The sequence below is a fragment of the Chelonia mydas genome, chromosome 2 (assembly GCF_015237465.2).
Source record: "Chelonia mydas isolate rCheMyd1 chromosome 2, rCheMyd1.pri.v2, whole genome shotgun sequence".
Lineage (NCBI taxonomy): Eukaryota > Metazoa > Chordata > Testudines > Cheloniidae > Chelonia > Chelonia mydas.
Window position 1 is genome coordinate 163,538,639 of NC_057850.1, and position 72,089 is coordinate 163,610,727.

Sequence of the window (72,089 nt, forward strand, 5' to 3'; positions counted from 1 at the left end):
TCACTGGTATTCCCTGGACTAGAAATCACATAACATTGTGTTTCCTCTCAGAATTTCTTGTCTGCAGATGTTGACCTAATATTGGAGGCCTTTACAAGGTATCTTCCATATACATACTTTTTCCTGGAGCAAATCCAACGATGTTCCAAAATCTCATTAATTTTATTCTGAATCCTCAGCAATAGCTTATCCAAACTTTTTGTCCCAACTAATGCTAAGACTATAAGGGAATGCTAGGAATATGATGTGTCTGTCATTCATAAACTGGACTTCCACAAGGTAGAATCATGCTACATAATCATGTAGCATGATCCTCTTTTATTCCCTGTCTGAGAGTGTCTGCACAGTATCCTTTGCTCACTCTGCAACTTTGGATGCATACGGTACAGCTCTCATTTGCTCTTTGTTTGATAACTGTGCTGTAGATTTTTAAGACCAGAAGGGACCATTAGATAGGGGTGTCAACTTCATAATATTTAAATCTGGACACTCCAGCCTGCCTCTGCCTCTTCCCCCCCCCTGCCCCCAGGTCCAACCTCCCCCCATCTCTCACTGCTCTTCCCCTCTTCCTCTCCCTTCCCCCACCCCCATCCTCCTGGGTCAGGAGGCACTCACCTGTGGAGCGGGGGCTAGGCGCTGCAGCCACCCGATGCAGGTAGGAGGTGGCTCTGAGTAGGGGCTGGCGGGGGTGGTGACCCAGCGTCTCCCTGTATCCCCTGCCTGCAGTAACCAGATTTTTGGTGGCTGGTCAGTAGATCTGACTGAACCCTGTCAGATCCCTTTTTGAGCAGACTTTCTGGTCGAAAACCAGCTACCTGGCCACCCTATCATTAGATCATCTAGTTTGACCTCCTATCTAATACAGGACACAGAATTTCATCCAGTTAGCTCTGTATTGAGCTCTATAACTCGTCTGAGTAAAGCATATCTTCCAGGAAGATGTCCAGTCTTGATTTGAAGACTTCAAGAGATAGAGAATCCACCATTTCCCTTGGTAGTTTGTGCCAGTGTTTAATCACCCTCACTGTTAAACTTTGTTGCCTTATTTCTGAATTTGGATGCACACTGATCACAGTAACCTCACAGAAAGCTGTACTTTTGGGATGTGTGAAAGTTGTCTCTGACAAGTTTTTTAGAAGGGACAGGACACAGTATTATAGCCCCTACTCAGATGAGAAATAAAAAGACTGTGAGACCAGGGCCTTAGTCTTTTTATTCCTGTTCTCCCAATTCAGTATTGCACTGTTGCAACAGTAGAAAGAAGGGGGGAGAATTCAAAGCCATTAAAGAAACCAGTTCTTAATGATTTGGCATATTGTGGGTTAAATATTGCAACAGACTCTTTACAAAGGATCCTCAACCTCTCTTGTCTGCCAATTTCTGGAAAGTGAGAGTACATTTAAAGCCTCTAATAAGCCCCTGCTGGGTGGAACAGTATGTGGGAAGACAGAATCTTAAACAGTGTAAATATGCCTTACAGAAGGTTTCCACTGTTCCTCATTCCTCCTCAGAAGAATCTAAATCTAATATGAGTTTAGGATCTCCTATGACAACACCAGTATTCTGTTCCATAGATCTTCTGCCATGATTAAGTCTTAGTCAACAGTTGCCTCATGACTTTTAATTAGGTTGAAGTTGAATGCACTCTGCCCCCCTCCCCCAGCAATTCTGTTTTTTTCTCCTCTGTTGAAAAACTGATGAAAAGAAGCTGAATGCATCAACCTTACTGCTCAGCACTTCTTCCTAGCCATATATTTCCTCAAGCCCTTTTAATGGCTAATCGCCCTTTGAGAACGTGTGTGTTTTACTTATCCCTCATTGCTTTCTGTCTCAGTGATGTCATTTTGTTTTACCTAAGCTTCCAGCTTTGTTGAATACTATTATTACCATGCATATGGTGAAGGCCAGCAGTGCTTGTAATGTTTGCTTTGTAATGTCATGAATAAGACTCCATTGTTCATGTTCTTTGAATAGGCTTTCTGAATAAAGGTACTTATTAACCTAACAACTTTCAAAATAGCTGTCTGGAGGCAATGGCAGAAACAACAGCAACAGCAAAAACCACCACCCCAACAAAACACCAAACAAGAGATGAAGAAAGTTTGCCAGTCACGTAGTTTACACACTGACAACACATAATTCATTTAGTATTTTTTTGGATGGGAGGGGCTAGAATATCGCCTATTTTATTGTGCATGCAGTTCCATCCTTGCTTTTCAATAGCCCAGACTTGTCAGCACACAGGTACATACGTACACAGGGAAAATAAGGTCATTGTCAAGAGCCTGTGTTAATCTGCATGTAGGATAAGAATAACACAAGTTACTGGTAGCCCCTGCCTTTATTGTGTAACAACCTCTTTCTCTCTCAAAAAACCCCAAACAAAATACCACCACCTTAATACAACCAAATGCAGAGATTATGTTTTGATGGGAAACTAGATGGAGATGGCTGTCAGTGTTGTTTCTGTATAAACATGTGTATGAAGAGATGTCCCTTGTCTGATCTGAGTGTGACACTTCTGAGAAATAAGGTTCTCTCAAGTCCCTGCTAGGTATCGTGCTTGCAATAGACTGCATTTAAAGTAGACCTGCTTTTCCAGTAATCATTGCTAAAGCATATTAGAACCACAAGGTGACAAGATTTCAAAAATATACTGTACTCAATAAACTCTCAATGATTTATACGTAGGAGATGATTTTTTAAAATCATTCCTAGGGCACTTTCCTTTCTACTACATCAGGGACATTTTCCATCAACATGAAAGAGTTTCTGAACAAGGGGTTGTTGTGGCCAGCAAGAAAATAAAGTGTGTGTGTGTAGACGGGGAGATGGCATAATATCTGGGAAAGTTGCAAAGCACCCTAGCACCGGCTTTAAGCGGATAGGGCCCAGTGGGCAAAGGTATAAAACGATTCAAGAATCCTTGTTAAGTCAGAAAGAGTAGATGCCATTTTTGAAGACTGAAAATCTTTTAAATACCTAATAGAAACATGCAAAGAGGCAATGCGCCACTGAGCTTGCATAATTGTACATACTGTGCTTTTCATATATCTGGCACAGCAAATGAGACCACCCCAGATTATTTTTGCATCAGTGTCATCACACATGAAGATTGCTTCCTTTGCTGACTAGAAAATGACAAGTTTACAGACTTCCTCCCTGCATATTTGAGTATAATTTTGGCCAAGCCAAATGACTTCTTGAACCTGTCAGCACACAACACAGGAGACTCGGATAACGTGGAAAGGATGGTGGAGGGCTATTATTACTTTATATCAGTCTTGATACACACTGAGAGCAAAAGAAATTATGACTGGCCAATCTACTCTTTATTGTTAACAACTTCAGAGACGGAGGGAAATGACTGACTATTCAATGAAAGGAGTGAGTTGAACCAAGGTTAGTGGTGATAGAAGAATATATCAATTGTGGTGAACATTAGTGCCTGGGGTCACAAGTTTCTGCAGGTGTAATATTTCAAACCAAATGCTGATGACTAACATCCAGAAATAAGTACATAACTCAGGGAATTGGGAGAAAATAAAAGAAGGTCAATGAAGAACAAAATGTAGATTAAAAATAAATGACCTCTGTCCCAGAGCTGAATGATATAATAGTTGAGAAGTTGGTAGAGATGATAATGTGGGTTTTTGACTGGGAGTAGATTTGGTCGCTCGGGCTGATAAAACTACTGGCATGATCGGAAAACAGTTAACTAACAGAAATTGTGAAAACAGTAATGCTGAAAGGCCAGTCTGGTGTCTATCTCTGATTGGGAATCCAAATGTAGAATTTTATATAGGCGACAAAGTGTGTTAGGAAATTGCTAAGGCTTCAAGTGTTTATCAGTGGAGTCGACCTAACACACCAAAAGTGTATAATAATAATAATAAAATAATTCTAGTTCAAAACACCCCCAAAAAGGACAGTTAAGGTGCTTCACTCTTCTATTTCTACCATATTTTTTGTAATCTCATGCAGTTTACACTAACCTGTGCTGCATCCCCTTGTTGTAGTCAATAAAACAAAAAATAAGGATTAAAAACTAATTTAGTCCTGCATTAGCATATGTTTGTTGATACTGTGAGATGATGTTAATTGAGTGACATGACTTTTTTTTTAAATTTAAAAAAGGGGAAAACATTACAATCTCTGGGGTTATGGAGGGTGCTGTATTATAGAGCATGCTAACCACTAATTAACATTCTGTATTGTTTTAAATAAAAGCTGACTGTATGTTACAGTACTTTGAAAGCAGACCCCTTGATAAGGAAATTTTTTCCTAGTGTATCGATCTATGCTTAACATGCATTAATACAAATTAAGAAGGGGCAAAGCTAAGTTATTGCCAATTTTATTGTGAAACTGTTTGTCTCTCCTGGCTCAGAAGCACCAGTTAGTATTTTTGGAAGGATTAGAGGGCAAATTACAAAGATGCATAACAAATGATTTTTTGTTACCCCATACAAAGGTAAGCAAGGAAGGAGTTCACTTGGGACTCAGTAAAGCTGGGTTATAAAAAGCAGTTAGTAGACTCCTAGACATGAATCCGGAGGGAAAAGGAAGAGGAAAGGTTGCCCAGCCCGCCTATGCCTCACAGTCAGGAAGCAATAGGAAACTTGGAGGATTATACTGCTTAAAGACTCTGTGAGCTGAACACTGCTAGCTTAAAGTTACTTCGGCTGGGAACAAATAATCTATCTGTTGCTTGCTGGAGATATATAGATAGAGAGATAGATCAGGCTGAAGAAGGCTCCAGTGGTAGCAGCCCCACATGCATTCAAAAACTATGAGTCAGATCCAAAAAAGCATGAGATTAAAAGAAATAAATCATGCTGGGTTTTGGTCTACTTTTGAACTTTTTTAGTAGGCTAGGTGCACTGATATCATTAGGATTCAAACCTAAAAGCACTCCACATGCAGAAGTAAATAAATAATAATACAAAAATCTATATGCAGAGAGGTTGCAGGATCAGCCTCTTAATTATCAAAGATGACTAATAACTAAAGTAATACAATGAGTGAAGTTTTGTAACATATTGCATAATTAATTGCATAACGATACAATTTAAAAGTGGGTAGTTTTCTTTCTACAGTGAATTTATTTAGCTGTTTCATTTAATAGCCAAACTGGATCACTAGCTAACTGAATTTAAAGAAAGTTAGCTCATTACAATGGTATTTTCTTGACCAAATCACTTTGGCAAGAAGTTTGAAAAATATGAAATTTGTTTTCTGTGTTAGTACCAAAGGTCAATAGGAGCATTATACAAAGTGTACTAGCCAATATTCATCACATGATAGCTTGTATCTGCAGTTATGGAAACCAAGTTTAGAACAAAAAATTGGATTCTATTGCTAAGCTTCTTGAATAATGTTTATTGCTTTAAATATAAGAGAAGAGGGAAAAACTTACATTTGCCAAATACTTGTTGTTTGATCCTGGCCAAATCATTTAATCTCTCTTGCTCAGTTTCTCCATCTTTCAAATCAAATTGTAATACTTATGTAGCTTACAGAGATGTCATGAAGATTAATTAGCTAATGTTTATGCAGCACATTGAACATGTGCCATGTATTTGCTAGATTAATATTGTATAGCATATAGAAAGTCCTCAAACTTGTCATCTTCTGATCCAGCTGCCATCCCCCACTTCCCCTATATATTCTCTTTCACTTGGGGGGAGAGAGAGAAGCAAGGAATTTGAGGCAAGCAATTGTGTTAAATGACTCCCATGGCAACCTTAGATCAGTTGCCTTGTTAATATATGTAATGACATACTCTTAAGACTTAGGAGACCTCTGTGCTAATCTCTTCCTAGCATTGGTCAAGTTGGCCATTTGTAAGTCCAGGAGGAGGAGGAGTTGAGAGTAGAAGTTCTCTTGGACAATAGGAATGTGGTTTTGGGTGCTTATAGAGAATGCTCCTGTGCAGATTTGGGGGGCAGGGGGTAATTGTAGCAGTATTTTGGTCTCTTCTCAGATAAAAATTGTAAAGTGTATAGTTCTCAGTGCTGGCATCAAAACCTTACAATCATAGACTCAAGGCCCAGTCCTGGTCTTAATTGTATGAAGACATGTATTCATACTATATATTATTACCTGTAGTTCAGTCTTCTTGAACAGAGTCAAAGTGAGAAGAATGCTGTCCCTTATGTTAACTGGAGAATTTGTCTGAGTTGTTAAGGTTTTGCATTGTTTTTCTTTCAGCTCTTTATCTTCAGGTGTTTTACCACAACATGCTTTCATTATGATATAATTGTTAAGTTTAGAATTGCCTCACTGCCAGACAACATTGAGTAAATTACCTCTATCAAAATATATCAAAGACTGCATGTTTGGCAGACAAAATATGATGTACAATCATTTTGTCCCCAAGTATGTGCACTTCTGACTGAAGATTTTTTTTTCTCTTCACTCTATTTTGATGCTTGAAACAGTCTTTATTCTGTCCTACACCACCAGAGTCCAATTTCTTTCTGACCCAGATGCTGCTATGACAGTACAGCAGATCTTGATGGCTTTATTGTGCTGTCACCACAAATACAGTTGTGAAGCCACACTGCCCAGTCACCACCTTCATGTGTTTTATTTCCAATTAATATTTTAATTCCAACTAACTGTGCTGCCTTCAATAGTCCCCGGCCATTGGCTCACCTATTGGCTGCAGTGATTTCAGACACTGATGATTATTTGAATTAAAAGAATGTGTAAAGGCCCCAGTGTGGGCCCCAATGTTAGGCAGTGTACAGGCAATTAAACAGAAGACACAACCCCTACTCCTAGAAGTTTACAATTGTGTGTGATGTACTACTTGGTACATCCTCCAGCCAAACGGCCCCAGAGCACACTTGGTGATTAGCAAGGACTAGATTTGCCTCTTGTTGTTTCCTTGGAGTAACTGTCTCTGGCCAGTGTTATTAGTTGCTTGCATTTATATGTATTAAGTTTACTCACCGATTTTTAAAATGTAAGGGGAGTAAAATGACTGGTAACTTGAAATGTCTTTAAAAGACATGCATTGGAACTGATATTTGTATAGTAAAAATCCTCTGGCTACAGCATTTCAGCCTGTTATGTGATCTGATTAGATAGCTATGAACTTGAATAAAAGCTTTTTTAAAAAAAACAAACCAAAACACATTTTAACACCACAATCCATCTAGTTTGCAAAAATATTACCAAAGACTTACATGCCTTTAAAATGACAGAACCTAGGGTGCATAAGACAAAATATGTTACATGAGGTGACACACAGTTAGCTGGGAAATGGTTTTCCTGTACCATGTAAAATTGCACGATTTCAAAAATCTTCCTCTTCTGCTTGGGATAGTACTGAAACCTTTCAAACTGTGTGTGGGCGGGGGGGGGGAGGGGGATGTTTTTGGTGGGGAAAAAACACTAGAAAGAGAGAAAAGACTAGCCAGTAACCCAGTTTTTAGGGTTCTCATATGAGATGTAGGAGACTGATTCAGAGCAGGGGCTTGAACGTGGGTTTCCCACATTGCCGATAAGTGCCCTCACCACCAAATTATTGCCCATTCTTGGGTTTTTGTCTGCCTGTCCCTCTCTCTGGTTTTGATCAGAAATTCCATCCTAGACCCAAGAAACCTTCCCCTACAAAAGTTTAATCAAAACCAATATGTTCCTTTTAAAAGATTTGGTTTCAACAAATCAAAATTTTCCAGTGAAAAAACATTTTGTCAGAAAATTTCCAACCAGCTCTTGTTACATGTTTACCGACAACTGAAAATAAGTGGTTGTCTCACAGCTTCCATTTGCCAGTCATCATGGGACAAATCAAAGTAACAGTTCTTTCCCAGGAACCATATCTTTTTACTTTTGATTTTTTTTCTATTGAGAAATGCAACTAAATTATTGTAACACTATTATAATACTGTGGGCGCATAAATATTAAGTCATGTGCAACTATCTAGCATGCTTCAGGCAAAACCTCTCAGGGAACTTTTATAACAATAAAGACAAATATTCAAAATCATATGCCCAGTCATGAAAGATGTGGGCCATATCAACTGGAGTTTAAGGCTAATTAGCTTAGGAGTGCTTTTCAGAGTTATCATAGAAACATATACTTAGTAATAGCAGAAGAGTAGCCTAGCAGTGGTTTAGTAGCTTTATTGAGCTTCACATTGCTCTACTCCCAGCAATACCATGGATCATGTCCAGGATGACTTTTTCTTCACTCATTACAAATGATACAATTTGCCTTATTAGCAGCATTGTAGCAATTTATATTTTATTAAGTCATTGCTAAATTATTTAAAAAAAATAGTAAAACCTTATGACAATTAAGAAGATCTGCTGCCTTTGTCAGGTATCCAAATGCTGAGATGCATTTTGTTTGTTTTAGAATGAAATTTGTGCACAGCTTAGGAGTTTCTCCTAAGATAACATTAACCCTACTACGGGATCCCAGTTCAAGAAGTCCATTAAGGGAAAAGTTATGGTGGCACAAAGTGGCTGCAACTGTTTTTGTCCGTTGTACTAGAGAATTAGGGTTCCAAAGCTGCCCTCAAAGTGGTACATGCTGATTGTGATGATTGTGGGGATGCTTGGTGTCGAACATCAATCTGTACCCCAAAATGTGGTCTTTGTGTAGGATTTCTGGGTAAGATTTCTGAGTTGGAACGTCAGGGGGAGCAGACTGTTTTAGCACACTGCCCAGCAGTCACAAGAGTGTGATTGTAAACTATTAAGGCTGAATGGGTCTAACTGCCGAACAATGCAACAAAATCTTGGATGGCCTGGCTGGTCAACTGGGGAAAAACTGGTCAATGGAAAATGGTAGACTTCATCCTAGGACCTGCAACAAAGGCCTTTGAGCAATATGGAAATTAGGTTTAGGCTTGCACAAGGAGAGTGGGGCTTTGTGAAAAGGGATTTTCTCTGAAAGCAGGAAAACAAACTGGGGAACACACAAACTCTGGTAGGCAAACTGAGGCCTGGTATACACTTAAAAGCTAATACTTTGTTCGATTTGCTAAATATACCTACTGTTCTAAGTCAGCAGTTTGTCACTGTATAGCACTGGTCACAAGAACCCAAAGGAAGAAACACAGGTGTTCAGTGATATCTATTCAGTAGGCATAGACAAGGTGTTGAACCCAGATCCTAATCTACAAGTGGGAGAACTGCAAAATTCCACTCCAGATAGACCTAACACCAAAGGGAGCACGCTCCAAGAGACCAAAATGGGGGTTTGGGGGCAAGCAGCCCCATGACCATGACATTGACAAAGGCCAATGAGACAATGGAATGGGCTGATTCAGTGCATCCTCCTATTGAGCTTTAGTTGTAGGGTTTTGATAGTTCATGGACCTTAGAGCTAGCTGTTAATATGTATTAGCAGACCGAGGCCCTGATCCTGTGAATGTGTTTAGCTTTACTTGCTGAAGCTAGTCCCATGGATTTCAGTAGTACTACTCATTGTTTATAAAGTTAAGCAAGATTCTTATCAGGTTTGGGGCCAAAGCAAGCTTCTTCCACTTCAATTGGTATATAGTCAGTGAACAAAATCTCAAGTAACATTGTCATTGCCAGTAGCTGGCACAGCCCGGTAGTGCTGCCACAGACTGTGCAGTTTGCTTCATTGTGCTGTCTGACTCTTCCTTCCCTACCTACATGTTCTCAGTCCATACACTCTTTAAAACTTCTTCCACAGCAAGGCCCTGTGTGAGGCAGTCAAGTACTGTCGTGTGAATAGAGTCATCCTCTCATCTACATGCACAAAGTGGACCCTGCCCTTTCAGTTTGTTTCAATAAGGCTTCAACACAAAGTTGTTTCACCTAAAAAAAATGATATTCTGAAATTATCCTAGACGTGCTGAGCTTGCAGAGAATCATTTTACTTCCCACATTTTGAGTGTGTGCTGTAAGATTCAGTGCCATGCAACCTTTGCAGGTACATTCCTGGTGTGTCTCATTGGTCCAGAATGCGGCATCTTCCCTTTCAAATTAATCTAATAGGAAAGAGGGCAGATGCACCCCTTTAATGCACGTGAGGTTTAATACCTGTGTAATATATACAGTACAGGCCTGCATGTGCAGCTTTATTGATAGTCCAAGTGTCCAGTGCCAATCACAGCCTTTTCTGACACCGAGTAAAGCTTCTAGGCTACTTCTACAGCGTCCTATGGTGTGTGCAACCAATCACAGCTTATGATTTTCATTACTCAACATGATCATATGGTGGCTCCTGAGCCAGGAGTACACTTTTTTGAATAGAGAAGAGGAAGGCTAATGAAGTTATAACTAGACTATTCTAAGATGATTCCCTACTCAAAAAAGAGAGTGCTTAAAGCATCGCTTTTAGTAGCTGGTGTTGTAGATAAGTACCAATCTCTAACACAGAGTACCCATGAGTTTGACAATTCTGCCAGAGGCTATCTTAATTCCCAGAGTCCCTTTCTATACAATACCAAGCTAAGGCTCTGTATAGTACTGAGACAGCCAGCATACTTAATGTTGTTACTCTAATGGAAATCCACACTGCTGCGTGTGTTGTGTGTATATTAGTAACTCTCAATTAAATAAGTATTCACGATCAGTTTATACATCAGAGGGAAGAAAAATCTCCCCAGGTGGTCTGACACTACCATCTTTGCTCTACTTGTTGTTAGACATGTAGGAAATAAAATCTAAGTGGAAATACGAAATGTCTGATTTAAAGTGACCATATCACCCTTAACTCACTGCATTATGTCTCAGAATTTACAGGCTGCCAAGCACAGGGTGATTTTGCATATTATGCGTGCTTCAATACTTAGACCTGGTCTACACCTAAAATGTAGCGTGACCTATCTATGTCACTTAGGGCTATGAAAAATTTTGCACCCTGTGCAATGTAGTTATGTTGACTTAACCCCTACTGTAGATGCAGAAATGAAGAAATCTTCTGTCAACCTAGCCACTCCCTCTCGGAGAGGTAGATTACCCACAGTGGTGGAAAAATGCCTTCCCGTGATGTAGGAAGCATCTACACTACAGTGCCACAGAGGTACAACTGCAATGTACACATACCCTTAGTCTCATATATATGAGGAAAAGACAGAGCAGGAACATTAATTCAAGGTTCTGAGGGAAGAGTTTCACCAACAAGTGGCTACTGCTTGCCTTGATGTTCTTCCTTCAACTGTTTACAAAGGTTTCTTAGGCCTGGTCTACACTAGAAAATTCACTGTGAAAAATTCACACCCCTGATCAATGCAGTTAAACCAACCTAATTCCCAGTGTAGAATTCTTCTGTTGACCTAGCTACTGCCTTTCAGGGAGATGGGTTACCTACACCAATGGCTGAATCCCTCCCGTTGGCGTAGGTAGCACCTTGGCTGAAGCGCTACAGTGGTGCAGCTGCAGTGGAGCGGCTGTGTTTTAAGTGTAAACAAGCCCTTAGTTCTAAAAGGGACGTGGTCAGTGACAACAGATCTAGACTGACATGAGGAAATGTGAAAAAACAAAATCTGTTTTTTCCTTATGAGTATGCCATCATGTTTTCAGACACAGATGGGAAGGAGAGATTTAGGCTTTGTCTACGCTGGCACTTTCGTCATTAAAACTTTTGTTGCTCAGGGGTGTAAGGTGTGCAGTATAAACAATAGCCTGAGTTCGTACCTATAAAGGCTTGGTTTCAAAAAAGGCTAGTTCAGAAAGGCTTTAAGATACTGAGGCCCTTATCAACAGAGTGATGGGTTCTCATTCCAAATATTCCCCAGAGTGCTCACAGATCTTACTACACGGGTTTACATACTGTTAGAAAAGTCCATGTGCAAATTTCTGGAGAGAGGGTTTCCTTGTTTTAGAGAGATAGCAAAATTCACAACCAGACTCACGGTTTTTTCTCTGAATTCACAAGACAATTATGAAACAATTCTTGTCATAAAAAGTCGTCCTAAATTACATCTTTGGCAGCTCTCACCCACATCTTTTGACTTTAAACCAGCTTGTGTTCTCAATTATAAATAATCTATCTTTTCTCAAAGTCATTCTCTTCTAGTTTTAGAGGGTCATTATTTTAAAACCACCATCTAGTTCACTAACCCATCACAAATCATTCATTAGGAACCTGATACAACATCCATTGTTGTTGATGGAAGATCAGGTAGCTGAGTAACAAAACCAAGCAAAATAACAAATCCATGGTATGAAAGGGTATGATTTGCTCCAAGTACACTTACTGAGAAATAAATGTGTGACTCTTACATTAAAGTAACACTGCGCATATATACTAAGGTCTAAAGTTAATAATATACTGTACAATAATAGAAAATACTATGTATGTACTTGAGTTGCTGCGGTTCTTTTATAGTAAAATCTCATTGTGAATGTTACATTAAAGATTGTGTTTTTTCCTTTATGTGGTCCTCTTTTATTGATTAATGGTCCCCATTACTGAGTTCTTCTTGTCATTATAGTATCCTTCACTTACTTTGATCAAGCTAATTCATCACTTTAGGAGTGAATTTAGCAACCTGTTTTAAATTAATCTCAAGATGACTGCCAGTTTGCTTATTGAGACGGTCTTGTGCTATGCAGTCCTAGGAGCAGATAAACATTTATTCGCTTTTAAAAAAAAAAGAAGTGAATCTAGAAAAGTAAAATTAGCAACCTAGGGCATTTGATGATGAGCAAGGACACTAACTTGAACTTGACAAATCTATTAATTACACTGCAAGCAGAATAAATACTGTGCAGTGGAGAATATTGCTAATACAACAGCAAAGGATAATTTTTCTCTCAGTGTAAAAAATGACAGGTTTCAGAGTAGCAGCCATGTTAGTCATAGTCCACAGCTGTAGGTCTGTAGCTCACGAAAGCTTATGCTCAAATAAATTGGTTAGTCTCTAAGGTGCCACAAGTACTCCTTTCTTTTTGTAAAAAATGAGTCTCCGGAGTGTAGTTAGAGAAACCATGACCTGTTTATTTTAGGTCTCTCCAGGTGCTTGAACAGAGAAGGCATTAAGTCTTTTATCCTTTCTGTGTTTACTCAGCTATTGGCCTTACCTAATGAATGTACAGTAAGTACTGATAGGACATGTTAAAATTCACACGTAGCGCCTTATGCAACAAAGGCAAATTAAACTATCAATGATAGTGGAGTCTGAGGTTCCAACAAGTTGTTTTCTTGATAAGAATATACAGATACAGGGCCAGACCCAAAGCTAGTGTAAATTGACTTCAAATGGAACTAATACCAGTTTACACCAGATGAGTCTCTGGCCTTTTGTCTGTACAGCTATCAAATAAGAGCCAAATGTGGATCTCAAGGCAGCAGTACATTGCTCACTTTTTCAGTTTTTGCAAAACAAATGAAAAGGCAGAAGTCTATATGTATGTGTGTTTTATAAGCTGAACTGAAATGCTGAAAATGGTCTGTTTACTCTCAAATAGAAAATATATTTACTGCTTGTCAGAAGGCATAGCAGCTTCTGGGGCAATAAGTGGTCCACATGTGGAGAAAGTTCAAGACAGACTTGCAGTATCTAACCAGACGAATTTCCCAGGGGTTTCCATGAGAGATTTGCCTGAAAGAAAATTCAGGATCTGACTGTTAAAATGGTGGCGATTTCCTAGATTTGAATCAGAAACAAATTAATGAAGAAGACTTCAGAGAACATGTTCTGAACATGCAATATGACAATTTATGGAAGTCTGATCCTGCAGCCTTTAGTCACATCAGTAGTCCAAGGCAATGTGAAATTATTCCTATGAGTAAAATCCACAGTACGAGGTCTACATGCTGAAGTTACCGCTCTCCCTGCCAACCCAGTAACCTCCAGGATGCCAATCATCGAGAATAAGATATTACTTATAAATATGATAGATCTGTTTTTGTAAATGTGAGATTACAATGGTTGAATTCAGATCTTTCCAGTAATGCTTGGTTTTTACTTTATTTTGAGACTATTTTGTTTGCCTGATGTATAAAAAAGAAAATGATGATAGTAGATACTTAAGAAATTGGAAGAATCTGAAATAGAGAAATTGAACCATCTAGTTTTATATTCTGTTCCCACCTATTGCTAGCATGAGTTGCTTTAGTGGAAGATGCAAAATCCTCCAATAATGTATCAACTCAGTTGTGCACTGCTATACATGAAGAGGGAAATTTATTTCCTTACTCCTGGAGATGTCTTGTTTAAGGTCTGAAGCATGATGTTTAATCACCCTATTTTAACTTAGAAATGTTGTCAGTGGTCATAAAATTATCTAACCCTTTTAAAAATTCAGCTACCCTCCTGCAATAGAGAATTCCACAGGGTAACTATACTCAGAATAAAAAAAGTAGTTCCTTTTGCTTATTATACCTTTTTATTTTATTTTATTAAGGGGTCCCCTTGTTCTTGTATTGTAAGGCAGGAAAAAGGGATTAACAGACTACTGTTCACTAAACTTTTCTTTAAAATAATTTTGAATAAATCAGTCACATCACCTTTAACTATCCTCTGTTCTCCAGAGCTTTTGGATTGGTAATTACCCAAGTGAGCAATCTAAGTAAATAATTACCTTTATGCATATTTTTCTGTGCAAGGGCTTCCATTGTCTAGTGTGTGAAGGTTTACATCTGCATACGTATCAGCATACCTGTGTCACAGAGTTCACTCATGTCACATGGTATTTCCTCCTGGCAGCTCTGGGGATTAGCTCTTGCCAGGTACTGCCCTCCTCTGTAGGTGTTTCCAGAGCTGCCGCTAGGCATAAGCAGACTGAGCAATTGCTAAGGGCCCCATGTAGCACAAGGGGCCCCTATTAATTATTAGTATGTGTTGGGTTGGGGGAAATATTCCTGCTTAGGACCCCCAATGGGCTAGCACCAGCACTGGGTGTTTCTGCCCGTCATCTCTTTCATCCTGTGACCCCTCTCACTCCCGGAACTGCAGCTTCCTCTTCATGACTTGGCCCTCCAGCCAGGTCACTAAGGTCCTCCCCTTCCAGGGAAGTCAAAGTCCTTCTGGACCAGCTGTCCGGATGGCGTCTTCAACATCCTGTGCTATTTCCCAGTAACTGATAGGGGAGCCCAGGCCCACCCTCTACCTTGGATTCCAGCCCAGGGACTCTATTACAATCAACCAAGGTCTGTACAGACCTACCCTTGTAGCTGTTTCCCTGGGCTTCTTCCTACCTCTCTGGCTTCCCCCTTCTCTTGGTTTGCCAGCCCAAGCTGCCTCCTCTCAGGGAGTGACTGTAGACTACTTCCTTGCAGCCCGTGGTCTTTATATGGGCCCATCCTGTTCCTGCCCAGCTAAGCCCATTTCCAGTTGGTGGCCTGCTCCCTGTCTCCTCCTTCTGGTGTAACCTGGGCAGTTAGTTGGCCTGCATAGCCACTTTAACCCCTCAAGGCCTTCGGTGGGGTAGGCACCCCATCACAGCCTGATATATAGACAGCCTTATGTGTTTATTGAAGATTGTTATGTAGCAGTTAACACTTAGCAGTTTACTGAAATGACTTTAGAAATGCAGTCAGGAAGGGAAGAGGGAGGTCTTTGAACAGACTACTCTTGGAACCTCAGACTGCACAAGGCTTACTTTTTATAACTCTTGGGAAGCTGGTATCCCTTTCTCTTTTCTCATCACCTTGGGTCTCTATCTGCTCTATGTGATAGGAAAGGATGATAAATCATCCTTTATCCTGTCTCCTCTTCTTCTAGCTTTAGTTCCGTCTATATGGGGGTCAGCTCTTCAAGTCCTGCTCCATTTGAGTCTTTCCTGAAGCAGTTCCTCAGAAATTCTGCGGCTAATCAATCCTTTAGCATGACACCCATCCATCCAGTTTTGAGACTTCCAACCCTTCTCTTACTTTCCACTTCTAAGCTTAAAATCCTGTTTCTGATATATTCTTCCAGTCCCCTTTTCGTGTGATCAAACCATCTAAGCCTGGATTCCCTCAGATTTTCTATGATTAGTTTCCCTTCATGCTGTCCCTAATTTGTTTACTTGAACACGGTTCCTCATTGTAATGCCAAGCATCTATCTTAATATTTTCATTTAAATTGTATTCAAGATAGTCTCTTGTCTCTTCCTCAGTCCCCAGCATTTGGAGTCATACAAAAGTGCAGGCCTAATTACCAACTTGTAGATCTCACTTTTCAATTTGGTAGGCATCTTCCTATCGCAGATCACTCCAATCACTTCTGTCCATTAAGTCTATGCCTTCCCTGCTTATTGTTGAGTTTGCCATTGTCCTGTTCTATCAAAGCTAGGTACTTGAACTTCTGTACTTTTGGTAGTTACTGGCCTCCCAAACTTATGGTCTCGTTGTCCTCCTGCAAGGTAACATCAAATCGATGGATAATATGCCCTGTTTTATTTCTGCTGATTTTCATGCTGTTTCTTTCAACTACAAATCTCCATCTCTCTAAATCTTCTTCCACTTCCCCTTTGCTCTCCCCCATGAGCACTGCATTATCTGAATTATTAGCATGCACCAGTCTGCCATTCTCAGAACATTTTCTGTAAGTGCATCATGCACAACATGAACAAAAAGGAGCTTAGTGCTGAGCCTTGGTATACCCTGACTCTTACTAAAAACTGTTCAGTTTCTCCACATGGCCTTCTCACTGTGGTGATACCATCCTCATATGTTTCCTGGATGGGTCTGATACAGTCTTCAGGTATCTGTCTCATTCTCACATGACATCAGATGACTTTCTTGGAACAAGTTCATAAGCCTTCTCAAGATCAACGAATACTATGTGCAGGGTTCTCCTCTTTTTTCTCTATATTTTCCACACGCAATCTTAATGCAAAGATGCATCCATTGATGCAAGATGACTTGCCTGGCATGAACCCAAACTAATTGTCACTGACCTGTACTTCTCTTTGTTGTTTCATATCAGTAACTTTCTCCAAGATCTACATCATGCGGCTCATGAGTTTAGTGCCACAAGTGTGGCCATAGTCTTGTATATCTCCTTTTCTCTTAAATTTCAGTGCTAATGTTCTCTTTCTCGAGGCATCAGGCATTTTCTCAGTCCACCTGATGTAATTAAACAGTTCTCAATATATTGATACCTGTTTGCCACAAGCACTTCCATACTTCTGCTGCTATGCCATCAGGACCAAGAGCTGTCTTATTTTTCATGTTGTTCAATGCTTCTGCAACTACTTCTTCTAGGACTGGGGCCATCAGAACCTGGTTTGGTTTTATCATATGGTGTGGTTTTCTTGGATTATCTTCATTCATAAGACATTTAAAGTAATTTCTTTGCTATTTCTTAATCTGATTCTCATTGATTAACATATTTCCACTTTCATCTGTAATAACTTTGATCTCACCAATGTCTTTAGTTCTCTTATTACAGGTCTTTGCCAGTCTATATATTTTTTTCTGACCCTCCTTTGTTTCAAGACAGACACATAAGCCCTCCATGGGCTTAACCTTAGTGGCTGCCATTTCTTACTTTGCTATCTTTTTGTCTTTTTTATGCTCCAGAAAATCTTGCTGTTGAAACATCACTTGCCAAAGTTTAAAACACTTTTTCTTTTCCTTCACCACCTCTCAAACTTTCTCATTGAGGCTTCTGTTTCACCAAGCAGGCTCTTTGCATTCCTTAATTTTGCTTGTAACAGATTTGTATTTTCTATTAACCCTTCTAAAAAGATCTTCTTCAACACTTTTGTTTTAGACTTCTTTCTAACTTTAAGTTTCCACCACTTGGTTTTGTGTACTGTATTGATCCATTTTCTTCTCATGTATGATACGTATTCACAGTCAAGGCCCAGCATTCTGTGTTGAGTTGAAGTACTTTCACCTGGTTTACCTTACCGTTTCTGATGTTCTTCAGCTTAGCTTGATTTATCAGGAAGTAATCTATCAGAACCTTGATACTGCCACTCTGATAGGTAACCAAAAGTTCTTTCTTTTTAGTGAAAAAATATATTAATGACTACCAAATCATGTCTGGGCATAGAACATAAGAACGGCTCTACTGGGTCAGACCAAAGGTTCATCTAGCCCACTATCCTGTCTTCCGACAGTGGCCAGTGCCAGGTACCCCAGAAGGAATGAACAGAACTGGTAATCGTCAAGCGATCCATCCCCTGTCGCTCATCCCCAGCTTCTGGCAAACAGAGGCTAGGGACACCATTCCTGCCCATCCTGGCTCTGAGCTACTGACGGACCTATCCTCCATGAATTTATCTAGTTCTTTTTGAACACTGTTATGGTCTTGGCCTTCACAACATCCTCTGGCAAGGAGTTCCACAGGTTGACTGTGCATTGTATGAAGAAATACTTCCTTTTATTTGTTTTAAACTTGCTGCCTATTAATTTCATTTGGTGACCCCCTAGTTCTTGTGTTATGAGAAGTCGTAAACAACACTTCCTTATCTACTTTCTCTACACCAGTCATGATTTTATAGACCTCAGTCATATCTCCCCTTAGCCATCTCTTTTCCAAGCTGAAAAGTCCCAGTCTTATTAACCTCTCCTCATATGGAAGCCATTCCATATCCCTAATAATTTTTGTTGCCTTTTTCTGAACCTTTTCCAATTCCAATATTTTTTTTTGAGATGGGGCGACCATTACTTTAGATAGTTTCCTATTCCTTGTTCCTGTATCCATGGCTGCCGTGGTACCTTTTGAATCATTTACCATCTCACCCCACATCACCATTAGAATTCGTTCCAGTGATGATTCTTTCATTCTGTATTACTTTCTCTACAAGTGTCAATTTTCCCCCAGAATTCCTCTTTTTCTTGCTTAGCCTTTTTCTTTTATCCTGTTTAATCTGTAGTATCTGCAATTCATTCCCTCCCTTCTCTGAACCCGCCAGTTACAGGGAAGGAAATTGTGTATTGTAATAAAGCTATAGTCAAAACTGTGGGAACAACAATTCTATTCTTTTTGAACAGATTTGTGGTTATCTCCGGACATTCTTTTTGTTGTGTTGACTTATGGAAAAATAATAAAATACCACTAAAAAAAAGTGGTTTCAGTACTGTGGTTACAACTGACCTTCTTTGCAGATCAACTGTACTTTACATGTGGTTTTGATTAAGAACATCTACAAATAAAATGAAGATTTATTTCAACTAATCTAAACTAATTTGTCCCTATGGTCTGCACAAGTCCCTGCATCTGAACTGCAGTTCAGTAACACTTGCATTTTCATAGTGGCACCTTCTGTGGCACACATGAGATGAAAACATGGGGTGATCATTTTTTGCTTTTAACCGCAACAAGCAGTGGACACATGCAATTTCAGAGGGGATATGACAACCATCCCAGAAATTACCGTAAAAAGAACTCTGAAATACATTGACAACACATCTCTGTTTCCTTGGGAGAGTGAGTGGCCACAGTGATGGTGTTAAACAGCTTCTAAGAGCTCCTGTTTTGTATACATTGGCACGTATTTAGCATAGTCCTTTTAGGTATTGTCTATGCTTGTTTAATTGTCTAAGTTATTTGTGTGGGCAAAGGGAGAGAAAAGATCTTCTGGCTGAGGATCTGGACATCAGTGGTCCTCAGGGGATAATACAGTAATGTTATGATGATGTATCACATGCTACTAGTCAATTTCCATAGTTGTTTTTTCAGTGCTGAAAAGCAGCCAAACAGCAGGTTTTGATGTTATAACTGATAACTAAAAAGGGCCTGATTGGCCTTTTCTTATTGGGGCAAAACTCTTTTTGACTTAATTGAGAATTGTCTGTAAGATAAGTAAAATTCTGCCCAAAGTGAGCAAGTCTATATTCTTTCCATGCACTGTCGTGTCAGGTTGCTACCTTAGACATGCATCATAAGCATGTTGAAACTTGGCACCCTGAGACTTAGCATGAGTGTCTCGGTCCGGAGCCCTATTGCCTTAAAATAGCCACCTAAGTTCATCCAACACATTCTCATTGTACTTTTTAGATTTTAATGTATTTTTAAGTAGTGTAGCTTGGTTTATTCCATTTTATGAAGCAGTGTTCCATAGTATCATTATAGGTTTAGGTTTTAAGCCCTCCTGGAATGCAATTCCCTTCCCACCCCCATTTTTTTAAAAATTTTTTTGGAATCATGTCTTAATATACAGATTCACAAGGATTCTTCTGACATTTCCAGGCTCGTGGTATAAGACAAATATGAAAAGATGGGTTGTGTAACATCCGTGGTATTTTGATCTATGGCAGAGCTGATTAGGAAATGTTTTTTCCTGTACCTTTAATATTTCTGAGAATTCAAATTTGGTACTTAATCTGTGAAATAGCACATTAAAATTAGGAACTGACCTGAACCAAACATTCCCAAACTTTGGGAAGTTTAAATTCCAGGTCTGGATCCAGATTTTGTGGTTTATGGCATTTATGGACAATGTAAAATCCCCATACCTGTTTCTTGAGATTGAGCAATGATTTATCAATTCAGTAATCCTTTTGCTTTGATCATTTCCTATATCATGGTTTATGGTTTGTGTGAGGGGTCACAATGTTCTTTGCCTGGTGTGTTTTGCTAATAAATATGGGATAAGTATCCCACATGCGTTGCATTTTTCTTAATCTAATTTCATTTGGTCTAATTTTATGGTGTTTCTTAGGCACCTATTACAGTATTCTTGCCAGCAAGTTAAAGAAGTATGGGCTGGATGAATGGACTATAAGGTGGATAAAAAGATGGCTAGATTGTCGGGCTCAACGAGTAGTGATAAATGGCTCTATGTCTAGTTGGCAGCCGGTATCAAGTGGAGTGCCCCAAGGGTTGGTGCTGGGGCCGGTTTTGTTCAATATCTTCATTAATGATCTGGAGGATGGTGTGGATTGCACCCTCAGCAAGTTTGCAGATGATACTAAACTGGGAGGAGAGGTAGATACGCTGGAGGATACGTGTAGGATACAGAGGGACCTAGACAAATTACAGGATTGGGCCAAAATATATCTGATGAGGTTCAACAAGGACATGTGCAGAGTTCTGCACTTAGGATGGAAGAATCCCATGCACTGCTACAGTCTAGGGACCGAGTGGCTAGGCAGCAGTTCTGCAGAAAAGGACTTACGGGTTACGTTGGACAAGAAGCTGGATATGAGTCAACAATGTGCCCTTGTTGCCAAGAAGGCCAATGGCATTTTGGGCTGTATACATAGGAGCATTGCCAGCAGATTGAGGGATATGATCGCTCCCCTCTATTTGGCATTGGTGAGGCCTCATCTGGAGTACTGTGTCCAGTTTTGGGCCCCAAACTACAAGAAGAATGTAGAAAAATTGGAAAGAATCCAGCAGAGGGCAACAAAAATGATTAGGGGGCTGGAGCACATGATTTATGAGAAGAGGCTGAGGGGACTGGGATTATTTAGTCTGCAGAAGAGAAGAATGAGGGGGGATTTGATAACTGCTTTCAACTACCTGAAAGGGGGTTCCAAAGAGGATGGAGCTAGACTGTTCTTAGAGGTAGGAGATGACAGAACAAGGAGTAATGGTCTCAAGTTGCAGTGTGGGAGGTTTAGGTTGGATATTAGGAAAAACTTTTTCACTAGCAGGGTGGTGAAGCACTGGAATGCGTTACCTTGGGAGGTGGTGGAATCTCCTTCCTTAGAAGTTTTTAAGGTCAGGCTTGACAAAGCCCTGGCTGGGATGATTTAGTTGGGGATTGGTCCTGCTTTGAGCAGGGGGTTGGATTAGATGACCTCCTAAGGTCCCTTCCAACCCTGATATTTTATGATTCTATAGTGTCTCATTGCTGATTTCTGGCATGTTTTCTTCAGTTTGGTCATGTTCTGCATTATTACTTGGGTTGAGTAGTTTTGTGGGTTTTGTGACACAGTTTCTTGGATTTTTTTTTTCAGACTTGGACTGCAATTCACTGTTGTGGAGATGCCAGGATTCTGACAGGAAATGCTGATGGTAGGAAGTCAGTTATGCTGAGAAGCTTTACAGGAATCAATTTCCACCCCCTTCACTCCCCCAACAATAATGAGTGTAAAATGCAGACTCATAATAGTTTGTATGTACTGTGAGAAATATTCTGCAAAAATGACTATATAAAAACAAGATCTTCTAAGACAGAAAATCAGCTTCCTACATGTATGCTAACGCTTGTCTGCTTACTTTAGTGGCAAAAATATGTTTGTATCACTTTCTGCACCTGTTAGCTCTACTGAGCTAATGCAGAGATGAGTGAGTGAGTTAGATTCCCTGCCTTCTCAAATTTCAGTAATAGAATTATTAACTAAGTTCCAATTGTAGGACCAAATTTTGCCCTTGTGTAAATCAGAGCAAAATCTGGTTCCAGGATCTCTGTTACTAGTGATGTGTGAGAAGGAAGGAACCCAGCTTGACTTTCTGATCTCAAGGCGAGTTTGCAAGCCAGATAGAAAAGTCAGTCTTTCTTTAAAACTAAGCAAATTGGATCTAGGGTCATTGTGATGCAATACACTTGGATCGCCACAATCACAGTTTTAGGGTCACTTTTCAGATCCGGGTGCTATCTTAACACCAGCCTGTAGCTCATAGGTAGGTACCCACATCTGTACCTATTAATGCAAAACAATTATTCTTAAGGCTACTGTTTGCTTGCCATTCTCCTTTCCTTACATTGACTTTTTATTATTTTTTATTTGATTTTTTTACTTTGACATCTTTATTTTACCAGGAATTATATGGCACTACATCCTTTTAGATAATTTGATTTATTCTCAGTTAAAAAACCAAAAGCATTCTATAGTTATTCTTTCCCCCAACTTTAAGTATTTGCAATTTTAATGTTTACACTTGCAATTAGTCCTCCTAGATCTCTTTCACATTTAAGCGGATAGATGTGAAAGAATAGAGTTGCCACATAATTCTAAGGGTGAAATTCTAGCTCCATTGGAACCAATGGGAGTTTAGCCATTGACTTCAGTGGGGCCAGGATTTCAAGTGTCTTCATCGGATAATAAACTTTCAAACTCCACAATATGTCATCATCATCATCATGACAGTAACAGAAAACACATTCATTGGGGACCAAAATTGCTTTATATCTGCTTTTTATTTTAGCAATATTCGCAGTTTTGAGGGGCCAGTCTCCCACGTTAAACCCATATCGTGTGAAAAGTAAACATAATTCCACCGAGTGTCTTAAAAAATCAAAAACAATCACACGCACACCAATTTGCAGCATTAGTTCAGCACTTCATTCAGAAACCTAATTTTTTTCAGGACTTCCACTGCTTCGTTTAATTAAGAAACATCACTTCTGGTTTCTGTTATTTTTCAGTGTTTCCATCATTTCATGTGAAAATGCAGGAGGCTTCTATTTTTTAGAAGCCTGTCGGGAGTTCTTAACAAAGGATGCAGGCATGTGAAAGTTTACATATGTAGTTTCCTCAATAAGAGAATACCATAAATGATGTTGAAAACTCCCTGGTGGAAACAATACATCTTTATATGCAGAGAATAGAAATGTAATTGATTGTTTCTTAGCTCAGTACATCTTTTTTTTATATTGCATTTAAAAATGTGTGTTTTACTTTAAACCTGGGACTACAAACTATGAGGAATTTTTATATATAAATCATTAAATGTGTATGGTAGAAGTTCCACCGTTCAGAGATGGAAACATCAGACACACCCATCTGTTAGTCAGATATAGGGAGGGGCCATTATCTATGTGTGTCCAAATGGCTTGGCTATCTTTGTTTCTACCCACTAGAAAACTCTCTAATTAAGCACATCTCTTCTTAACATTCAGCCACTGGATACCCTTCAGGCTAGGCAGGCTAGGTTCTGTCTATCCTGTTTTAAACAGAGGACAAATGTCTGAGTCATTCTTGCTGCTGAGAAGTAGCAAGTGGTTGTTGGCACGTGAGTATGTGCGCACGCACATGCACACATCACTTTTGTCTCACCACTCTTGGAATCACTAATCTTCACTTTTTGAGGTGACTGTCATCTAATCTTGATTTTTAGTGCTGCAGTGTATAAACGTCTTTGTAACCATTTAAAATGCAATTAACGTTGTTAAACTAAGTATTAATAGGGCCCTTATCCCGACATGTTATAACTATTTTTCCTTTTGCTTAGGGCTGTCCTGCTAATAATAGGTTGATCTTTGCCTCAGAGATCTGCTAGTGCTGCAAAGCCAGAGCCTGTGCTGTTTAGGTGGTAAATCATACTATTAAATTACAGTTATTTATTATTCCTCACCTCTTTTATAGGGAGTTTGGAATTAGCATGTATCCACAGAATTTAGCCAGTTTCTCTCCTGAGAATTTCTAGTTGGGTGTTGTGTTGGTTTTGTAATCCAGCCAAATATTAAATTGTTGCTGCTTCATTATAAAATTTAAGGTTTCCTGGCAACACAACCACTTTCTAAATAATTAAAAAAAAATAAGGTGAGGGCAGGTATGTACAGATCAGCTGTTTTCAAACCTTTTAACCTCTACCAAAAAAAAAAAAAAAAAAAGTAAAACATCCACATAGAGTGGGCAAAACCCCCTTTCTTCAATTGAACCATATATTTGATTGAAATATAGGCCACAATTTGGGGCATTTCAATTTTTGGGCACCAAACACAAGACACCTTAAAGAGATCTGATTTTCAGAATATCCTGAGCACTTGATCTCTGGAAATCAGGTCTTTCAAATTGTGCACCCAAAATGACTGGTCAGTTTTGAAAATCCTGTCTCAGACCCCTACTAAATAAGTAGCCTTTTTTTTCAAAAAGCACTGAGCATCCTGTTCCCATTAAACCCTTGAAGTCAGCAAGCGTTGCTGGGTGCTCAGTACTTGTGAAAATCAGGCTTCTTGTATAGGTGCCTAATTATGGACTTAGGCTCCTAATTGTTCAGTTTTGAAAATCTTTGGGACGATTTTTACAAATAATTCCGATGTCTGTGTTCTTTACCCTATCACAAGGAAATAATCAAGCCCATTTTAGTTATGTGATAAGCAGAAGAGAGATTCATTGTGCAGAGAAACATGCGGGCTCTTATAAAAAGCCCTCGCTACTCTCTCAATAGTCACACTGTGAGTTAGGCTGGATATTCCTGTTATATTATCTCTGTCATTAAATGGGTACTAAGGCTCTGAATTTGTAACCTATCCTAGTTATCTTATCTAAAGTGACCTTGTTGCACAGTGAGTAATTTTTTATTTGAATTGTGAGATAGTGTTGTAGTGTTTTTTAGAATGCAGCATTTATGCCAATGAATTATGAGTACTAGAATCTAATCTGTTAGCTTCACTATTATGATTCATGTAGTGGTATGTTCTGTTAAGAAGATCAATAAACATCAGTTAAAAATAAAATTGCTATTAAGAAAGTTGAGAGCTTTAAACCCAATGAGATATTTTGAGCTAACAAAATACGAGACTATTTCCTGAACACTAAACATGTATTTCTAAACATTAGGTGCATGTTAGCAAATTGCAGAATGGGTCTCTGATAACTATGGTTGAGATTTTCAAAACAGACTAAGGGATTTAATTGAATCCTGTTGATTTTCTGCTAAGAAGCAATACACACTAATTTCCTTTTCCAGTATGTAAAATTCTGAAGGAAGCTCACACAAGTCTTAACAATATGCCAATTTAAAAGAGAAACACAGTGCCTGAGAAAAGCAAAGTTCCCTTCCTTTCTCTTGTGACATGAGATGTACAAAGCAAAGGGAGTCAGGAGGAGTAAGAAGAGCAGAGGTCAAAGAAAAAGGCATTTCTCCAAAAGGAGTACCATTTTCAAGGGGATATACCTGCATACAAAGGGCTAGGTGCAAGAGATGCAGCATAGGTTCCTCAGTGTTGGCCACCTCCCACCAAGGAAATTCTGGTTTTCTAATTTGTAGGGCGCGTGAGCTACGTAGGGAAAGCAATTCATGTCACACCTTTAACAGAAATGTGAACTGTTTTTTAGACTATTGATACTATATGCTGGAAACCCATCCACTATTTTTGTAATCAGAGTCGTATGAGAGAACAATTCATGTCATGTGGATGTCTACACGGAAAATCTATACAGTGGTACTACATATGACTGTTTTCCCTTTGCTGCAAAATTCCTGTGGTAACAGTTGACAAATGACTTACCGATATACTTTATCTGTTTGCAGTGTTGTTGTAGCCATATTGGTCCCAGGATATTAGTGTGACAAGGTGGGTAAAGTAATGTATTTTATTGGACCAACTTCTGTTGGTGAAAGAGCCGTGCTTTTGACCTCTTCTTCAGGTCTTTACCTGATTTTTGGGCACAATCATGTATTTAGGCATCAAATAAGTAGCAGGCACAAGAACGAAGACTAAGCTGAGATCCTCTTTAAACTCAGGCCCTACGTGTATATTTTCAAAATGGCCTGCAGTGTGTTACATGTGTAATTCTTTTTGATCTTTACAAAGAATCATGCATTTCATAGCATTGAGCAGTGATTGTTGTGAAAATGTTGAAGGAAGACTGAATCCTGGTCTACACTACATAGTTAGGTCAACATAAGGCAGTTTATGTCGACCTAACTCTGTAAGCATCTACACCAAAATTTAGCTCCTATTGATGTAGCTCGCCTACTGCTCCGACTTAATAACTCCACCTCCGTGAGAGGGGTAGAGCTTAAGGTCATTGCTTACATCGATTGTTGCTGCCTTTAAGAAACCATTTCACAATCGGTGCAAATACTCCTGGAGAGGTCATCTAGTCCAACCCCCTGCTCAAAGCAGGACCAATCCCCAATTTTTGCCCCAGATCCCTAAATGGCCCCCTCAAGGATTGAACTCATAACCCTGGGTTTAGCAGGCCAATGCTCAACCCACTGAGCTATTGCTCCCCTCAAAGCAAAAATGCTTCTTCCCTCTACCTTCTAAAACAGGGGTGGGGAAAATGGCCCACGGGCCACATCTGGCCCGTTGCTTAATTTCATCCAGCCCGCATCAAGTCTTGATGCCCCCCGTGGTGCTGGAGCCACGAGCACCAGCTCACCCACTGTGGGGGGAAAGCCCTGAGTCTCGTTGCCCACTCTGCAAGGCTGGGGCCACGAGCGCTGGCTTGCCCAACCGCAGGCGGGAAGGCCCCAAGCCTTGGCACCCCCTTGTGGGACAGGAGCTGTGAGCGCCGGCTCTCCTCACTGTGGGGGGAAGCCCTGAGCCTCTGCGAGCCCCCAGGCGAATAAGTTGAACATTTTATATTTCTCTCTCTAATAAAAAAACAAACAAAATTAAGTTGCTTTTTACTTGTGTGTGGCCCGCAATTCATTTTTTTCTGTGGGTCAATCACCCATGATAGAAAAAAGGTTCCCCACCCCTGCTCCAAAGCATTCGACCCTGTAATGCGACTTACGGGGATGACCTGTAAGAAGAGTTTGATCTTCATGCCCATTTCAGTCCTTCTGTGATGGCCAACATGAATGCCAACTATGATGTGGTTACTTAGACACTGTGAATTGGATTGAAATTGCAAACTCATTTCACAAAGGTCAGAAAGCAGTCACCAGGAGGTAACAATTTGTGGTCACTATTGATCTCGTTTGATTTGAACTGGTGACCTAGAAATGAAAGGGTCTGTGCAACATGACTGATCTTCTGAGCTATCCGTTTCTCCAATTTTCCAGGATTTTAAAAGTTTTGAGGATGCAATCAAACTGCTTATCATAGAAATTGAGCCATTTTTTGAGTAAAACCACATCCTGTCTTCTCCAGTTACTGTATATCTTGTTTTGACCTTGTTCTTTTGATCTTCATATCCTGCCCCTTTCATAAAGGAAACACAAATGAAATGATATATAGGCTTCTTTTTGTTTCTGTGGCTTTCCACCTCAATCATAAATTTGTTTGTCATGACACAATTGCCACATGAATTCTTTTCCCTGGTGTCTGTGACAAAAATTCAGCTGCAAGCTTTCCTCTGGTCCTTTAACTTTAGTGATAACATGCCTCTATAAATTCACCAATTAGTCTGGGTTTGTGGTCATATATGTCATCGCTTAGAGGTCTGTCGTGGTTAGAGAATATGCCGAGAGTTACCGGGGTTAAACAGTGGAAAGATCTGTTGCAGGGTAGGATGAATTAAGGGTATTCATACAAATGCTTTACTTCTGCACAGAAAGGTTTTCCACTGTATGTCTGTTGAGATTAAATGGAGTTCTCATGATTTTGTCCATATTTATACTCTGATTTATAACTCTTTCTGACACCTTAATATAAATAACCTTTGACAGCATTAAATTCTACTGCTTGCTTTGCTTCCAAGAATATGTCATTCCCCATAGCATTCAACAACACTAATGGGATTTTAGTGAAAACACTCTGACATTATTCCAAGAACCTCTGCCTTTTAGAGGTGTGTTCTGAGTGGGAACAACACAAAAATGTGTCCATTTCAAAGCAATGCTGCTTCAGCTGTGTCATGATTTGGACCACTTTGTCAGAGAGATCTTTTCATGGTTCATCCTTTTGCTCATCCCCTTGGGAATTTTACTCGGCCTATCAACAAAATAGTAATTCTGTCTTTTCAAATGTCCTCCAAGGGGAAAAAAGAAATTGCTCATACTTCTAAAATGTGGGGCTGTAACAGTCATAATAAACCAGTTCCGCTTTTGGAAGGAACAGCACAGCAGATGTTGGAGACATGCCACCAGTCTTTTTTTGTACTTCTGAGCTAACTGGATTGAAATTGAAAAAATTCCTGCCCTTTGCATGGCTTTCCCTTATTGAATTCTCTTTGAGATAAATTAACTATATGTACTATACAGCTACGTGTGAAGGTTTTCTTATTGCACTCATCACCATAGTATCTGGATGGAAACTATACGTGATTCCCGAAGTTTGGCTGTACTCTGAAAAGTAACTGTGTGAAACTGACTCCTCCTTGAGCAACAGGTTAGATTGTCATTGTCCTATATGTTGACTTCTGTGAAAAAAAATCTAATTTTATTACTGTTAGTTAGGGTGGTTTTGCAGTGCTATGGGAGAGTGAGCAGAATTCTTCTGTCTTGAGTATCCTCAGCACCGTTGTTAACTAAGTTCCAGTTTCATGACCACATTACACCCTCTGATAAAGCCATGCTACCCTACTGTCTTTGATGGGGCTGCACGATGTAGAATTTGTCCTGCAGAATTTGTATCCCTCATGCTGGGGTATGATCAAAAAAACAAACAAACCAACCCAATCCCTGACTTGACTTTAAGTTCCATTTTTTGAATTTGCACACTAGCTTGTAAAGCAAACACACTTATTTGTAAATTGAGCAAGTTTGGTATGGACGTCATTGCCAGTCAATAAAAGAGAGACCCCATGCTGCCATTTTTACTGAATCATTTTTTAGAGAACCGCACTGTAATTGAATGAAATCATACCACTATTTCGAAGAATTAGTCACAGACTAATGTTCTTGAAGAGCAGGATGTTTTATCAGTTTCAATCCTCTGCCAATTTACAAGTTCACAAAAACAGAATACAGCTCTCACCCAGTAACTTCCAAATCCAGGTTACCCATTCAGCAGGTATATTAAATGCAAATGCTAAAAATACAGTACCTGTGTATTGTTCTACTTTCATTTTTGTGGGCTTTGACCTATCATTGGGAAATGTGCCAATGAACAGGAAGAAAAAGCTGAGAAGAAAGAATTGAAAAAAATTAAAACATGAATTACAGGGAGAGGAAAGAAGGGAAGAAGAGAGAGGTATCAAGAATGCAGTGTTCTGGTCCACATTCAGCAGTGTCTATATGCTTTGCTGGACCTGGGCCTCAGAGAAAGAATGAAATGTGAGAAATAGTAACTTTGCCACTGGAGAAAATCTTGATCCCAGCACTGGGTCTGAGTTGCTCTGCTGAGGACTTGGCACACGTATTGAAAGAGCTGGAAAGAATCTTGGCCCAAATGATACAGAGTGATTGTGGGTATACTCGGTGGAAGTCAATTTCCAGACACACAAGCTATGTCTACAGTAGTACTTTTGTCAGTAAAACTTTTGTCGCTCAGGGGTGTGAAAAAACACACCCCGACTGACACAATTTACACCGACAGAAATGTTGATGTGGACAGCGCTATGTTGGTGGGAGACACTTTTCTGCCGACATAGCGACCACTGCTCATTGGGGATGGTTTTATCATTCCAACGGGAAAGTTCTCTCCGGTCGGCATAGAATGACTACACGGGAGACCTTACAGCAGCGCAGCTGCATCAATACAGCTGTGCCGCTGTAAGGTCTCCAGTGTAGATATACCCACTGCCATACTGTGAATCAGACCAGCAGTCCGCGTGGTATAGAAGTCTGTGCCTCTGTGGCCAGTACCAGATGTTTCAGAGGGATGTGAAAGAAATCCCCTTAAAGGAATAACCTCTCCAAATAGGAAATATTTTCTTAACCTCCATGAGTTGGTGCTTGGCTTATGTCCTGCAGAATGGGGGTTTACATCCATTCAAAAATAAAAACCTGCATCATATTTAGTGTAACTGTGGATGTTCTCAATCCATATGTAAAGGTAAGCAAGGGAATGATCCCTGTATTGTGGGGAACTTTCCTGGCTTATACACTACCCCAGTGAAGTGGGCTAGCGAAAGGATCTGAGTCCTCATTCCCACTTCCTTTACCCAGAGGCCTGCCTGACCTCAAGGGCTCCTCTTCCACTCTCCTGTGTGGCACAGTCCTCGTAACCCCAACAAGGCTGGGCCCAGGATTCCTGGGGGGCTCGACCCCCAACCCTGCTGTGGTCACCTAGGACAGGGGCTAGGGTGTCCCCACTCTGGGGTACTCTCTCTGCACTGGATGTTTCCCTGACCCACTGACCATTACGTACATACAGTTCAAAGCAAATACACTTTATTAAACAGGAATCAATTTTTAAAAATAAGGGAAAAAATGGGAAAGGTTAAAGGAAAACATGTCACCCCGCTCTGTGGCACGGCGATGTCACAACCAGCGTCTCTGGAATGTAAGGGAAATTCAGTCTGTTCCTCAAAAGTCCCAGGCCTCCTTCTCAGGCCTTGGCTGTGCTGCAGGGATGCAGCGGGTTGGACACTTGCTCTGACGGTGGCCACGTGCTGTCAGGCTCTAGGTGGCAGGACCCTTCTTCCCAGTATTGCCCCCGCCCTGTCGGGGTTACGATCCCCCTCCAAGTCTGGCCTGCAAGGTGTCTTGGCTGGGGGCATTTCCCTGCACTGGGCCCGCTGCCCAGGGTCCCCCTCACTTTCCCCAACTGCTCACCGCACCCAGCTCTGGACTGCTCCAGCTCCACCACTCTGCCTCAGCACAGCTGCTGCTGCTGCTCTGCCTCCAGCTCCCTGGGCTGCTTCTCTGGCCCCTCTGGCTCTGGTTGCTGCAGCTCTGCTCCCAGGAGAGGTCTGCTCTGCAGGCTGGTTCTGTGACTCTGTTCCCAGCACTGAACTGCTTCCTGGGCTGCTTTTCTGGCTCCTGTGGCTGGGACGGCTCTGCTCCCCAGCTCAGCTTGGGCCCTGCTTTCTCCTTAGCTCAGCCCCACTCTGTCTGACCCATGCAATTCCGGCTCACATGGAGGAGGGGACCCCCCTGGCCTTCTGACGCTCTGATTAGCCTGCCCGCCCTGTCAATCAGGCTGACCTGGAGCATTGGCCTCTCTCCATTGTTCCTGGGGACTGTCAGCCTCAGGGTCCTGATTTCCCATTGACCCTTCCCCTCTCTTTTGGTACTGGGAGCTAGCCAACCAAAAAAACCCCACTCAGTTTTAGTAAGGGAACAACAGTCCCCTTACACATATGTAAAGGTATCATCTTTTTTTTTTTGAATTCTACTAAGGTCTTGGTGTCAGTACGATAACCTTGTGACAGTGAGTTCCACAGATTAATTATGAGATGTGCAAAAGAGTATTTATTTTTATCAGTTTTAAATTTGTTGCCTTTAAATTCAATTAAATATACTCATGTTCTGTTCACACAGAAAAACACTGTCAGTGCAGACTTTCGTCTGCTGTCATGTTGTCCATTCTTTTAGTTTTGTCAGCCCCCTCAGAAGATTCTCCTGGTGTTCTTTCATCTGAATTTGGCTAAATAATGTTGAATTATCTGTAAATTTTGCCATTTCATTGTTCATTCCCTTTCTCAGACTAGTAACTACAGCCCAGATTCTGACATCCTCATCTCACATAGAGTAGTATCTTATTCTTTGAGTGGTCTCCATGAAATCAGTAAGACTTTTCAAAGAATAAAGTACTCCTCTGTGAATACACATTAGACTTAGTCTCTGACCCAGTACGGCTGGAGTACATTCCATGGACTTTTCGGTAGCCTTCATGCTGGGAAGACAGGAGGAGCTGTGTAGCTGTGGGTCCTGCCAGCTACTGGCCTGTTTGTACTGCTGTGCAGCGAGCTTATTCAAGGAGAATGGGCCTGAATTTGTCTCCTAAAAATCCATATAAATGTCTGTTTTTGGATTTTGTTTTCCTACATTTTGCTTGTTAAAGGCATTCAGACTTACCCTGGAAAATTCAAAATGGGAAGTGCTTTGTGTGGGTTTTTGCATATTTGTTCATGTAGTGCACTGATGTCAGTATCTTTACCATTCAAAGTTAATTCCAGATGTGTGCCCTTGTTTTTTCCCCCTCTAAATTATGAAATAACATTATTCTTTCCCATTAGTCTTTGGTGATTACATTTTTTAAAATGTCTTTAAATTAGAAACATAATGTGAGACATGCATCAGCCTATGTTAGGAAGGGAGCCGTGTACTGGAAACTTTGACCCTGCAGGAAGCATGTTAGCTTCAACCAGGACTTCACCTTGTTTGACCCTCTTTTCATGAACTTCCTGCCTGTCAGATGCTGTAAACTCAGTTTCCCCAGCTGTTTCATAGCTTAGTGTGTTTTCTATTTCTCAGTCTTTTGTAGATTTGCTAGCACTTCAGGAATGTGAAAAGAGTAAATACACTCATTTTTCCCCTTTTGCAAAACAAAAAAAGGGAGAGTTAGGGTTTAAGTTAGAGAAACTCTTTGCAGTTCTCTAACGGCACTTCTCTAACAGCTCTTTGTCCATTATTCTCCTTCCTTAATTGAGCAGCACATATTACTGCAAGTTGAATGGTAGCTAAAACATTCTAGCATTTTCCTATATCAAGTTTCCACGGGCAAAGGTTCGTTTTTTTTTTTTTATAGAAGTCTTTTCTGATAGAGCTCCAAAAGGTGTGTTGCTTTGATTGCACCTTAGCAAGATCCTGAAGAATTTTACTTGGCTCTTCCTGTGCTCTAGTCCATATTTTTATCTCATATTTTTATTCTACTTTTGCAGTGGGACAGAGGGATCTTGTGTGTTGTTTTAAACAGAATACAGCAAATCTTGTCACAACAGCGATATAGGCACAAGCAGGACCTGAACATATGAAGAATGTTAATTTTTGTGCACTGTACATCTTTAACAAATTAGACAGAGGTCAATTTGGAAACATTATTGTTGTTATATAAAGGCCCCATGGAGCTAAATTCTGTACAGACATATAGTAACACAACAGTGGCTGCAACAATCAGGCTACAATTTAATAAGAGACAAAGGGCAAGTTTATTAAACAGGACGGGTTCTGAGTTGGAGGGTAGTTTTGTTTTTTGTTTAAAAAGCAGTGTAACTTTTAGATGGGATAGAGGCTTCCATAATGGTGGTGGAGTTTTGTTTCTTTAATTGAACAAATCATGTTTAACCTATGCTGGGTTAAACTCTGTATACAAATAAATAAATGAATAGTGGGCCAGATCCTCAGCTGCTGTAAATCTGTTGAAGTGGGGTTTAGATTTACTCCCATCTGAGGATCTGAGACTCTAAGTGTATCGGTGTCTGGTGTTGTGTGCTGTGTCGTTAACACAGGCATGTAGTTTTTGTTGTTTTTTTCCTCCATCCATTACGTACCACTACCCAGCCAAGTATGAGACATACCTGTCCTTCCAATACCTAACCCCTGAATTATAGTTCAGAAATTGCTTACTTGTTGATGTAAAATATATAGCCCAGATTGGCATAACAGATAAAAAATAATACAACTTTCCATTTTACTAATTCCTTTCATCTGAAGAAGTTGGACATTGACTTGAACATGAACAGTATTGGCTCCACAGTGAGTCAGGGACACACCAAGAAACAGAACCTGTGTTTCCTGACACTCACAGTGTGTCTACACTGCAAATTAAGTTGTAATTATAATGTAGTAGGCATACCGCCACTACCTTTAATTTAGCTAGTATGGGACAGTAGTGAAGACATGATGGAGTAGCCCTAAGAATGGATTAGCCCATCAGAGACTCTGTATGTACTTGGGTTGCTAGCCTGCACTGAAGTCTGTGCTGCCACATCTTTACTAGCTATGTTAAATCTAGCACGGGTATGTCTGTCCATGCCACAATCACATTCATGCCGTAGACACCCTCAGTCTGCTGCTCTAACTAGTTTACACCATAGTCACATTTTAACAACCTAAACTTATATTGGGTACTTCATTAATCTCAATAGCTTTAGCATCTTGATGGGCAAATAAATTTATCAATGGAGCCATTTCAAATCAGCCCTGAGAACACCGCTATCTTTAAGTCCAGAGGTCCTCAGGATTCAGCCATACCAATAAGCCAATTTTATTAGCACTCAGAGCCTGATGAATAAAGATATTTAACCCACAGAGGCATAGTTCAGTGGAGTTGCACCGGGGGTGGGTTTGGCCCACTGTGTGGTAAATATTGTCTCCTAAATTTTCTTTCTTTTGCCTCCATATCCTTTGAGGATATGTTTCAGACATTCTTGCTCAATCTTGCTGGCAGTGGCTTGTCCGTGTCAGAGAAACAAGGCATTATGAATTCCACTTGAAGAGCTAGGTAATAAAAGTAGAAGTTTGGCAAGGCCAGGAAAGGAACCATTCCGAAGACTTTCATGTTAGTAGTAGGGAAAACATTTGTACATGCTCATCTTGTATAGCTGGCTTCCTGTACTCTTTGCCACTTAGAAAGTGAAATATGAGTTGACCTTTGAGGAAACATAAATGTAAAGAAAAAATTATACTGGTGACATTTAACATGAACTTCCATTCGAGTCAACGGAAGTCTGTCTGTCCATTAACATCTATGTCATTTAGATCAGGCTGAGATGGAGGAAAATTTGTAAAAATTCATGCATGTGACTTACTTAGGAGCAGGCTGGCCAGAGTGAATTTCATAATTATTACAGACTGAATTACTGACTTCAGGAGAGCTTAAAATTAGGCATTTGCCTAAGTAACTAACTGAATCAGGGCCTCAAGAGGAAGCTACTTTGCGGCTGAATCTAGCTGTACAGATTCTCATGCATGATACTCTGATGCTTTTACATTACTTGTGTCATTTGTTTAGCAGTAGCACCAAACTCACATGTAGGTTTTCAGTGATGTTATCTGACATTGCAGCTTAGTAACTATTATTATCATTATTAAAGCTAGCATTTCTAACAGGATTATGAGAGAGAATCAATTTGATTTTTTTTTTTAAAGAAAGGTCCTGGTACTGTTTCAAAGCATTTCAAAATACTAAGTGTGGGTTATTTTATATGTTACAAATAACTTCTAGCTGTAGGGTAAGGATTATGGCTATATGCTAGTGTTAAACAAAACAAATAAAAAACAGCTTTTCAGATGGGAAGTAGCTTAAGAACCAATTTGCAAACCTTTGTTGCTGTGAGATGATCCAATGGTAGTCAGGAGAGCTGCTTTCAATTCCCTGCTCTGCCACAGAATTCCTGACTTTGGAAAAGGCCTGCGGACTAGTCTTTCTGTCTCATGGTATGTCTGCCCTGCAATAAAAGACCCATGGCACGGCCAAGGCTGGCCTGGGTTGACTCGCAAGGCTCAGCCTGAGGGGCTATAAAATAGCATTGTAGACAGTGAGGGTTGGGCTGAAGCCCAGGCTCTGAGACCTTGCAAGGTGGGAGGGTCCAGGAGCCCAAGCTCTAGCCCAAGCCCCAACATCTACATTTCAATTTTATAGCCTTTTGACCCCAAGTCAGCTCCCCTAGGCTTTGAGTCTCAGGGCCATGGCTTTTTTGTTTGTTTGTTTGTTTGTTTTTCCAAATTACAGTGTAAACATACCCTCCATTCCCCATCTGGAAAATGGGGATAATGGTACTTCCCAATCTCATAGGAATTGTGAGGATCAGTACATTAAGAATTGTGAGGTGCGCAGATATTAGGGTAATGGAGGCCCTATAACAATCTTAGATAGATGGATAAGTAGTTCTGTGGAAGCCCATGAGAATATCCATGTAGATATACACTTAACACTTGAGTTAAGGTATGTGGGAATTGTATGGTTGCATGTATTGTTAATGTTAGATGTTTAAACTCTGAGATATAGCTTCAACAGCCCCCTTCTCTGCAACCTATTATGTTTACGGCCTGCTCATTTAAAGGTACTCAATGTTTTAAAAAAATGTTCACAAATGATGATGGGAAAATACTTTTGCTTGTATTTTTAATTATTTTTATTTACTTTATATGGTTTACAAGATGTACCAGTGTTATTAGTTTCCATGGATGAGTTCTAACAATTTTAATTGCAAAATAAAAAGATTGTAATGAAATTAATGCAACCTAGGACATTTGTAATATTTTACTGTTTACTCGGGACTTTGGCCCTTTTCATCATGAACAGACAATGGCTATTGCTTCAAGCTGGCGTGACACAGTGCTTATCTTAGGACCAGATTGTGCCATGGCAATATGTTTGAGTCATAACTGCAAAGAGCAAGGTGTGGTTGACAAGTTGCCTAAAGGAATTTTGGCTTTTTACACACAGAGGGATTCTGGGATACAGTCTAGTAGCTCTGTAATTGTTAGGTGACACAGACCCTTTAGAAAGCCAACTTATCTGGGTCCTTTAAGATTCCCCCATAAAAAGGGGGGGAATTACAAATGGTTTGGGGCTGGAGTAATAATAATACCTTTTAAATAGTACCTTTCATCAGTAGATCTCAAAGTACTTTACAAAAGAGGTAAGAAGTATCATTGTCCCTATTTTACAGGTGGGAAAACTGAGGCACAAAGATGTGAAATAACTTGTCCCAGCTCACCCAGCCAGGACAGTGACCTAGTCAGAAATAGGCTCTATATCGCCCAAATCACTGAACAGTGCTCCATCCACTGGGCCACGCTGCCGCCTGTGTTGTCGTAGTTCTGCAAGGTAGGGGACACTTCTCAGGGGACAGGGGGCGTGGCCAGAATATTCCTGTTCCCTGGCAATCCATAGAGGCTGAAACGGATTTTTGGGGTGTGCCAGCTGGATATAATTTAAAACACCTCTGAGGCTGCTCTAAGTTTTGCCTGCCCCCACTTGACAGGGAGAATACAAAGGTGGGTTAGATCTCTCTTTGTAACCTACCTCCTTATCTACATTAAGTATGTTTCAGCCGAAATGTCAGCTGCAAAAGAATAATAGTAAAAATGCAAAAGAGAAGTTGGTCTGTTACTGTAGGGAGACAACACTAAGGTACTTTAACTGGCTAGAGCATACCATATACAATTTGTTTTTTTCTACTTTTTTTTTTCTCAAAAAGGGTTGATTTGATGCAGCGCATTGATTATGGAGTGGTTAATGCTCTCACAGGTAAAACTGGATTTGGCTTGAGGATACTGCTAAGAGGATTCTCAGGAAAGAAAAATAGTGCTTTATTGGTGTGCAGTGTTGCCAAGAGGCTATAATAGAGTCCTTATCCAGTCAAAGTTAGGATTCAGAAATGAGCTACATGCTTGACAAACATTTTTTGAAAGGGTGTTAAGTTCAAGTTTGGATAGTTCAAAGCTTGTACAGCTCTGGTTTAAAGAACATTCATTCAAGGTCACTCAGTTTCCTTCAGGCAATCAGACCATTTTCAGGTTTAATCGTCTCTCACATCTTCGTTAAACTTGAAAAATGTTCTAACAGCTATAAAACAGGATGAGGGGTGTGTTTTGGGTTTTTTTGTTTTTGCATGTGTTTTCCAAAATAATTCAGTATGGAAGGAACAATATGTTGACTGTTATCTCTGAGGCCAATTTTATATTTAGACTCTCTGTGAATTAATTTGAGGGAGGAGAGGAAAGCTTGCAACATCCCAATGTGTCCCCTGCAAGACTGAAAAGTTCTTGCCTCAGAGTTTTCTTCAAGATTAGCAACCTTGAGTTTTATTTTTAGCGTCTATTTTTCTTCCTACTGGGAAAGAAAATAAAACATCTTTACCTCTGACTTCAAACATAAATTTGGAGTGAAGAAATTGCTGTAAAAATACTTAATGTGGACTGTTACAATTTATGCTGTTGACTACAAGGGCTATCATGCATAAAATTTTATGAATTTCAATGGCCAGAAAGAACTGGAAATTAACAGATCATATTTAAAAGTTTACTTTCCTATGCAGTGCATATATAGGTGCTTATCTTATGGGTATTAGAGTTACATATATATACCATCTGTGATCGTTAAGTTTGATGAAGTATTTGCATCACAGCCTATTTGTTTCAGCACTCATAACATTATGAAATATTCCTCTATAAGGCTCTCAAACTACTTTGCCTTGTTTCTGCCAGAAAGAGAGGATTTTTGGAAACTTTGGGTAAAAATGGTTCAACCATTTTAGAGTGTGAAGAGAGTGGAAAAAAACCACAATATCCCCATTATTACAATAAAAAAATCTTGTTACCTTTATTTGAACCACTTTGCAGTGGCAACTGCTGGGGTTGAAAGGTGGAACTTGGCAGGGACAAAGACTTGATTGAATAGAAATGTCTTTGGGCTAGATCCTCAGCCGGTCTAAATTGGAGTGGGACTTCAGTGGAGCTGTACCAGTTTATAACAGGTGAGAATCTGACTCAGTGAGTATTTTGGTGAAAATTGGCTGAGGCTTAGTCAAATTATGAGGCCTTAAAACCACACATTGCAAGTGAAGTTAATTTTTAGTAATGATAGTTGCTGGAAATACCATTTACCTCCCAATGTTTGGAAGGTGATATGTTTCACTGACAAATGTGCGGGGATCTGGGATAGGGTTCACCCCATATCAGTCCTGAAGGGTTGGCCCCAAAGGGGCCAACTGACCTTCACAGTTGTACCTGATGAGAGACCCGGGAATTTTTAAATACAGATTGCTGCTGGAGCCCAGCTAGGGGAAAAACTGTGAAAGGATTATAAAGAGGGGAAGTTTGTAGTAGTAGAGGCTTCAGGGAGAGATGGGGAGGAGGAAATCTGGGAGGGGGAGAATAAGGCCTGGGATCTGAGCCCTGAAAGAAGGGTCAAACCCAGAGGAGTCATGGGGAAAGAAAGCCTTAGATGGCAGCATAGGAAGAAACCCAGGGAAACAGCAGCAAGGAGAGGGAGACAGTGTAGACCTTGGCTTCTGGTTATAGGGTCCCTGGGCTCGAACCCATTGTATATATGTTCCCTTATCAGCCACTGGGAAGTGGCTCAGGACTGTTGGAAGTGCAATCTAGACAGCTGGTCTGGTCAGACTTTGATACCCCAGGAGGGCTATATTGTGACCTAGTTAGGGGCTGAGTCTCGAAAAGAGAGCACTGCAGTGATGGAATCAGAGGGGTAGCCATGGTAGTCTGTATCCACAAAAACAATGAGGAATCCGGTGGCACCTTAAAGACTAACAGATTTATTTGGGCATAAACTGATGTGATGGGCGTAATTTGATGTGATGGAGTGACCATCGGTAGGTGGCGCTAGCTGGGAAGAAAGCTACTATGCCACTCCTGGCCTGGAGGAGGTGCTCTTGCGGTGAAGGCAGTCTGTTTCAGGATCCCTTAACTGTATGGGAATGTGCCCATCATTTAAGATGTGCACTGAATAGAAAGCCCTGTCTCATTTATTGTAGTATAGGGCTTTTATGTTCCTGCCTTGTTCTCCGTCCAGTAAAGTCCATATTGATAGTGACTGGGCCAAATTAAGTCTTCTAAGGTATGGGTTCTCAACCTGAGGGTCACAATCCTCCTCCCTTTATTTGTGACTACATGGTAGGTGTCTGGCAACATTTTTCTTTTGTAGCAGATGGCCAGAGTACAGAAAAGGAGTGCAGAGCCTGCAGAGACCTTATTCAGGCAAGATGCATTGGCTTGGACAGCTAACAACTATACTTTTACTGTGGAAAGTTTTTAACAATACTGAAAAATGGAAAGGGTGCGTCTACACAGCCTGCGGCAGTGAGCCTCCAAGCTTGGGTCAACAGACTCGGGCTCACACTAAAAATAGTTGTATAGACGTCCTCTCTTGGAGGAGGGAGGGGTGAGCTTCAGAGCCTGAGTGACAATTTTTCAGTGGCGTGCTCACTCAGTCAGGCAGGGTTCTACAGATTCCTTAGGCTGGGTTAGGTTGTGCCATGCTTACTTACATTGAAAAGTAAATTATTATTACATAAGTAGACATATTGAAGATAGTGGGTATAAATCAGTTTCTGCTGGCTGAAGTGTACTGTAATCTACTTTGTGGGTAAAGTACCCAGTGAGGGTGACAGAATCTCATATTTGATGAGCATTCGGTGAGTCAAGTACTCCACACACTCTGTCAAGTAGACAGTGAATGCGGCACAGCTCCGTAGGTGCCTGAGCTTCATTGACTGTGCCTCTTGCAAGAGTCAGGAGATTCCAATGACTTTTAGGCAAACAGTTTCAGATTAGGTGTGTGTGTATGTTAAAGAAAAATGAAAAAAAAAAAACAAAAACTAGGAAATTCCATTAAAATATAAGTACATTAATGGAGCTACAACTTTTAACATTTTAACATTCAAAGGTCAGGAAATGCCAGCATTAAGGTTGCATTAGCACTTGGGTCAAAAATAAAAGACAATTCAATTTCCATTTGTTTTACTTTTTGAGGTTAAATAATTCCTATTAATTCTGGTAGTGAATTATGCAAAACTCAAAGTGGTTTACAAGAAATCAAATTTTTATAACAAGTGAGCTGTAAATTTATGTGCTGTCTTTAATAGTATCTGGATAAAGCTGACATTTCTTCAATAACTATGTTTTTCATGTTCTCTTGTTTTTCTATATGTGAGTGTGTACTTATTCCAAAGATGTTCCTTTTGAATTTGAAAGGGTAGTTCAGGTTTAGATGGAAGAGTCTAGTAAGTAACTTTTTAAAAGTGGGATAACACTTTCTAGAGCTATGTGACACAACCTGACCTTGAAAGCCATCTGAAATAATTATTTACACTTAATTTTCTTATATACTTATGTCCGTTGAAGATTAGGTTGCATAGAATTTAAATAATGTAAAAATATTGTTTTAAGGAGCAGCATTGATTGCCCTGTGGAACTGTGACATTCCCCAGGGTACAAGGCTGGCTATAACCTAGTGAGGAGGGCTTTAAACTAGGTTCACGGGGGGAAGGAGACCAAAGCCCTGAGGTAAGTGGCCAAGTGGGATACCGGGAGGAAGCATGAGCAGGAGAGCGCAAGGGGGCGGGGCTCCTGCCTCATACTGAGAAAGTGGGATGCTCAGCGAGTTACCTTAAGTGCCTATACACAAATGCAAGAAGCCTGGGAAACAAGCAGGGAGAACAGGAAGTCCTGGCACAGTCAAGGAATTATGATGTGATTGGAATAACAGAGACTTGGTGGGATAACTCACATGACTGGAGTACTGTCATGGGTGGATATAAACTGTTCAGGAAGAACAGGCAGGGCAGAAAAGGTGGGGGAGTTGCACTGCATGTAAGAGAGCAGTATGACTGCACAGAGCTCCGGTATGAAACTGCAGAAAAACCTTTAAAAAAAACAGTCTCTGGATTAAGCTTAGAAGTGTGAGCAACAAGGGTGATGTTGTGGTGGGAGTCTGCTACACACTACCAAACCAGGGGGATGAGGAGGATAAGGTTTTCTTCTGGCAACTAATGGAAGTTACTAGCTCACAGGCCCTGGTTCTCATGGGAGACTTCAATCACCCTGATATCTGCTGGGAGAGCAATACAGCGGTGCACAGACAATCCAAGAAGTTTTTGGAAAGTGTAGGGGACAATTTCCTGGTGCAAGTGCTGGAGGAACCAACTAGGGGCAGAGCTCTTCTTGACCTGTTGCTCACAAACCAGGAAGAATTAGTAGGGGAAGCAAAAGTGGATGGGAACCTGGGAGGCAGTGACCATGAGATGGTCGAGTTCAGGATCCTGACACAAGGAAGAAAGGAGAGCGGCAGAATACGGACCCTGGACTTCAGAAAAGCAGACTTTGACTCCTTCAGGGAACTGATGGGCAGGATACCCTGGGAGAATAACTTGAGGGGGAAAGGAGTCCAGGAGAGCTGGCTGTATTTTAAAGAATCCTTATTGAGATTACAGGAACAAACCATCCCGTTGTGAAGAAAGAATAGTAAATATGGCAGGCGACCAGCTTGGCTTAACAGTGAAATCCTTTCTGATCTTAAACACAAAAAAGAGGCTTACAAGAAGTGGAAGACTGGACAAATGACCAGGGAGGAGTATAAAAATATTGCTCGGGGGTGCAGGAGTGAAATCAGGAAGGCCAAATCACACTTGGAGTTGCAGTTAGCAAGAGATGTTAAGAGTAACAAGAAGAGTTTCTTCAGGTATGTTAGCAACAAGAAGAAAGTCAAGGAAAGTGTGGGCCCCTTACTGAATGAGGGAGGCAACCTAGTGACAGAGGATGTGGAAAAAGCTAATGTACTCAATGCTTTTTTTGCCTCTGTCTTCAGGAACAACGTCAGCTCCCAGACTACGGCACTGGGCAGCACAGCATGGGGAGGAGGGGACCAGTGCTCTGTGGAGAAAGAAGTGGTTCAGGACTATTTAGAAAAGCTGGATAAGCACAAGTCCCTGGGGCCGGATGCACTGCATCCGAGAGTGCTAAAGGAGTTGGCGGATGTGATTGCAGAGCCATTGGCCATTATCTTGAAAAATTGGAACGCGTCCAGTGGAGGGCAACAAAAATAATTAGGGGACTGTTACACATGACTTATGAGGAGAGGCTGAGGGAACTGGGATTATTTAATCTGCAGAAGAGAAGAATGAGGGGGGATTTGATCGCTGCTTTCAACTACCTGAAAGGGGGTTCCAAAGAGGATGGAACTAGTCTGTGGTCAGTGGTAGCAGATGACCAAGGAGTAATGCTCTCAAGTTGCAGTGGGGGGAGGTTTAGGTTGGATATTAGGAAAAACGTTTTCACTGGGAGGGTGGTGAAGCACTGGATTGCATTACCTAGGGAGGTGGTGGAATCTCCTTCCTTTGAGGTTTTTAAGGTCGGCTTAACAAAGCCCTCGCTGGGATGATTTAGTTGGGGATTGGTCCTGCTTTGAGCATGGGGTTGGACTAGATGACCTCCTGAGGTCCCTTCAAACCCTGATATTCTATGATTCTATGATTCGCCATAGACTTCTTGAGTGATGTTGGGCAAATCACTTGATCTTTCTATGTTTCAGCTCCTGCATCTGTAAAATGGGGATGATGATACTTCCCTATTTTATGGAGTGAGGGTAACTTTCCTTACATGTTCAGATACTAGGCTTATAGGGCCATAAAAGTACACGTAGATGAAAGGAACTAGGTGAAATTTTTTAACGAATTATTTTTTTTAAAAAAACATGCATATTTGGATTGACCAAAACATTTTGTGAATTCGTGTTGATTTCAGCTGTTTTGTTTGAAATGGGGGAAAATATTTAAATGAACCATGTAAATTTTTCAGACTAAATTCACAAGGGGATTTAGTCATTCTCAGAAGCAGTGGTGGTGAGAGTAATCCCCATATATATCCAATAGCCTAATGATTAGAGCACTCACCTGGGATGTGGGAGACCTAGATTCAAATTTTTACTTTGTAGAAGGAATTTCAAGCTAGGTTTCTCCCCTCCCAGGTGAGTCCCTTCCCCCTGGCTTTGGGGTACTCTGGAGTAGGTTTGTCTCAGTCTTTCTTGTTGAAGCTTCTTCACGTTGTATAAAATACTTGAATAGTCACTGGGCCAGAGAATGAGTGGAAATGACTATATAACCTGGCAGTTAGGACATTCACTTGGTAGAGGGGACATCCAGGTTCCAGTTCCTGACCCAGAGTGAGGGATTCAAATCTGGGTATCCAACATCCCAGATGAGTGCTTAACCACTGAGTCCTTGGGTATTAGGGGGAGAGCACATCCCCCCTTCTCCGTTTTTGTGAATCTAACCCTTCGTTTATTTTAAATAAAAGCAAAAAAAGATTTTTAAAATACATTTTGTTTAACCCAAAATGAAAAATTTTCAACTTTTCTGTTTGCTGAACATTTAAAAAAATGTTGGTTTCTGTTCAATCTGCACTGATTTTTTTTTAGCATTTCAGAACTGCCAGTGAACACTCTCCCCCCATCCCAATGAGTATTCACAGAGCTCTATCGATGGAACTTCAATTCCAAATAACCTAGAAAGGGCTTAAGTCAGACTATACATTCACAGTACTCATATTATATACAATAGAACCACATTTAGCACCTAGTCCAGCTCCCATTGCAGTTAAAGGAATTTTCCTATTTGATTTCAGAGTGGGCTTGATCAGGTCCAAAATAAAATTGGATATAGTGAAGTTCCCTTTGAAGTGAAGTAGGGTGAAAGTCCATAACTGATTTGGTGCCATGCAGTGCAAATGGCAAGTTTTGTGATACTGACCCACTTCTGACAGTAAAATATTTCAATGGGGGTGGGGGGGGGGGAGGTAATTCCTTCATTATAAGAATGCTACAATATAAGACAAATAATTTAAAAAAAAATTTAAGTGTGAAAATAGAAAACATAGGTATGTTTTCTTCTCTCCTTTCCCAAATACCAACTTTTTATTACCATAGTTTACTAGTTAATTATCTGCAAATGCGTGTCTGTGTTAAGATGTGAGGACAAAGTTTACTCCTGCTGTAGGTGGGCATGTCTCCCAATGGTATCAATGGGAGTTGGACTGTTTCATGTTGGGGTGGATTTGTCCATTATGTCATTTCATGAGTGATGCAGGTGCAATGACTTCATTTTAATTTTTTTCTGTCAGTTGTTTTATATGCCCCTCCCCTCAATTGTTTAAAAATATGGACTTATTTTTATTCTTTTATTGACTTGTGTGTATCAGGGAGGGAGGGAGGGAGTCTCTGGAGAGTTATGGATGGGGAGAGGGTTATGACTTGAGGAACCGCAAAGAGCATTTAGGGCCAGATTTGATCCTTATTCTCGGTAAATAGTGCCTGTGTCACATGCTTATACAGGGGAGTGCCAGCTTATAATGCAAGACCCTTGACTAGGTCAGCAGCAGCAAGGATTAAACTTGAGTTCTTGGGAAACAAAAATATGAGTGTCCCTTGTGGAGCTAAATGACAACAGGCTTTTTGCTCACTGACAGTAGTATCTTCATGGAACTTTCTGGTTCACCACTAGAGGAGGACAGTGAGCCCTATTTTATGGCCCTAATTCTGCACCATTTAAGTCAATGGGAACTTTGGCTTCAATAGGTACAGGATCAGATCTATAGAAATGTGGGTTACGTGACTCCACAAGTGGTCCCAATGTCGTCAATAATGGAATGAATTATCATTCAGCATGAAGCAGGTATCACAATCTAGCCCAGGGTAGATTACATAGGGTATTTGATGTTTAAATAAACAAATCCAGCAATATATTACTTATTGGCAAATCTCTTAACTTGTAAACAATTCAAGCAAAGAGCAGAATAATAAATGTTAGGGCTGGTCTAAACTGAAAACTTATATTGCCATAGCCACATATCTCAAGGGGATGAAAAATCCACACCTCTGAGAGATGTAGCTATGTTGACCTAACCCCCTGGTGGTAGACAATCCTTCCGTCAACCTGGCTACTGCCTCTTGGAGAGGTGGATTAACTACAGTGATGGGAGAACCCCTCCCATCCCTACGATGGGTGTCTACGCTGAAGAGCTACAGTGGCACAACTGCACTGCTGCAGCGGTGATGCTACAATATATTTTAAGTGTCGACATAACCTTAGTTATTTTCTGCCCCCATATCTTCATTGGGTACGGTACAAATTAGTAATAACCAGTTTTAGAGCCATGTTTTAATCAATGGCTGCTGCTTGTTATTTCCTCATTCCTGAAAATTGCGTTAAAAATGTTCATTATTACTTAATGAAAAATCTGGTGTGCAATTTTAAATACATATTTGTAATTTACTCTGTTAATGACTTAGAATGAACAGTATCCATACAGATAATTCTTGTAATTTACTTTTTACTTTTACTTTTATTATTATTTATTTGTATCATGTTAGGCCTAGTGGCCCCAGCTAATATAGGGATTGTACTAGAGCCTGGAAATAAGCACAGTAAGGGTATGTCTACACTACGAAATTAGGTCGATTTTATAGAAGTCGACTTTTAGAAATCAGTTTTATACAGTTGATTGCGTATCTCCACACTAAGTACATTAAGTCAGCAGAGTGCGTCCTCACTATCGTGGCTAGCATCAACTTACAGAGCGGTGCACTGTGGGTGGCTATCCCACAGTTCCCGCAGTGTCTACCACACATTGGAATTCTGCGTTAAGCTCCCAATGCCTGATAGGGCAAAAACATTGTCGTGGGTGGTTTGGGGTACATGTTGTTAGTTGCCTCTCCCTCCGTGAAAGCAATGGCAGACAATCGTTTCACGCCTTTTTTCCATGCAGACGCCACACCATGGCAAGCATGAAGCCCGCTCAGCTCAGCTCACCGTCACTGCTGCTATTGTGTCCTGGGTGCTGCTGTCAGCAGATGGTGCAGTACGACTGCTAACCGTCGTCACCCACCGCTTCCACTGAAACTCTGCTCCCCTGCTCTCCTGGTGCCATGAATCCACCTTGCAGGTCCTCTTGTCGTTCTGTATAAATATTTGTTCTCATGGCATCTGTTATCATCCACCGCTTCTGCTGCAACTCTGCTCTCCTGCAGATGCCGTACCACGGCAAGCATGGAGCCCGCTCAGCTCACCGCTGCTGTTGTGAGCATTGTAAACACCTCGCACATTATCCTGGAGTATATGCAGAACTGGGCTAAGAGACACCAGCATGAGGATGATGTTGATGAGGAAATGGACACAGACGTTCCTGAAAGCATGGACTGTGGCAATTGGGACATCATAGTGGCAGTGGGGCTGGCTGATACAGTGGAACGCTGATTCTGGGCCTGGCAAACAAGCACAGACTGGTGGGACCACATAGTGTTGCAGGTATGGGATTATTCACTGTGGCTGCAAAACTTTTGCATGCGTAAGGCCACTTTCCTGGAACTCTGTGAGTTGCTGTCCCCCTCCCTGAAGCTCAGGAATACCAAGATGAGAGCTGCCCTGACAGTTGAGAAGTGAGTGGCGATAGCCCTGTGGAAGCTTGCAACGCCAGACAGCTACCAGTCAGTCGGGAATCAATTTGGAATGGGCAAATCTACTGTGGGGGCTGTTGTGATCCAAGTAGCCAATGCAATCATTGAAGTTCTGTTACCAAGGGTAGTGACTCTGGGAAATGTGCAGGATATAGTGGATGGCTTTGCTGCAGTGGGTTTCCCTAACTGTGGAGGGCAATAGATGGAACGTATATCCCTATCTTGGCACCGGACCACCTTGCCAACCAATACGTAAACCGTAAGGGTTACTTCTCAATGGTGCTGCAAGCACTGGTGGATCACAAAGGACGTTTCACTGACATCAATGTGGGATGGCCGGGGAAGGTGCATGGCACTCGCATCTTTAGGAACTCCGAGCTGTTCGAGCAGCTGCAAGAAGGGACTTACTTCCCAGACCAGAAAATTACTGTTGGGGATGTTGAAATGCCAATAGTTATCCTTGGGGACCCAGCCTACCCCTTACTCCCATGGCTCATGAAGCCATACACAGGCAGTCTGGACAGTAGTAAGGAGCAGTTCAGCTGTAGGCTGAGCAAGTGCAGAATGGTGGTAGAATGTGCCTTTGGATGTTTAAAAGCTCGCTGGCGCTGTTTGCTCACTAGGTCAGACCTCAGCGCAACCAACATTCCCATTGTTATTGCTGCTTACTGTGTGCTCCATAATATCTGTGAGAGTAAGGGGGAGATGTTTATGGTGGGGTGGGAGGTTGAGGCAAATCTCCTAGCATCCGATTTTGAGCAGCCAGACACCAGGGTGATTAGAAGAGCACATCAAGGCGCGCTGCACATCAGAGAGACTTTGAAAACCAGTTTCATGACTGGCCAGGCTTCGATGTGACAGTTGTGGGTATTTCTCCTTGATGCAAACCCACCCCCTTTGTTGATTTTAATTCCCTGTAAGCAACCACCCTCCCCCTTCAAAATAAAGTAACTATTGTTTTGAAACCATGCATTCTTTCTTTATTAATTAAAAAAAAAGGTGAAAACTGACAAGGTAGCCTGGGTGGGGTGGGGGAGGAGGGAAGGACAAGGCCACATTGCTTATTGTAGCCACACTAAAAATCAAACTGTTTGAATGACAGCCTTCTGTTGCCTCGGCCATCCTCTGGAGTGGAGTGGCTAGGTGCCCAGAGCCTCTCCCCCTCCCGCCGCGTTCTTGGGCGTCTGGGTGAGGAGGATATGGAACTTGGGGAGGAGGTCAAGCGCTTGTACAATGGATGCAGCAAGGGTCTATGCTCTTGTTGGCTTTCCTGCAGCTGCACCAGTAGCTTCATCATGTCCGTTTGCTCCCCCATTAGCCTTAGCATTACCTCCTGCCCCCGCTCTTCGCACTCTTGCCTCTGCTTTTCGCACTCACTTAATGCTTTCCTAGCCTCTAACACTGAATGCCTCCATGCATTCAGCTGTGCCCTATCAGTGCAGGAGGACTGCATGAGCTCAGAAAACATGTCATCATGAGTGTGTTTTTTTCGCCTTCTAATCTGTGATAACCTCAGGGATGGAGATGATAGCGGGAGCGTAGAAACATTTGCACTTGGGCGAAGACAAAAAGGGAGAATAAAATTTAAAATGATACATTTCTGAGAACAAAAGGGAGACTCTTTCACAGTGAATCAAGCAATTCACAGCAGACAGCACATGTGCTTTAGGTACAAGGTCACATTTTGCCTTTTATATTGAGTGCCTGCCAGTATGGTGACACATCATACACGGCTGGGCAACAGAATTCAGTTTCCATGCACCCATGGTAAGGCAAAGGGTATGCAGGGTTGGCTTCTTACGTATAACATGTGGGAATGGTTTCAAACTGCAGTGCCATCCTTTCCCATAGCAAGCAATGGGTTGGGTTTCACATTTAAAAGGAGAAGCTGCGGTTTTTGGGTGGATGTGCAGCACACACCTCCCCGCATCCCACAGCGTGGCTATTCTCCGGGATGATCCCTTTTAGCCAAGCGCAAACAGCCCAGCATGAACAGGGTCCTTTTACTGTTCTCTTACAAAAATTCCCCTATTTCAACCAGGTGACCATGAAGGATATCACTCTCCTGAGGCTAACGCAGAAAGATATAGACCGAATGTTGCTTGAATGCGACCAAAACCCAGGACCATTTGCTGCCATGCTTTGTGCTGTAAAGATTCCAGAATACTTTCAGAGTACCTCCAGGAGAGCTTCATGGACATGTCCCTGGAGGATTCCCGCTCCATCCCCAGACATGTGAACAGACTTTTCCAGTAGCTGTATTGGCCATGAATGCATCCCAATTCTTCAGGGCAAATCAAACATTAAACACTGTTGCTTTTAAACCCTGTATTGTAGTTACAAATGTGCACTCACCAGAGGAGCCTTCTCCAGCTTCAAGGTCGGGGATCCTGCCTTTGGAGGGTATTGGCTCCAGGGTGATGAAAAGGTCCTGGCTGCCGGGGAGAACGGATTCACCGCTTGCCTGCTGCGCATTCTCATCCTCATCCTCATCCTCCTCCCTGTTGCGTGAGACTCCCCCCTGGCAGGTATCCACAGACAGTGGTGGGGTAGTGATAGGGTCCCCTCCTAGAATGCTATGCAGCTGATCATAGAAGTGGCACGTATGGGGCTCTGACCCGGAGTGACCATTTGCCTCCTTTGTCTTTTGGTAGGCTTGCCTGAGCTCCTTAACTTTCACATGACACTGCTGTGTGTCCCTGTTGTAGCCTCTCTCCAACATGCCCTGTGAGATTTTCGCAAATAGATTTGCATTTCTTCTTTTTGTTCGGAGTTCTGCCTGCACAGATGCTTCTCCCCATCCAGATCCAGTGTCTCCCTTTCGGTCCATGCTGGAGCTTGTTTGCGATTCTGGGGGGACTGCGTGGTCACTTTGCTGCTGCGTTCGCCATGCTGACCAAACAGGAAATGAAATTCAAAAGTTCCCAGGGCTTTTCCTGTGTACCTGGCTAGTGCATCGGAGTTCAAAGCGCTTTCCAGAGCGGTCACAATGGAGCTCCAGGAGGCCAATACTGTCAATTTGCATCTGCACTACCCCAAAGTCGACCCAGCAAAGTCGATTTTAGCGCTACTCCCCTCTCCGGGGAGGAGTACAGAAGTCGATTTTAAGAGTCCTTTAAGTTGACGGAATGGGGTTAGCGACCTAACGCGGCTAAATTTGACCTAAGCCCGTAGTGTAGATGAGGCCTAAGAGACCGTTCTTTCCCAGGAGATTTTACATTGTAATTAGACAAAGGGTGGGAGAAAGGAAGGATTATTACTCCCATTTTCTAGATGGGTAACTGAGTGATTACGTGACTCGCCAAAGGCTCCATAGGAAGTCTGAGGTAGAGCCTGGAATAGAATTTAGATTTCCTGGGTCCCAGTCCACTGCTTTAACTGCAATGCTGCCCTCCTTCTCTGCATCACCCTTCTCAGTCACATTGTGTTTAATGTCACTAATCCACAGCCATCACTCTAGCAGCATATCTCTTCCAGCCTTAATATCTCTGCTGCCAGATAAAACCTTTAGTTAGCACAATGGGGGAGGCGGGCTTTCTTTTTTTCCTGGTTTTAGCAAGCTCAATTTAAGGGTGAGGGGGGGTGTGTGTGTATTACGAGAACTGATGAAGAGAAAGCAGAAGCAATGAAAGACAGGAGATTTCTTAATAACTTAATAGGTACACTTTGTACTTTTCTTTCTCAACAACAGTGAGAATTAACATTTGTATCACATCATAAAAATAGAAATGCTTTAGCTCCTGGCCTCGTATTACGAATTTAATGAGCTACTTCAAACATCAATTCTCTGAACTGATGGAACAGATATAAACTCTATGCCTGATCCTGCAAACCTTACTCATGTGCTTTAATTCAGCAAAATGGCAAGGTCATGCAGTGAGATCAAAGAAAACCATAAGGTATGAGTGGCTCTCTGAAGAGAAGAACAAGGGTGTGGACACTGAAGTCCTGAGGGAGGAACTTTAGAAGCAGCCAAGCCTGGGAAGGTTTGTGCTGATATTCATCTTACTATTTTTTTCTTTGTTATTAAAGCCAAATCCCTGGAAATGGATGCATTTTGCTTTACGTAGTCTGTGGACTATTTTTAGAGCAGATTAAGCAAGTCACTTACTCAAAATCTGATTCAATTCAATGGAAGTTTTGCATAGGTAAAGTTTTCAGGACTGGGCCTTCTATTAGAAAGTTTCTATAATTCTCTGCATATAATCCATATATTAGTATTGTGTTTTATAGATCCAAATAGTCAAAAGTGTTAGCTAATTCTAAGTGTCCCAGTTTTTGGTAGTCCAGCTTGAGACACTTGAGGCCTGATTTTCAAAATTGCTGAGCAACCTTCAATTGGACTTGTGGGTGCTCTGCAACTTGGAAAATTGAGGCCTAGGTTTCCTAGGCTACCAAATACTGAGGCATCTATAATTAAAGGCCACTTCTGACAATTTGGGATTAAATGTACAACATCTTTTCATGTCTTTGTAATGGAATATACAAGCCCAATATTGGGTGGGATGATGTAGCCTTGCCCTGTCATACCTGAGAGAGATGTCAGACTTGGAGGGAGGAGCTTAAAAGGGCTTCAGTTCAGCTAAGGGCAGACCGGGGAGGAGGGCAGACCTTTAGCCTCAGCTCCTGGAGAGAAAGCTGGCTGACGGCAGGAGGTCCTCAGATGTCCACTGCCTGATGGACCCACCCCAAAGGAAGAGATGGCCTGATGTTGACGCATCTTGATGGGAGACTATTCCTCTTTGTTACTTGCCAACTCAATTTAGGGCCACAGCCTGACAAGGCTCCCAGAGGAAGAGAGCTTTAACCCAGTTTAGGGATGATTCATTGTGTTAATTCCCCTTTTGTTCTGTTCATCGACATCCTTGGAAGGAGCAAACTATGCAGGCCTAGCCAGAGGCTGAGTCTCTTAGGACTGGAACTGGAGTGGGAGTCTGGAGGCCTTAAGGAAGGAATTCTGGTGACAGTCTTATAAACCTATGGAAGTATGTCAGAAGACACCCCTAAACAAATTTCAGTGAAAGTTTATGGAGAAAAGTGCTAGTTTGGGGTATACAAAGCTAGAATAGACAAAATATATCCTTGAAGTCTAGGAAAGAAACGTGAACAGTGGTATGCGGTGAAGTCCATTATCTTTTATTTCGTCTTTCTTCTTTTCCTTAAAAAAAAAAGTAGTGACAAGATCAAGAGCCATTCTACAACTAATTTGAATAAAACAAACTTATATGAGCTGACATTAGCTGTTCTCCTCCAATATTACTCAAAATAATATTTCATTTAATTTTACTATTAACCTCTATAGGTTTGTTTGGTGCTTTACAGAGAAATAAATGGCAGGTCATTATTCAAGAACAATACATTCTAAGGTGGAAGGTCAATATTTTTCAAATGTGGATATTGTAAATTGGCACCTAAATCTATATTTAGGTGCCAAAATGGGTGGCCTGACTTTCAGAGGTTCTGTGCCCCCTAAGCTCCCATTGACCTCTGGGAACCAGATTACATTTATAGGTACTTAACTTTACACACCTACATTTGAAAATGTTGGCCCAAATTCAATGGCAAAACTCACACTAAATTCAGCAAGAGTAGGATTAAAGCCTAAATTACATAACACAGCAAGAGATGACAATAAACAAATGATGAGGGAGGGGGGTGTTGAGGAGATATCGAAGGACAACCATGAAAGATCATGAGATATTCTTAAAGTTATGTACATATTTTGTCATTTCCTTTTTGTATTTTGTTTTAAACTGAATTAATTTAGGCTCCAGTTCTGCCCTCAATACTCATAGATTCATAGATTCATAGATATTTAGGTCAGAAGGGACCATTATGATCATCTAGTCTGACCTCCTGCACAACGCAGGCCACAGAATTTCACCCACCACTCCTACAAAAAAACCTCACACCTATATCTGTGCTATTGAAGTCCTCAAATTGTAGTTTAAAGACCTCAAGGAGCAGAGAATCCTCCAGCAAGTGACCCGTGCCCCATGCTACAGAGGAAGGCGAAAAACCTCCAGGGCCTCTTCCAATCTGCCCTGGAGGAAAATTCCTTCCCGACCCCAAATATGGCGATCAGCTAAACCCTGAGCATATGGGCAAGATTCATCAGCGAGATACTACAGAAAATTCTTTCCCGGGTAACTTGGATCTTACCCCATCTAAAACCCATCACAGGCCATTGGGCCTATTTACCATGAATATTTAATTACCAAAACCATGTTATCCCATCATACCATCTCCTCCATAAACTTATCGAGTTTAATCTTAAAGCAAGATAGATCTTTTGCCCCCACTACTTCCCTCGGAAGGCTATTCCAAAACTTCACTCCTCTGATGGTTAGAAACCTTCGTCTAATTTCTAATCTAAATTTCCTAGTGGCCAGTTTAGTATAGTACCAAATGGTGCAAGTAGTCTTTTGAAATCAGTGAAACGACTTCACACTGAGATAGTATTTGACTTGAGTAGCTCAGCAAGTGTGAGAGTAGCCAAATCAGACCTTTAATATACAACGGTTCGCAGCTAGTGTGCCAAATAGGTGATTTGGAAAATAGGGTAACTTAGATTTCTTTACACTAATGGAGACTCTCTTTGGCTAGGTCTACACTACAGCCTATGTTGGCAGAATTTGTGGTCTCTTCAGGATGTGAATATTCCAGCCTCCTGAATCACATAAGCATTTGTTTACACAGAACTGTGTTGGCAGCAGAGCTTCCCCCAACAACATAGCTTATGCTGCTAGTGGAGGTGGGGGGGGGGGGTTATGCCGATGGGAGAGCAACATTTTATGGAGTGGAAGTTCCCATAAAGTATGGCTACTGGGATTGGCTCTGGGTATGATCCATGCACAGTTTAAACTTGTCAAACGAAGTACTTGTTTGATAGATGGAATATTGAAAATACAATACAAAATAGCAGCAAAAGTAGGTATCAATCGACCCCCCCCCCCACATTATTGAAGCATGGAAATAAACTGTTCTATGTGACACTGATGACTGAGAAATTTCCCCTGGTTCACTTTTCTTCAGTTTCTTTGAAGTAGATATTGCATCTCTGTTTCATGTCACAATCTCATGGAAAAAGTGATTAAGGAAGGTAAACAATTTTATAAACTATAATGTAGTCGCCCCCTGACTTCCTATTTGTTTGTGTGTAGTTTTTTCCCTCTTTCTCTTTCACGCTTTTGCATTTAGCTATCAATGTCTCCCAGAGACAGCCCTGTTCTTTCTGGGCCTTTGTCACTTGTTAGATTTTCTGCCAGCACTTGGTGCGGCTGAGCAGAAATGCAGCTTCAAAATGTCAGACCAAAATTCTTCCTACAGAAATGAAGCATTTCATGTGGTATAGTATACCGAGTCAATGAGACCTTGGAGTGCTGGACGTTTGCTTTACGCTTTTAATTGAATGAAATTAAAAGCAGATTATTAACATTTCCAATAAAAAGAAAGCATGATGAGTGACGCATCAATGACTGTAAATTTTCCCTTTTCCAGATCATTGCCCTTTTAAACAGGCCGGCCTGCCTGTAGATATTGGCATCAGGCAATTTTCATTAGTCTACAGGTGCCTCTTTACTGCTTGGAAGTGCTGTGTCAGGCATACAGATGGTCAAAGCCATGACTTCCCGGATTCAGCAAACAGCCCTTTCAATTACCGTTGTTGTGTTTTTGCTGTGCTTTTCAGGTTCTTTGAATTTGGATTCATGTTGCTAGCTGTTTCCTGTAAAATGTGGTCATGAACCACAGGGTGGCATGAGAGGGTTTTATTTGTTCTTCGTTCTTTAGCATGAAAGGACCTGTTTTCCAATTTAACTAAAAACACTGTCCAGACTGATGTCACTTGATTCATATATGTTCTAATTCAGCATAACACATCCCATTGATGTAACTAAAAATAAACACATTTCTAAGTGCTTTAAAGAATTGGGGCCACAGATTATTCAAAAAGAAATTCTTAAATTATCATATTCCATAAATTGACATAGACAGGAGTAAATTTTTTTAATATGAAGAGGCAGAGGTTTGGGGATGAGTGTTGCTAAACGGTAATATGCACTGGAGTTTTGTTAATTCCAAGGCTCTGAAAGTCAGACGAGGGAATAAAATATTTCTAGTTGAACGAGTTTTCAGGAGCATAGACAACTTCTTTTATCTTGGGGGGGGGTTAGACATAAAATAAAAGCTGCAGAATATCACTTCAATGAGTATGTAACCACTGTCTGCTCGGTGTGGCACTGTCTCCCTCTAGTGGTGTCCAGGCCACCTAGATATTGGTGAGTTTGCTACAGCCTCTGCTAAGACAGATGTCTTTTAGCTCAGGCAGTAAAGGCTCAGGTGTTAAGCTTAAGAGGTCCCTTGTATGATCCCTGCTGCTGACAATCCTGCAAGCCAGTGTCCATATTACAAGTAGTTTTGTACCATAATTAAATTTGTCCACATTTAATAAAGTGAGATAAACAAGTTTCTGTTCCAAAATCACTGTTTCTTATATTTATTAATGCAATCCCCAAATTATGTTTGGGGTTGAGGTAAAGCCCCCCGGTGCCCAGTTGTCTATGCTCATGGTTATCAAGTTGTTTACTAGGTAGCTCTTGTACCCTTTATTCTGTTCAGGTTCTTACAACATGCCCATTACTCTGGTATAATATCACCTTCTAATAGGAGGGAGTACTAATTAAAGTCACTGGTTGCACTTTGTATTACAATATAGATTGGTAAACTCTTTTGGGCAGGGATTGTCATATGCTGCATATACAGCACCTAGTGCAATTATATAGATTCAATAAAATCAGTGACATGTTAACTATGGTTGTATGACCAGTGCTGCGTTATATAGAGATACAGACATAAACACACGTTCAGTGGTCCTTAAAAGAAAATCTACTGTAAAACCAATAATTCTTTGGAATTGATTGTTTCACTGAGCTTAACAAGTATGTGGAATTGTGACCCTGTTTTTATTTTCATTCTTGCAAAACAGAGACTATCCTATACTAATCATTAAAAAGAGCAGTATCCCTAATAGATGCCAGTAAGATTAGTCTAATGATGGATCATGGTTTTATGCATAATCCCTTCTATTTAGCAACCCCATAATTCTAGAATAAGGGGTCACTGGATGAAGAAATTTGAACAAATTAAGAGAGAGATTCGTTTACATGGATATAATCAATGTGTGGAGTTCACTGGTTCAGGAAAATAAAAACAAACCCTGGCTGCCATTTCTGAGTTATATGATTCAGAAACAAATACATACAGTAGAAATACATGCAATAGAAAATATTCATTGTCTTACTCAAAAACAGCTGAGCTTTGCAATGTAGCATATATAGTGCTCAGTCGCAAATCAAACTTCAGGATTCAGCTTGCAAGACTCCTTGATTAAGTAAATTCGAAGGTACATGCACACTTCTAGTGGCTAAGTGACATTCCCAAGGCTATGTAACAAATAAATGATTATTGACCAGGGTCTGAGTACTGCAATTCATTATGCCCAGGAATGGAGCAGCTGACCCTGGAAAGTTCCAGGGGGTTGAGAATGCAGCAGTCCAACACAGGCCATGAAGAGTAGATTACCATTAACTCTGCTGTCTGCACTGCCTCTCCTCTGACTGCACATATCAAATGCATAGTTTAGATCCTGTTGTTCACGACCTTCAATGGGAATCCTACATGAGTGTTTTTCACCCCCCCCCCCACCTTCCCTGAGAGTGTGACATTCCCTGATAACCACAGTATATTCTATGATTCCTCTGGAACAAAAGAGCTATCAATGGGTGCAGGGTTTTCTTGGCAGCTGTGGAACTCACATCTGCTGGAGATTAGGATTACTGCAAACTTCAGAGCAAAATGCAAACCTCGCTACTTCATCTCAGCTTTCCCACAATAGTAAAGAAACAAGCAAAAAGTCCTATCACAGAGGAAGGGGAAAAAGATGTTCACATGGAATATTGAAGGTACTCAGCTGGTGGTGTGCATGGGATAGGTAGGCAGCTTAGACAGAACAAGTGAATGTCAGAACAGGAAATAGAGCCTAACAGTAATAGGGACAGTAGCTGTTATTAGAACTCTGAACCTTTGGACTGTAAAATCAAAATCAGGAGAAACTCATTTGGCTTCATGTTTTGCGGATGAATTCTTCTAAAAAACAACTCAGGCTAGCCCAAAAGGAGCCCTTTATTACCCCCTTTCTCTACAACCTCCTTCTCAATGCTGTTTTTCCCCTTATCTAATGCTGTCTGACCCCTCTTGTCCAGCTCTGGTGTCTTTAGGGGCTTATGGCTTGCCTGCTCTTTCCATGACCTTTTTGGTGTCTGGTATGGCTTTTTCCTCTGATATTTCTAGTGTCATTTGGGTGTGGAAAGCCTGCTCCCTATCTGCAGTAGTGTGACTTGGAAATGTTTTTCGAGGCTGCTGCTCTTTCTCTCCCTTCATGGCTGAAATGCTTCAGAGTGCATTGTGTTACTATGGAACTTGTACCTTGTTAAAAAAGGGAATCCCTGAGGTATGTCTTGTTAGCATGGCATGCTCTGGGGTATTATAGTGAGCTAATGGCAGGCAGCGGTAAGACCAGAAAATCATTTCCTGGATCTACTGCTACAGGAAAGAAGACAGGGACACATATCTTTGCCAAGAAGGTAACAAGGTGGAGTCTTTGAAGTAGGAGTGGGCTTATTTTCCCAATACCATGAAGATGTGGGGAGGGGAAAGTCAGACAGACTGCCAAGAATGAGGTTGGTAGAAGACAACTAAGGTAAAATCTACACTGGTGTGCGTATTTGAGTACGGACTGTGTACATACTCATGCGTGCTCCCTATGCTCACACTGAGAGTCCACACTGTGCTGTGCTGGACACTGGTATACCACTGTGTAAATGCATATACCTGCGTCCACGTAGCCACTGTTGTTACACAATGTTAGTGCTATCATTTCAGAGGCAGTATCCCAGAGTTCTGTGCATCACAGGGAGACACTCTAGGAATTGCTTTACATTGTGCTGTCTTCACACATTTGTGAATGTCAGTTCCTGATCACTTTCATTCACTGTTATTCCCTGCAAAAGTGGGTGGAAGACATGGAGCAATGGGATAATGATCAGGTTTTGCTTTCACTCCTTCTTGCAGGGCAAATGATTATGCAGAGGAGTAGGTGATCAACAAGATGCTGGGTGGAATTTGGACAGCATTTTCTGACACGCTGAAGACAGCTGACCTTGAGAGTCAATGATCATTCAGCTCCCACTGTGCAGATATGGTGAATGCCAGTATTGTCATGGCATGCCCGTGGGTGGACTGTCGCTGGTAGTGCGGGAGAAACAGCATGGTATCATTTTGAAAACCTGGGATAACCTGCGGTGGCTTCAGAATTTCCAGCTGAGGAAACAGACATTCATGGAGCTGTGTGAGAGGATTGCACCAAACCTACAACACCAGAACACTAGATTCGGGGAAACCATGCCATGCTGGTTCAGAAGTGGGTTACGATTGCCCTGTGGCAGCTGGCAACACCAGACAGTTATTGGTGCATACTGCAAAGCACTCTGGGTTTGGATAGTCCACTACTGCTTTTGTGGTTGTGCAGGTTTGAAAGGCTGTTAATGCTGTGATCTACCCATGGATGTTTTCCATAGAAAAAGTTCCAGAAATAATAACTGGATTTGAACTAGTCAGTTTCTGAACTGTGCAGGGGCCATCAATGAATCCCATCTCTCAATTCTTTGCCCACTACAAGGGACAAGTGAGTATGTAAACCAAAAAGGTTATTATTTGCTCATACTACAAGGCTTAATGGACCACAGAGCCAGATTAATTAATTCAAATGTGGCAAACACTGGAAAAGTTTATGACGCCAGAGTGAGGATATCAGGCTTATACTTGAAGGGCAGAAGAAAGGACTTTATTCCCCAGAAATGATATTGTTCTGTACAATGTGTCTGAGCCAACTGTTGTTTTGGGGGACGCTGCATACTCACTCCTAACTTCCTCATGAATGCATCCCCTGACATCACTGACCCTGGAAAAAGGAAATTCAGTTACAAGCGCAGCAGCCACAGAATGGTCATAGAGTGCACTTGTGGTAGCCAGAAAGCTCATTGACACTATCTATATACCCATCTGGATGCCAATGTGGCAAACACCATCGTATATTCATCACACTCCATAACGTTTGGGAAGGTAAAGGCGAGTGCGTCTATTCTGACTGGGCTCAGGACAAGTCTGCTTACTAACTCCCAACAGTCAGTTGGATCCTACCCGTGTGCACACTGGTCCTGGTTCCCAGTGGGCAAGAGATGCCATATGTGCATGCATCTTGACACAACAGAGAAGGAGATGTTGTCTGCTTCTGCCAAATGACACCTTCAAACAGCCTGCCAGCTGCTGGAAATGTACATGAGGGAACATTGTGGGACTACATAGTTTTGTGAGGGTTTTGTTCCCAGGGTAACCAAAGGTCGTTAGCCGATTGTTTCTGTGACTCTGAACACATTGAAGACAATTATTACAGGGCATCTCCACTGAGTTATCACCTTAGGGTTGGGTTTGTGCTCTGAAGCATGATGACTGATTTGTAATGCAGTCATTGTGCAATGTTTTTTTGTCTTCACTATTCTCACTTGTTTACAGACCTGTTATCTGGAGCATTCAATCTCTCTTAATGACCTCATGAAGATTTGTTGGGGGGAGGGTATGAAGCCATCCTCTTTTTGCACCATTCATTGTCAGTGGTGTTAACTGCTATTATAGAGCACTAATCCTTGCTATGGTTGAAACTGGTTAAGGTTTTGAGTGGGTGAGGGGAAGGAGGGGCTGTTTATTTACAGGGTAGTGGCTGATGCAGATGCTGTCATTGCCTGTATTGTTACTGGAATTGTTTCGTTCTTCTGCATGTGAACTAAGTGATAAATACATTCCTCTACCCCTTTTCTGTGTTTTAGATGTCTACTGCAGGGAAAACGAGTAGTGGTTTCTGTAAGCACATAATACCCCCACCCCTCCTGTGTGTCCTTTGAAGTTTGGAGATTTTTGAACCTGGGCGGGGCAGGGGAGAACACACAGAAAAGTGTTTGCAATATCAAGGTACCAGACCTTTGTACAACATTCATTTTCATGTTCTGTGACTCATAGGGCCCTTACCCCAAACATGGAAACATCTTCAGTTCCTCACACTGAGGAAGGAAGGGACACATACAAGTCAAGAAAAGTATAATGTCTATTAAAAATATTAGGTGGAACGTGTACAGAAATAGTTTTATAAAAAGAAATGTCAACCACAAATCTTAAAAACAAATAAATAAGTGACTGCAACCAGGAACACTGCCCAAATGTTAATATCTCTGCATCTGTCATCTTACCCTCCTCTGGACAGGTGAGGGAGTGGGGGGAAGGATGGGAAAAAATGACAAAATGACTCTGGGGAGAAACCAGGAATGTCTCCTGTGAAGGGTTTGGGGAGCAAACACTTGATGGGGTTCTGAGACTCCCACAGGCTTGTGGTGGTGGTGGGGGTCCATCTGAAAGGGTATTAGACACTGGTGAACTGTGAGATCCTGGGAGCCATTCAGGCTCCATGTACTTGTCCTAGTTACTTGGGGGTGGGAAGCCTTGAAACAGGCTTCTCTGACTCAGCAGCACTCTGGGAGGCAGCAGTAAGAGGAAGTGGTGGTGGTTGCTGATGACTGAGTGGTTCTGTGGCCTCAGCAGCAGGCTGACCCCAAACTCATTCAGCCACCAGTTCTGTGAGCCTCTCCATTAGGGAATGCCCCCTATGGCATGCCTCCTGCTCCTGAACTGGTTCATCAGTGTCTCCTCCTGCTGAGAAGTTGATGCTCCTGTGCCTTGATTAATTCAAAGTGCACCTGGTTCCTCCTGTCCATCTTTATGAGCAGCTCTTTCAGGGTCCTTCTCCATCCCCTCTTCTGTCTCTGGGGTGCTGCTACTGCCCTTTCAGTGGAATGGTTTCCGTCTCAGGAACCGAAGGTCCCGCCACTTCAAAGAGAAGGGCAGCTTTATATTTTGCCTTTTAGAAGAAGCAGATAAATCCCCCACATGGCATAATTTTGCCATTTATGGCCACAATACTGATACTTTAGCATTCCAGGAATGCCACTATTAGATGATCCTTGGTTGTCAGGCAATGTTTGCAGCCCATGAGGAAGGAGTAGAGGCTACTAATGGTAAGAAAAATGTATTAATGTTTTTTTTTATTATTATTTAAAATTCTCATAGTGTTTCAAGGTGCAGGGGATGTGGGAGTGGCAGTTCCTTCCAGGGGCTATGTTACCAGCTTGCAATTTCTTTACTGAAGGGTGGCCAGCATTTGGAGAACATTGTGGTTTTCATGGTAACAGAAGGAAAAGGCATTCCAGGCGGCAATCTATGTCAGGTTCTGCTAAGGGTCACCTCTCCACATATTGCTGATTGGGAGGGGTTCAATGCTCTGTGAAGGTGGACCAAGAAGATTTGCACTGCTTTTGAACCTCAAACCCAGCTGGTGTTTCTGCTACACCAGAAGTTTGCTGAAATATGCTTATAGGACTACAAGGCAATTTGACTGAAAAATGACTGTATTCCCAACTAGCATACAGAGTTTCCATGCAAAAGGAGATGAAAACCATGAACACTGCTGTCATAAATATAAAGGGAAGGCTAACCACCTTTAAATCCCTTCTGGTCAGAGGAAAAACCCTTTCACCTGTAAAGCGTTAAGAAGCTAAGACAACCTCGCTGGCACTTGACCAAAATGACCAATGAGGAGACAAGATACTTTCAAAGCTGGAGGAGGGGGGGAACAAAGGGTTCTCTCAGTCTGTGTCGCTTTTGCCGGGACCAGAGCAGGAATGCAGGTCAGAACTCCTGTAAAGGGTTAAAAAGCAATCTCGTTAGATATGCGTTAGATTCTGTTTTGTTTAAATGGCTGATAAAATAAGTTGTGCTGAATGGAATGTATATTCCTGTTTTTGTGTCTTTTTGTAACTTAAGGTTTTGCCTAGAGGGATTCTCTATGTTTTGAATCTGATTACCCTGTAAGGTAAGGGGGAAAAGACGTTTCCAAGCGGGCTCTTTCCCGGTTATATTTTGTTAGATGCTTGGTGGTGGCAGCAATAAAGTCCAGGGACAAAAAGGTAAAATAGTTTGTACCTTGGCGAAGTTTTAACCTAAGCTGGTGTGACAGGGTTGGGCCAGATGGCTATAGGAGAGTAATAGAAGGCAGATATATTAGCCCGAGGCTAAGTAGGTCCCCTTTCCCTGAGTAAGGTAACAGGGAAAGTTCCAGAACAATCAGGAACCTTCTGGAGACAATTTAGACAGGTTGATTAGAACACCTGCAGCCAAGAAAGAAGCTGCTAGAATCAATTAAGGCAGGCTAATCAGGGCACCTGGGTTTTAAAAAGGAGCTCACTTCAGTTTGTGGTGTGCGTGTGAGGAGCTGGGAGCAAGAGGCACTAGGAGCTGAGAGTGAGAACGCAGACTGTTGGAGGACTGAGGTGTACAAGCATTATCAGACACCAGGAGGAAGGTCCTATGGTGAGGATAAAGAAGGTGTTGGGAGGAGGCCCTGGGGAAGGAGCCCAGGGAGTTGTAGCTGTCGCACAGCTGTTCCAGGAGGCACTCTAGGCAGCTGCATTCCACAGGGCCCTGGGCTGGAACCCGGAGTAGAGGGCAGGCCTGGGTTCCCCCCAAATCCTCCCAACTCTGGGTCAGACACAGGAGGAGTCAACCTGGACTGTGAATTCAGAAAAATGGCCAAGCTAAGGGCTGCCGTGAAGCTCCAAAGCGAGCAAATCTGCCAATAAGCGCAAGACCCACCAAGGTAGCGCAGGAACTTTGTCACACTGGTAAAAATAATCTTAGGGGTTTTTTCATGCAGGTCCCCACATCTGTACCCTAGAGTTCAGAGTGGGGAAGGAACCTTGACAACTGCCCACCCTCAATTTCCTCAGCATCACCAGAAAATCCTGCCCCTGTGCCTGCCAAATCCAGCCCCTATGCCTGCCTAACAACGATGAAATGGATGGAGAAAGAGAGACACCACAACTTTATGTGGTTCCCTGAAGTTTCAGATCAGCACCACAAGGCCCACGCATCTCCATTGCAGAGGGACGCTGCACTGTGTTTATATAACTGCCAGTCAGGATTCTTCTCCAACTCCTGTTTCCCATGGCTTGTGCAGCCTGGCTCAGTGTGAGGAGATGCCAGACCTCAATGACAGAGATGGTCAAAATTTGTAATCTTCAGTGGGGGAAAGGGCTGCTGTGACTAACTTTGCCTTTTATTTTCTTCATCTTCCTTGACCTAACCCCCCTTCACATCCCATCTCTGTACTTCCTGTTCCGTTCATAAGGGGACAATAAGAGAATAAGAGTGGGGTGGAAGAAGCACTGAACCTATTTATGTAGATGTCCAAGGGACAAAAGACATCTGTAACTAACTTTAGACAAACAACTATAGGCTTTCTATAACTGTCCCATCCACACCAGGGACCTTTCTAATCCATCTCCTCCCTTCTCTTTGTCTACATGGGACCATTGTTGCCTGCATACTGGCTGAGAAATGCACACATCCAGGGGCATGGTGATTTTTATTTTTTATTAATAATCTCTTGTCAAGACATAGCTTTGGCCAAATGTATAATAGTGGTTAATCAGAAATCAGCAAAATAATTAATTCATTACTGTTCCTTATTCAGGGATGGAGCAGAAAAGGGGCTGGATGGAGGAGGGTAGTTGGAGGAGTTTGAGCAAATGGAATGTGACAATGCCGTGGCTTCAGCATTGCAGTCCAAACTCAGAGACAATGCAAGGCATATTACCTAGGAAGAAAAAGTCAGTACACAGTATTTCAAATGCTATTAAAAGTAGGATTTAGAACCAGACCAAGAGTGGATATTGGTGGGGAGGGTGGGGGATCCATTGTAACTTACCCGGCTCAGGTTCTGGTTCCTGCCATGGCTCAAAGTCCTTCTCACATTCATTGATGCGGGGGGGGGGGGGGGGGGGAGGGGGAGAGGGGGCTTCCTCAGCCAGCTCCTCTGGGTACAGGTACAGAATCATGTGCCCCTCATCCTCTTAGTCTTTTGGGGCATCCTTCATGCTCCCTGCTGCTTCCTTGCCCTGGCCCTCATCAGCATCCCATTTGGACAATGAGGGCAGCAGGGTTGAGGAGGGGCTCATGGGCCATTTCAGCTCCGTACTGAGAGCACTTGACAGCACCTGCTCAAGCTCCTTGTAGAAGGGGCATGTCGGATGAGCCCTCCTGTGGTGACTGTTCAAGTGCTTGATGTGTTCCTGGCACTGGGCCGGAGTCCATTCGATGTGCACTTGCTCCAGCCTCTATGAAATTTCCCAGTACAGGTGAATGTTCCTGCTGTTCCAAGAGAAGTCGTGGGGGGTGGGGGAGCAGTATACTCTGATACACATTGATCAGCTCTTGGGTATGGATGCGAGTCAAACTCTTGGACTTGATTCATTTTCACCTGTATTGATCAACAAAGAGTGCAGCCGAAAGCTGTTCTGATGTGGTCAGTGTGGCATGCTACTACTGGTGAAAATGATCCAGGCAGGGACCTTCACAGACTGGATAGGGATCAGGAAGAACAGAGCATTTGGGGAATGCGAGTGGGGGACTACTGAAATTCAAGACCTGGTTATACACCTGCATTGCAGACTGGCAAAGGGCCATGCCATAGCCTGGGGCATATATTTACTCACACCCCTCAGGCGTGCTTGATGACTTGCCCTCTACTCACATTCAGACGTGCTTTTGGGGTTTAGGTGTGGATAATAAGGGGATTGTAGCACAACTATGCGCATGGGCATGTTTATAGTTGCTAGTGTAGACATACCCTGAAGGTAAGCGTGGGAGAGTTTCCTGTGGGGACAAAGATAATGGTTTGCAAAGTTGGGTAACCTGAAAATCTATTCAGTCAGTGTTCTGGGAACTGACTGAATCTGTCAGACTGTTCACTGAAACAGTGCATTTCACACAGTTCCTGTTGTGAGCATAGACAGTGTATCGGGATCAGATCTCTGGCTTCATTATGTAAAAGTCTGAAAGCAGTAGTAAGAGATTTCAGAGAAGACAAATCAAACATTCTTCTCCTTTTAAGACTGCATCATAAGGCATAGAATTGCTTCTCTATTTGAATGTCAAATCTAGAAATGAAATATTTTATCTCATTTAAAAAATTGTTATCCCAGTATCATCTGAACCTGAGTCTGAACTGCAACAGAATATATATATATTTTTTCTTTTCCAGAATTTTTATGATCTTGCATAGAGCATTATCCCGTCTTTGACACTTTACTACCCTGCAGTGAACTGCCAGGAAGTGAGTTAACATGACATTAAAAAAAATATTATAAAAATGGTAAATTAAAACTTGGAAACCTCAATGACGACTCATTTTGGCTTTTTGAAAACACCATGCTGTTTGGATAGCTAGAGAGTTTTCCACAACTATTGGCCTAGTTGAGTTCTTCCACGATTGCTAGAAGTCGAAAAGGGGAGATAACTGGGAGAAGAGCATTTCAAAATCCAAGTAATTTGTGATTGTAACAACAACAACACCACTTAACATTTACATCACAGGATCCCAAAATGTATTAGTAATGAATCCTTACCACAGTTCTGTGAGGTAGGTTTAGGAGAGCTATGGCTCACTTCACCTCACATTGAAATGCAGTCCTCACAGCAACAATTCACACTGTGGGCAAGAAATGAATAATAATAATGCAGAGTCAGTTTAAACTACAGTTAGAATTCAGGTTCTGATTCACCAAAGAATGTAAGCATGTTTAAGTTCAAGCATGTGAGTAATTTCATCTCTGTTTAGCAAAGTACTTCGTCTGAAGTCAATGGGAATTAGCATGTGCTTAAAGTTAAATCTGCTTTCCTGAATCTGAGCCATATTTACTTCATTTGGAATTTGGTCAGAATACAGCAGTGTGAACTCTCTTGCTGTTGTGAAAAGCAGCATGGGATGTTCTCTTAAACATGGCGCTTTCACAAGCACTGAGCTCCAGAATATTATGCTGGGACACTAGTTCAGGGTGAACTCAGAGTAAAGATCCTTCTGAATTATGAACACCATGTCTTGCATCACTTAGGTGTTCTGGAGGGCATGGGGTGTCTATCATCCAAGAAACCATTTACATTGACTAGGTCTTTAAATCCCGAATCTCAGTGCTGACAGTGGAGGTTTTTATGGACAGCGTATTTGTACAAGTCACATTTTTGGGGGGTACACGATTACTGTGATTCACTTATGAAATAATTTGCAACAAAAGCATTTAAGCCTACCAGATGTTTCATGGTACCCAGAATTAACACTGAGTTTGTTTCCTGGTATTAGGTGAGAAAAATAAAGGACTTCATGGAACAGGAAGGAATTCCATGTAAAGAAACAAATTTTGCATGTTTTCCATGCAAATGAACAAAGACATACCTGACATTTAACACATGAAACCACAGCAATCCCTGAGAGTTACATTCAGCTTTTCCATGGAAACCATACAAAATTGTATACTAATACCATTGTGCTGCAAGTGCTTTTTGTAATAAATTCCACCTTTGAAACTTTGCCATATCAAGAAGTTTGGTAGGGGAAGAGGCAGAAAATATTCAATTTGAGGGTATATTAAAATCCTTATTTTTTTCAAGGAAGGGTGATCATACCACATCTGGTCATCTTCTTCACCTCTGATTTTTGGAGTTCAGTGAGTGACATTAGGCATGAAAGCACTTTATGTAACTACAACTCTTTTGTCTGATTGTCAGCCAGGGAAGAGCTTAATGTCAGAAGCTCAGGAGTCATCCCCAACATCATTCCCATCATCCCAATTGCTGCCTATGGCAATTAGCTGAGGTAGCATATTCTGGCCCAGGTAAGAAGCAGCCATATGTGGTGGCAGTTGCCTGGCCCAGAATTGTGCAACTGCTACCAGAGACATGCAATCCCTTGGAACAGGGAGTAGTGCCTATGACTTGTGACCCACCATAAGCTTGTAGTGCTTGCACAGGCTTGAGCAGGAACCCACACGAGAGGAAGTCATACTCAACAATAGTGCTTATGGAGAGAACTATTCCACCAACAGCCTGCACTGCATATATCATGCTATACTAAATTAAGTTCCAGTGAGTGGTTTCTTTAGATGCAAATGTAAAAATGTCAGCATAGTATAAAACTGCCCTGTTGGCAGAATCTCCTTCAGTGAAACTCCTGCCTGACAACCCTGCAGTTCCACTCTACCCAGCAAAGGGAGGATGGAGTCTGAGGTGTCTGAGTGTAGAAGTCAGCAGAAAAACTGGAAAAGAGTTCAGGTGTGAAACTGTTTCAGACACTAGGCTTGGGGACTTTCCCTCCAGTGGATAAAACTGGCAGAGCAGCTGGAAATGCCACTGTTAAATGCATTCAGAGGGAACTGGGTTTTGTAAAGGGGCTGTTGCATCTTAGGAAAGGACCAAGGAAACCAATGGCCCCTTTCAGAGTGTAGGGGGAGTGAGAAGCTGTCAAATACCAACACAAAGATAAGTGGGTGAGATTCTCTGGTCTGTTAAGACCCCTTTGGTAATGCAAACTGGCCTTAAAATGACCAAAGTTGGCCAGAGGAGAATTTCTCCTGCACAAGGACTGTACAGTAATGGTGGAAGTTAGAGCAGCAAGGCGCTATCTCTGGGAACTGTGGAATGTAGAACCTAAACAGCTTCCAAGAACAAAAAGTGTTGTTTAAAACACCACTTAGGTTACTAAATTATAATCACATCGTTTACAATCACTGAAGAGCAAGTAAATGAATAGTAAAGGTCATCATCCCTTTTGGATAGTGCAGATAATAAATACACTCTTTTAATCCAGCATAAAGGACTGAATAGTTAATCACCACACAAGAATTCTGATTTATGGCTTGTGGGAGGATTTTTAATGCATTATTTTCATTACACAATTTCTATATCTAAAAGCATCTCCTCCCAAATTTTCCTACATTTTCCGGGATGTCACTCATTTCAATTCCAAAGTTATCCAGGTTCAACACAAATTTGGTGTCCCCTAACTATTTTGATGTAATTAGTTTCAGGAATAGAATAAAGAATCATGAAACTGAGGTGACAGAAAGAGTTATGTATGATAATTTGTCAAGTGCTATTCTAAAAGAAGGAATCCCAGTTTTTTCCCATGCGAATAATTTTTGTGTCCTTCATTCTGGATCTTTGCTACATGCTGAAATCCACATTTGGGCCTTGTCAGGTTTTAGAGGTACAATCTAAATATTTTCTGCTCAGGGTTGCTCTGATGTTCTTGGCTAACATGTCCTCCTTCCCAGTTATTTTACAGTTTTCGGTGTGCTAATTGGCTGCTGCTCTCCTCCCCAGACCTGTAATTATGTTGCATGCCACAGTAGTTTAAGTTCCTTGGGTTGAAAGGTGCTATTTTAATCTAAACGATCATTGATAGTTGCAGTCAATGATCAGAGAGGTACTGAAAGGGTGCAGAAAAGGAAATGTACTAAAAGCTTCCTCCACTCATTTCTTATGTAGAGGGGAGCCTGCGCCTGTGGATGTTGGAGAGAAAGGAAGGTGCTGCCTCAGCAGTATGGTACCCTCCTTCTTCAATTCTGCAGTAACTTCCCATGAGGGATTTGCAGGATCCTAGCTTACTTCTTCAGATAAGAAGTGGGTCAGACCAATGGTCCACCTAGCCCAGTATCCTGTCTTCTGACAGTAGCCGGTGCTAGATGTTTCAGAAGGAATGACCAGAACAGGACAATTATTGAGTGATCCACCCCTTGTTGTCTAGTCCCAGCTTCTAGCAGTCAGAGGTTTAGGGATACCCAGAATATGGAGTTGTATCCTTGACGATCTTGGCTAATAGCCATTGATGGATCTATCTTCCATCTAATTCTAATAATCAATCTTTATCTAATTCTTTTTAGAACCCAGTTATACTTTTGGCCTTCATAACATCCCCATGGCAATGAGTTCCACAGATTGACTGTGTGCTGTATGAAGAAATACTTATGTTTGTTTTAAACCTGCTGCTTATTAATTTCATTGGGTAACCACTGATTAGTTTATTATGTAAAGAGGTAAATAACACTTCCTTATGCATTTTCTCCATATTATTCTTAATTTTATAGACCTCTGTCCTATCCCCCCTTAGTCGTCTCTTCTCTAAGCTGAACATTCCCAGTCTGTTTAAACTCTCCTCATATGGAAGCCGTGTCATATCCCTAATTATTTTTGTTGCCCTTTTCTGTACTTTTCTCAATCGTCATTTTTTTTTTTTTTTGAGATGGGGTGACCACAACGGCATGCAGTATCCAGCGTGCGGACATATCAGGTATTTATATAGTGGCATTATGATATTTTCTGCCTTCTCTGTCCATTTCTAATGCTTCCTCACATTCTATTAGTGTTTTTGACATCCTCTGCACATGGAGCGGATGTTTTCGGAGAACTATCCACAATGACTCCAAGGTTCTTTTTTGAATGCTAACAGCTAATTTAGACTCCATCATTTTGTATGCAGAGTTGGGATTATGCTTTCCAATTTGCACTTATCAACGCTGAATTTCATCTGTCATTTTGTTGCCCAGTCACCCAGTTTAGTGAGATCCCTTTGTAACTCTTCACAGTCTGCTTTGGATTTAGTCGTCTTGACTAATTGTGTATTGTCTGAAAATTTTGCCACCTCATTTTTTACATCTTTTCCAGATCATTTATGAATATGTTGAACAGCACCGGCCCCAGTACAGATCATTGTGGGCACCCACTATTTACCTGGCTCCAGTAAACTAGCCTTTTATTTCTATCCCGTTTCTTAACTTTTAACTAGCTACTGATCCATGAGAGGACCTTCCCTCTTATCCCATGACTACTTACTGTGCTTGAGAGCCTTTGGTATGGGACTTTGTCAAAGGCATTTTGAAAGTCCAAGTTCACTCTATCCACTGGACCAACCTTGCCCACATGTTAGTTGACCCCCTCAAAGAATTCTAATAGATAGGTGAGGCATGATTTGCCTCTACGAAAGCTGTGTTGACTCTTCCCCAACATATCATGTTCATCTATGTGTCAGATAATTCTATTCTTTACTATCGCTTCAACCAACTTGCATGGTACTGAAGTTAGGTTTACCAGTCTGTAATTGTCAGGATCACCTGTGTAGCCTTTTTTTAAAAACTTGTTTTACATTAGCTATCCTGCAGTCATCTGGTACAGAGGCTGATTTAAATGATAGATTACATACAACAGTTAGTAGTTTTGCAATTCATTATTTGAGTTTCTTCTTGGGTGAATACCATCTGGTCCTAGTGACCTTGTTCCAAAAATTCCTCTATTGACACCCCAGTGTGCCAAAAGACATTCATTATTGACTGAGCAATCATTATTCACATTACCATAATTATTAGATTGTCTAGTAATTACATAATGTAAATAATTGGCACCCTATATCTCTAACTACAAAAGCTTTTGGAAGAGCGCAAATTGCTTCCTGGAATGCTTGTGAGGATGCTCATAAATGCTAAAAGTTCATGGTTTGCAAAGGTAACAGTTTGAAGCTGTCAGAATGATTTTTGTCAAGCTCTTCTCTTTTCTAAAGTGTATTATGTTTCAATTATAGCTTTGCTATTTCATATATGTTATGAATCATAAGTCATAAATCACTAGCAAAGGTAGTAAGTTGACATACGTATATGGTATGAAACCAATGTATGCTCTGTCATGGTCCAATTATAGAATAGAGTTTCTGTTAGAATATAATCCATGGTTAATCTTGCTACCTTGAAAAATATAAATGGGAAGGTCTCTTTTCTGCTCCTAGAGACTGCACAAATATATAGGCATTGTTGTATTGTATTGTGTATGGAAATGCTGAGTAAGCACACAGTTTCATTAACATGTGTATCTTAACATCACCCTCCTACTCTTCACGACATAGTAGATAACATTCCTGCTTAAAAATACAGTGTTTATATTGGGAATTGACAGATTGGTTTAGCCAAAATAAGAACTTCCCTGAAAATTTGCATAAAACTGAAATTGTACTTTTCATGAGGTTCAGATGTATTGTTACCTTTTCCCATTATGTTTATATTTTGGATGCCTCTTCCGTTCTTTTTCCAGGCCAATATAGGAAACAGAATTACCAATGCACTGCTTATCAGATTGCGGTCCACAGAATATCTGTGACCCAGCTAGAAGCAGAAATTGCTACTAGAATTCTCATGAGAAAACCAGCTCTCACCTGACAAAGGGCCCGATCCTGCTCCCATTGAAGTCAATGGCAAAAACCATCCAATGGGATTGGGCCCAACTGCTGTAGACCTAAAAGTGGTGAATAAAAACTATGGTTTTGCATTGAATAACTGCTCTGTAGTGTGTTTACCCAAACTTAAACCAAACTTTGAACTATTTGAGATTTGCCCATCACTAACAGTTATTTTTTACCTTTGCATCCCCTTATTCCCAACATAGTCACATTCTGCCTCCAGCGGCCTTTATAGCTTAGGGCTAGATTGTGCAACCATTGAATATTTTGGAGAGCACTCAAGTAGTCCAACTGCTGTCAATGGGACAACTACTGTGGGCAAGTACTCATCAATGTAAGAATTACACTGAGTGATTACACTGTACACCAGGGAGGTTTTTTTATGTCCCTTTCACTACTGTAGTGATTACTCATGTTTTGCTCTAATTATTATTATCTTTCTGTGGAGCAATAGCAACTGTGGGGGCCTTGCAGGCATGTTCCTCATTGGAGGAGAAATCAGTGATGCAAACTCTAGAAACATACTTATTCTAACTTGTTTGTTTCACATTATATGCACCAGTCCTGGAACAGAGGTGGAGACAAACAGCATGAAGGCCATCCCTTTTTTCAGGAG